Source organism: Protopterus annectens, chromosome 1.part2, assembly GCF_019279795.1.
Source record: "Protopterus annectens isolate FY-2018-M chromosome 1.part2, PAN1.0, whole genome shotgun sequence".
Taxonomy (NCBI): Eukaryota; Metazoa; Chordata; order Ceratodontiformes; family Protopteridae; genus Protopterus; species Protopterus annectens.
Genome location: NC_056727.1, coordinates 418,345,769 through 418,417,857, shown reverse-complemented (window position 1 = coordinate 418,417,857; position 72,089 = coordinate 418,345,769).

Sequence of the window (72,089 nt, the reverse complement as noted above, 5' to 3'; positions counted from 1 at the left end):
AGTGTTCTAGTCCTGGATATGCTTGAAGGTGCCTTTGCTAGCCAAGCATTTTTAGAGACAGCAAAGTGACTTATTTTCCTAGGATTGAGAATATTTCAAGTAATAATCTACTTCAAGACTATACAACTGCCACATATAGAGTATAACCTTCACATTAACTTATCATACCAAACTTAATTTTAATTCATTCAACCTTCAAAGCAATTCAGTTTGTAAATCATGTACATTGTTAATTTAATGTATTGTAGATGTCCAGCCACTTCTGCTGTCCTTTATACAGCACTGCCATAAATACCCCACTTCTGCTGTCTATTGTACATCACAGCCATTAGTATCTCACTTCCATACCTCTCAACTGTACATATTTTCGCCGAATGTCCAGATTTTTGCTTGCATTTTTGGTCTGTTTCTCATAAAATTATGTTTTTTCTGGCAAATCATTGGCTAATTATTGAGAGCTGAAGACAGAAAATAATGACAGACATTTGACTTTCAGACTTCATACACTTCAGAAAATGCATGCTAATGCAAACCTGTTATTCTATCAGCTTTTAAGTTTCTAACAGCAATATTTTAAGTGTCCCTATTTCTTGGCCTTTGTCCTCCAATTAATTATGGCTTTGTCCTGACTTTTTGTTCTAAGAGGTTGAGAGGTAAGTCCACTTCTTCTGTCCATTATACAGTATGGCCATAAATTCTCACTTCTGCTGTCGAATATACAGCACAGCCATAAGTACCCCACTTCTACTGTCCATTATACAGCACAGCCATAAGTAGCCCACTTGTACTCTCCATTATACAGCACAGCCATAAGTAGCCCACTTGTACTCTCCATTATACAGCACAGCCATAAGTAGCCCACTTGTACTCTCCATTATACTACTTTTCTCTTGTGGTGTGCCATGCTGCATCATATTACTTTCAAATGTAATAAGCTCCAGTTCAGCGAAGGGCAAACAGTGATATTTAATTCATGGCATCCTTCAGAATCTCATCTCTTTCTTAGCACTGCCTTTCTTCTGATTTTTCTATATAAGCCAAATTAGTATGACTGCATAAGTCAAACATTATATTACATCAATGGACTGAAAATTTGACTGTTGTCATTTATGCCAAACTTTAGACATATTCTTTGTCAAAAATGTTGTAGAAGTTGTACAAATGCAGATCATGCAACTTGTAATATGGTGCTACTCTTTTTGACTGACATGCCTGCTTTTACTGTACTGTCACCACTTCTTAATCCCACCACTGGTATCTATTACTGTGCTTTGTCTTTATCCCACCACTGTTCATTCAAGGCACCATTTTGTGCCAGGGCCTTTATCCTCCACTTTTCCTGTCCCCTACTATTTTTTTCCTTTCTTGTGCCTGCATGTACTCACACAATAATCACTTTGTATGCATTTCCTTCTATTTGGCAGCCAGATACATTTTCCAATGTCTTCATCTGTCAGGAGATTACTCATGCACTTAATCTATTGTTCTAACTCCCTTGTTCCATTCAGATAGCTTAAGAAAATCCACATCCTACATCTTTTGGCCTCCCCAGTTTTGAGAACCCCTTATTCAGTATGTCGACCTTCTCTCGTTAACTAAGTATGACATAGGTCTATAATTATTGCAGTAACTCCTACTTTAATTATTATCCAGTGATTGTTTCTCCATTGACAGACATTTCAGTAGTGTACAGTTGTACTTAGCTGTGCTGTCTTTAGCTTTATATTTGCATAATCTTTACACCCCATGTCACATTTTGAAGCAGTCATTATAAACTTCTTCATCTCCTTCTTTAAGCTACTTGACGTTTTCTGTATATTTTCACAATGCAGTTTCTTAATGTCTCATCTCTTGTTTTTTCTGCACTGTTTAACTTCCCACAGCATGTTTCAGAGAAGTAAATACTACATCAGTGCACCATGTTTCTCCTTAGGCAATGGGTTAAATTAACCCTGCAAACAAGTACTAAACAAGCAAAGTGAACGTACATGACTTGCAGGATTCAAGCACCCATTGTCCCATGGAGGAACTCATTTAAACATGTGCCTTGTGTATCACTACCATGCAACTTGCAGGAGTCATGACATCAGTTGTGTTGACAGATTACATCACTACTCAACCTAAAACATTGGGCTGAAAATATTATCATTTGAAATTGGACATCTCAGCCACAATATTATGATTTGTTAGGGTAATAGTAGTGTGTTAGACTCTGATGACTTGCAGAATGATGTATTTTTATTTTATTTTTTTCTTGTTCGGACAGTGGAGTGGAAAAAAACATTTATCTTGATGGCAAACATTTGAACAGTGGAGCTTCTGGTCATTTAGCATTCAAGCAAAACTTGACTTATTATATTTTGTCAGCAGAAATCAGCCAAGCAATCAATGTTAAGTGTTTCATATTAAAGCCAAATGCAAACAAATTAGAAAACAGGTAGTTTATTGCACAACTGTGCTCTGAGGTCTGTGAGATCCCAACAAAGCATAAATGCATGGCAGTTGCTTTGAAAGGTATGATATATGAAACTCTACAAGTACTAAAGAATAATTTTCAGACACTTCTTACATGTAAACTGAGCCATTAGATAAGGGTGGATAGATATATGTATGGACAGGTTACTTATTTTTCTTTCTTTTTTTTTTTTTTCCACTGGGAATTTCAACTGGGTATGCACCCTTTCTCAGGGGAGGCCTAAGGAGAAAAACTCTGCCTAAATTAAATACAATGTTTAAAAAATATAATGTTTGCAATAGTATCAGATTATAAGGGAATATTTTACAACACTACCCCCCCCCCCATTGTTTCACAGAGAAATGGGCATGGCCAGAGTGATTGGTATGCCAACTGGCTGTGATGTACCATGCCAATGATTCATGATTGACATTCCAGGCAGATTTTCCAGTGATATCATGAATATTCACTACCTAATTGTAGTTTACCCTTCTCAACTAATGTGATCTTGGAGTTAGTATATTTAAGTAGAAGGAGGTGCAGGGGGGATTGACCCCCTGTAAAACCAAGGGAAAAAGTAATATTTGTACTTGTAGATCAGAGGGTACAGATTTATCATCTGTAAAGAAGTGAGAAGATAAAACAACTTTTGTTTCATAGTTTCATAGTTTAGTACTAGGCTATCTGCCCTGGGGCATTTATAAGCCTAGCCATAGTGATGTGGCTTTCGCCACCCCATGTAATGGTACAAAAGTGTACAGAATAGATTTAGAATACTGTGCCTCTGTCTAGTAGTGACACAGTGAAGACTCCCTTACATAATAGAATTAGTTTACTGTGCCTCTGTCTAGTAGTGACACAGAGATGACTCCTGGGGTAAACCTATGATCTCCCATCCACTCGTCAAGATTTCTCTTGAAGAGAGTTAGTGAGGGGCTCTGCCTAACCTGAACTGGGACTGTGTTCCAGAGTATGGGAAGCCTCTGAGTTATGAATCTGTCCCTCCAGCATGTCCTATTCATATTTGTGCTGAGGTTTAAATCTTTAGCTCTCATGGTTCTGATGGATTTGGATTTTTTGAGGTGGAGCATGTCCATCAATTCCTGATTGGACATGGCCTTGTACATTAGGCACAGATCACCTCTGAGTAGGCGGTATGCTACTGAATAGAGCTGGAGTTTCTTTAGTCTGGCAGCATATGACATATGTTGGAGACCCTTGATCCTCTTGGTGAGGTACTTCTGGGGTCTCTCCAGCTGTTGCAAGTGCCGGGTGAGGTACATACCAAATGGGGCATTGTACTCAATCATGGGCCTGATAAGGGAGGAGTATAGGGGTACAATGACCTCCTTTGATCTGGATGTGACAGATCAACTTTAATATATTTCAGCTTGCATTTTCCCTAATTAGGCTTGTTTGATTGGGTTTAATATATTTAATGTATGTGTCTTAATATGAGATGGCAGGTTAAATAACATTGAAATAACTGTTATGCTGTTGGATCAGTTTTTTTTTGTAGCACCAGCAGGTATGCAACTATGTTCCTTTGCTTACATTTCATGAACTTTGTCTCTTAGGTACGTAATTTCTGCAGCTGTTAATGGATCAAAATTGACAAATAAAATGCTCTGTTAGTTGCATTGTGATTACTGACACCCAGAGCAGAGATTACAGATGTTTTAGAGTATAAACAAATGGAAATAATTTCTGGAGAGGAACGCAAGGTATTTCATCGTCATCACTTTTGTCATCATCACCGCTCATTGTTCCTCAGAAATCATAGCAGGAAAGAAAATATTTGATTAGCCAGACAACAGAATTAGCAGTTGGTTGGTGCTACAGGGACATCAGCATTGTGCAAGAATACCATTTTTAAAGGATCACTACAGTCAGAAACTGGATAAAAAATTACATGTATTGCTGTAGAAGGCTTCCCTATATAAAATAGCATTGATTAGTTCCAGTTCTGATTATACGTTACAAGTGGACAGTTTTTCATTAGTGACGACTGGGCTGATTGCTCTGAAGGAGCATTTCAAGAGCAGACAATCTGAGGTCAATATCAGCTGTTGCACCTTGTGTACATGAGGCTTTCCACATGCTGGCAATCCAGGATGAATATTCATGCAGACGAACAAAACATCAGCGTGTTTATTCAATGACATAGAAAAAATCACCATGTGCTAGGTCTTGGGCAGGGTTTGGGCAGGCCTTGATACTGCTCATTGGGGGGGGGGGGGTTACTGCTGTAAAACAATGCTGATTATAACATAGTAACAAGTAACAGCATATTGTGAAAGTACAAGATATGAGATTTAGAGTCAAGAGCTGTGACAGTCTTAGTATAGTTAAGTATTGGCCTAGCTGCCTTTTTGGACCATTTTAAGCCTAGACAATTTCTCTTAGTGAGGGTCAAACTCTGTACTTCTCATCTGGGAGGCAAACACCTTAGCCATTATGCCAACCTCCAAATAAACATAGTTTATCTAGCTCTGAGAAAAACAATAAGATCTGTGTGGCTTAAAAATAATTAATTGAATATTATTATAAAACAAATGCTCATCGTACAAGAGTGAAGCTTAAATTCGAGTGATTATAGGGAAGAAGAATGGTGAGGGGGAAAATGTGGTAGAGGAGGAGACAGTGAGTGAAAGAAAGAAAGAAAGGAAGAAAGGAAGAAAGAGAAAGAAAGAAAGAAAGAAAAAAAGAAAGAAAGGAAGAAAGAAAGGAAGAAAGAAAGAAAGAAAAAAAGAAAGAAAGAAAGAAAAGAAGAAAGGAAGAAAGAAAGAAAGGAAGAAAGAAAGGAAGAAAGAAAGAAAGAAAGAAAGAAAGAAAGAAAGAAAGGAAGGAAGAAAGAAAGAAAGAAAGGAAGAAAGAAAGAAAGGAAGGAAGAAAGGAAGAAAGAAAGAAAGAAAGAGAAAGAAAGAAAGAAAGAAAGGAAGGAAGAAAGGAAGGAAAAAAGGAAGAAAGAAAGAAAGAAAGGAAGAAAGGAAGAAAGAAAGAAAGAAAGGAAGAAAGGAAGAAAGAAAGGAAGAAAGAAAGGAAGAAAGGGAAAGAAAGAAAGAAAGAAAGAAAGAAAGAAAGAAGGAAAGGAAGAAAGGAAGAAAGGAAGAAAGAAAGAAAGAAAGGAAGAAAGGAAGAAAGGAAGAAAGGAAGAAAGAAGCATATTAGATGTAGCAGAAGGTAAGATGTAATATATGGTCTGTGCTAAATGATTAGTTGGGGAAGGTATGGAGAGTAGGAGAGACAGAGTAAGTGATGTACATAATAGAAAGGTGTTGGTAACAATAACGGTTAGTAAATTCAAGATTATGTGGCATAGAATGTAACTAGTAGGAATCTGGATAGTGAGAGGTATTTGAGGACAAAGGTGGTTATTCGACTAATTATAATAGGGCTCAGCTGTGTTTGAGGACCAGGTGAGATTATAGAAAGACTTAGCTGGGGTTGAAGCAGGAGCAGAACCATTTATATTTTAGATACTGTCGTAGTGGTATCTTTTTTAATTTGTTAGTTTGTCTGACAATTTGATAGAGCAAGGGATAGAATTCCAGAGTATTGAGATGTAGTTGGAATATTGGGAGCTTACAGAACTGTTCTAGGCTTTATTAGCAAGAGGGATTAGTTACTAGGTCTGAGATCTCTCTTGCTAGAGTAGTTTTGGAGTGCATTTTGTAGTACAAGACATTTTTCAGGATTATATATTAGTTTATGATCAGTGATTGTTTGGGAAAGTGTTAGTCATGGCCTAATTCAAACTAGTTTAGATCTTTTAGTGCTTTGCAGTAGTGGGACCTATGTAATACATTTTTGGTAAATTTCACTATTTCACTACAGCATGCTTCAAGTTTTAGCATATCTGTTTTGTTCAAGTTGATAAGAATAGGAGAGGTGTACAGTAATGTTGTGAGTAGGTAAATTCTTATGATGGATTGTCTGACTGGGTCTGTGAAGTATGCCTTAGTTGTTTAAATGGACATTAGTTTCAGATGTGCCGTTTTGATGGCTTGATATATGTGTTTGTCAGATTTTACTTATTAGCAGACATGGAAGCTTGGTTTGTGAACCTGTTTATATTTTGTTACAGTTTGACAAGTAGAAGTGAAAGGAGGTTGTTGGTTTATGATATTCCTTATGGGTCAAAAGCATAGCATTCATTTTGTGATATTTGGATTCATGTATTGGTCTGAGTTGCTTAGCTAGGATTTGATTGTTGTGAAAGAGTGTTGGGTTATTTCTTGGCATTACAGATGGATTGTGCAGAAGAGATGTGAGTGGAGTCATCAACATTTTGTACAATGGCAGCAAGGTTGTTTATAGTATTAAAAATATTCATAAAGATATTAAATAGCAGTGGTCTCAGTACTGAGCTTTGTGGGACTCCCACTGTGACTGGAAGGAAAGGGGAAAATTCCTTTTGCCATTTGACAGTTTGTTGTCTATTAGTTAAGTAGTTGTCACACCAGGACAAGGATGATTGACTTAGGTCAAGGGTGAATAGCTGTGTGAAGAGTTTTTGATGGGAGACAATGTCAGATGCTTTGGATAAGACAACAGACCTCTCAACCGTACCAAATTCCTTGGTAAATACCGGTTTTGAAGGCAACATATTTGGGGTGCCACAAATTCCCATGTAGCCCCTTTAATTTCTGAATTTCCCAGGGTTTTTTTGAAGTTTTTTTTTTTTTTTTTACTGTTTCTGACGTCATCACATGCAGAGCATGCATGATGATGTCAGCACGGGGCAGACAGTTGCTGAGCCATTACTACTTAATTTAAATTTACTGGTCCACAGGTTTCTGGCTCCAGCTAAGGCACTTCTCACTGCATTGAGTCTTGTATTTATGTATTACAAGATGGACTCTGCAAGTTTACTTGGTCTTTTAATACTTTTATTTATATACGCACTGCATTGTGAATGTTATTGCAAGTTTACTTGGTCTTTTATTTATGTATACACTGCATTATGAATGCTATTACATGACGGGCTCTAGGAAAGGCACTTCTCACTGCACTGAGTCTTTTATTTATGTATCACAAGATGGGCTCTGCAAGTTTACTTGGTCTTTTAATACTTTTATTTATGTATGCACTGTATTGTGAATGTTATTACAAGACGGGTGCTTGGCACTGCTATTGCATTTCTCGCTTTAGGGCTCGAGTGCTAGTATGAATCTTGCTCAAGTGCTAGTTTCTTTGCATTTTAGACAGTGTACTTCTCACTCACTGTACTTTAGACAATGTTACTACTGAATTCTCCACTTTTAGGCCAATAGCTATACTCTCTCCACTTGCAAAGATTATGGAAAAATGTATTCATAGACAACTCATGCACCACCTAATCCAAAATCGCCTTATGGCAGACACTCAGCATGGCTTCCGTCCTCATCACAGCACTACTTCAGCCCTCCTAGCCTTTACTAACACCATAAACCATAATCGCAACAATAATTATATATCTTCAGCCCTCTTTTTGGATCTTTCCAAGGCATTCGATATGGTTGATCACCAACTTTTAATCCACACCCTGCAAACATTCTGTCTAGATACTGGAGCCCTCCAATGGTTTCAATCCTACCTGAATGGTCGACATCAGGCTATCCTCTGGCAGAACAAACTCTCTAACCTTCTACCTAACACCCTTGGAGTACCACAAGGCTCTATACTAGGGCCCTTGCTGTTCTCCATCTTCATTAACGACCTTTATACTGCCATCCCAAAAGTCAGCTGTATCCAATATGCTGATGACTCTACTCTGATTTTCTCAGGCATATCTCCAGTAGAGTTATGGTCAGCTACCCAGACCACCTTTAATACAATAGAAAACTGGCTTTCTGAACATCGTCTGATCCTAAATCCCCAAAAAACTAAAATGCTGTTATTTTCACCAACACGTAGGTCTACTGCTTTCACCTTTACCATAAAATCAAATGATGGCACAATAATCTTCCCCTGACCTATCTACAAAACTATTAGGTATCATTATAGACAATAATCTAAAATTTGACCTACATGTTAACCAAACTATCAAAACCATCAATAAAAAACTAGGGTCACTTTACAGAATAAAAGCCTTCCTAACCCCTCCAGCTAAAATTGCCATAGCTCACTCTCACCTTCTTTCAGCCCTTCTGTATGCATCCCTTCTACCCTCGAATTTAAACACGACTGTCCTTTACAAACTCTCAATTTGCTACAACCACATTGCCAGGTTTGCCACTGGGCTGCCTTTTAGGACACATCATTGCATCAATCTAAATCAGCTTGGGTGGCTTAAACTACCCAGCCTAATCCAGTATAACCAACTGATTATGGCCTATAAAATCCTCTATAATCTGGACAATACTCCTGCACTTAAAAATATTATCACCCCCTATAACAATCCTAGACTGCTTCAATCCTAACAAACTCCTAATTCAGACTAGCAAAATTAATAACACAGCCAGTGATTCTCTCTTTGCAAACTCTGTAAGTAGATCCTGGAACTCTCTTCCAGCTGATATTACCTTACTTTCCACCTTAGGTCAATTTAAAATTAGACTCAAACAACATTTGTCACTTAACTGGCTATGTCAATGTATCAAGCTTGGCTAACTCTCTCTAGAATGTGTAAAAATCTGTTAACCAGTTTACTGTGTAATTTAACTTAATCCTGACTTGTGCTCAGGATTAACTGTAACCTGTGGAACTTGTTTAACTTGCTTACTTATGTAATCTCTGTAGTCTGTTTGTAATATATAATGCTGGTATTATGTAATGCTGTATCTGCTTACCCTTGGAACTTTTCTCCCCGGGCCTCTGCTGAAAATGGACATGCATCCAGTCGGACTATCCCGGTCAACAAATGTAAAATAAAAATAAAAAATAAAAAATATTAGTTTGCTTCACGCTCAATGCATTTTAGACAATGCTAGTTTGTATCTTGCTCAAGTGCTAGTTCCTTTGCATTTTAGACAGTGTACTTCTCACTCAATGTATTTTAGACAATGTTAGTTTGCCTCTCGATCAATGTATTTTAGACAATGCTAGTTTGTATCTCACTCAAGTGTTATTTCTTTGCAGTTTCGGCAATGTTAAAGGGCTCAGTTTGAATGAATATTGTAAAGGGCTCAAGTGGAATGAATGTTGTGTGTGTATTTGAATGAATGGCGTGTATCTGTGTGTGTGTGTGTGTGTGTGTGTGTGTGTGTGTGTGTGTGTGTGTGTGTGTGTGTGTGTGTGTGTGTGTGCCAACATGGTACAAAACTCTATTTATTTACTATGAGCAGTAGTTAACAATAATTATGTCATGAGCATTTCAGCTTTAGATTATTGCTCACTTTAACATACAAAACATTTTCAGTTTGAAACTATACGACTGATGTTGTCAATCACAAATCTGTTTTTTATCTGTTTTTTACTACTAAAAAACAACAAGCGTCATCCATTCTGCCTGAACTGTGCTATGTCAAGGAATATAATATATCAAATATTTTGTATCTTGCCATTTTTCACGTACATTATTCCCCCTTTTTCTGTCTTCTTCCCTCTTTCACCATTCTCTCAAAATTAACTGTACACATAGTATGTTATTTTCTGTCTTCTCCCATTCTTAAACATTCTTAATACTACTAATAAAGTGTTACTTCATTCCCATACTATATAGTCTTTCTGTCAATGGTGTTTTTCCCTCAGAAACTGCTGCCTATAAAGTAACTGATTTGTTATTACAATCTTAGTTAGACATATTGACACTAACAGCTTATTATTATAACTATGTATTATGCCTCTCAGTGGTGTTACATTTCTTTGGCTATTGTTTGGTCTGGCATTTGGAGCACAGGATTAAGGTGCTTCCAGTGGTCTAAGGTTTGAGTCCTCAGTCTCCATTGCCTAACCATTGCCTAACTATGTGACTGTGGGCAAATCACTTAACTAGACAGTGTTCCTAGGCAGAGTCTGAAAAAATAGGTCCATAGAGATCAGTGTGCAATGTCAATAAATAAATAAAACAAACTTTGATTGTAAGCATTTTTCTTTGTTTTCCCATTGGGACCAGCACTCTACCCTCATTTTTATTTATTAATTTATTTATTTATTTATTTATTTAGTTATAGTTTATTTGCCAGGATAGTCCACTGGGCCACGAGGAGCCTGTTATCAATGGAGTCCTCGGGAGAAAAGCTCCAGAAAATTACAAATTACAGATTTAACATAAGAGTAAGTTTTTAGAGAAATGTAATGTGTACAAATGAAGCAAAATTAAACAAATAGAAAAACATGTATTAGTAGAGTGCACATATTAATACAATGCAATAAGAGTAATATTTACAAACAGTCTGAGTTTTTAACTGTTTAACATATTAGTACAATGCAATAACAGAAACAGGCTAACTTTGTTATCAGTTATGCTAATTTATGCAGCTAATTTCTAGGCTACTGAATTCTACATTTCTAGGAGTTATGCTAATTCCTAGAGTCAACAAACATAAATAAAATAAATACTAATTATCATAATTACTTGAAAAACAACTAAGCAGTATAATTTTATATTTGACAGTATGTGATAAAGTATACCAAACAACTGTCTTTATAATTTAGGGTAAAGATATTTAACAAGAAAATCAGAAGAAGTTTCTTTAATGCACTAAACAAAGTTTAATTTATTACAACTGAAGTAAATCACCACAGTCTTTCCACTGGCCAGTCATTATTCACACAGCACATTATTTTCCTGGAATATTGTAATTGTCCTGGTCCCCTTTAATAACACACATCACACCAAATGACATTTGATTACCTTTATTAAATTTCCATAACAAAGCTTTGATCACCAACTTTATTAATTATAACTATTCATGATATAATTGATTCTAAATACAGCATAACATCTTTGTAATGCTAATCAGGGCAGCGTACCTACTGACCCTGCCCCAGTAAGCAGCATCCATACCTCTACTCACTTACTTTACTTATGAAGCAGTGTCTCATCTCACTTCATACACCATTCATTGTAATGTTAATCAGGGTAGCGTACCTACTCACCTTGCCCAACAAGCAGGGTCCATACCTCTACTCACTTACTTTACTTATGAAGCAGCGTCCCATCTCACTTCATACACCATTCATTGTAATGTTAATCAGGGTAGCATACCTACTCACCTTGCCCAACAAGCAGGATCCATACCTCTACTCACTTACTTTACTTATGAAGCAGCGTCCCATCTCACTTCATACACCATTCATTGTAATGTTAATCAGGGGAGCGTACCTACTCACCTTGCCCAACAAGCAGGATCCATGCCTCTGCTCACTTACTTTACTTATGAAGCAGCATCCCAACTCACTTCGTACACCATCCATTGAATTACCTTCCACCAAATAAGCACCATCCTTACCTCAGCTTGGATATCTATTCAGCAAACTTCCTCCAACTATTCATTTCTTTTCCCCAGATCCTTGAAATGAACATCCAGACATCAGAGGGGGAACAGAAGAGGGCAAGCCTATCCCTCTTCTCTGCCAACCAGCCTGACCAGGCTGTTTCCCCTCCCTTCTACCCCAAATTGTTCAATCCACTTCCTAAAAAGGGAAGAGTCAAGCCAAACATAATTTGGTGTACCCATCATCTGTAAAGCACCTTAGAATCCCATCATAACCACCTTTGTCATGCCATCACTGAAACACACCCTAATGAAACTAAATAAAGTAGGATTACCGGGACCCCGTTATAACAACGGAACATCCACACCAAGAGAACACATCCCTTTTAGCCTGCTGCCTTCAAAGCTGAAATCATGCAGCAACCTGAATGTATTTACAACCTATAACCACAACAAAACCACAGACTATAACCCCTTGAACTCAAGATGGCACCCAGTCAAACAACTACTAGCAAGTCTCACACCCAAGACCCTGTTACCTACCTACAATGCTTCTTAAAACTCTACTCACAAAATTGACCCAAACACCCAAGAGAAATGATCCTTGTGCTATTCTGTAAAACCTTAACCTGGTATGTAACATAAATACTACCCACTCAAGGGAAAAATTTGTCACCCCTAGATACCACTCATTAGGCAAAGACTCCAGCATCTTGTCAAACACCTCATTAGCCCTTCCCCCACATACACTTCAAAAACAACTGGATAAGTGAATACAACCACCCAAAGTTCCAAGAAAGCAAGGATTGAACTTCACTGGCTTACAGGAATCATGTTTCTCATAGTTCCATATCAAAAATTCTGGCTAGATTCCATTTTAGATAAATGGATAAAATAGCTAGTTTACCAGAGGTCTAAACCAGTGACCTTAAAGTACCCCTGATCCTATAATTGGACTCCACCCCACCCGTGAAAACCCCAATCTCATCTTAAACAATCCTCTCCCTGGATTACCATGTCTCAACATGCCTCTCCTTCAACTTGCCCCTACCCTACCTTGATAAACTCCAACCCTGCTGTGTTATCATTAGCACAGACTTATGATTACCAGATAACCCCTTGTGCCCCACTCCCACAATCAAACCACCCCCACAATCAACATCCATTACCTTCTAAAACCATTTTTGACACGGTATGGACCACTGCTCACCGTGCAGTCCTTCTGTGATCTCATTGTGCACCACTCAAGAGACCGAGACCTCCACTGCAACAGTTTTCGAGCTCCCTCACCTCTGGCCACCAACCAATGTCAACGCAAATTCCATTTTCCATCAGTAACTGTTGCCCATTTATGCTCCCCATGTGTAACCTCCTCGCTCGCCACTGCTTCCATCATCTGTGAATTCACTGTATCGCCATCACTGGAACTCGGCACACCACCACCTACAAAGAAAAGGAAAAAAATTAAACCCTCTAATAGGAATGAGAAGGCTCCACCTTATACCCACCTATTCCAAATTACAGCCACAGCATTCCAAGACCCCATCTGCAAGAAAGAAGAAGACATGTAAAACATCCAAATACATAACACACACTCCAATACATCTACAAGGACAACCCATTCTGCCAACCCCGGAAGGAATGTACCACCACTTCCCTCTATGACAAATAGCCATAACTGAAGCTATGCTTCCTATGACCCTATCAAATACCCAAGATAAATTTAACTACCAGTGGAGTATATTAAAAGTAAACCCCCCACCTAAAGGGACCTATCCATATCCACAACCCGGGTAACCTTGTGAATCCAGACCACATCCATTAGCCCCCTGTATAAGTCAAGCTAATATATTGTAAAACCATCTGCCTAGTTCTTAACCTTCCATCTCCAAATGAGGCACACTAACCAACCTAATGTGGAAATAATGTTATCTGCTCCTTATTTGAGCAGTACTAATAATAATTAAACCCCATTACATTAATTCATGTATAAAGTCCAGGTTTGCCTATAAAATGAAGTAAATACATGTCTGTATAATCTGTAAACACCTTTCTATCCACATAAACCACACTGTTCATATGTTCCCTTTCACCTGCTGCTATTTTATGTGTCATGTAAAGCTCTCACTCATCTATACACAAGGTTCTGCCCCTTATCCTCGGAAACTGTTGAATCTGACACATAATTTGAATTAATGAACCAACAAGCTATGCCCCTCCCCAAACGGCAAAAGAATGAACCTTTCAACCCTCTACCATTAACTGTGATGCTTAGTACCAGAATCCGACAACAAAACCAAGCCTGAAAAAGTCTTAAGAGCATTCGACCACATGTTAAATAACCAGGTAATTTGCTTGACACTACCACCGAAAAGTAGTCCCTATCAAGCCATTGTGCCAGACATGCAACACTGCCGATACACATTTATACCTAGTGTATATATTATATACACATACATATTTTTATCGAAATATATCATATATACATTTACCAATACAACACACCCGCGCGCACACACACCCACACACACACACACACACACACACACACACACACACACACACACACACACACACACACACACACACACACACACACACTCTTACACCAACCCATGTACAATACACAAATTCAATTAAATGCATGGAACAGCTAATCAAAACCCCCTACCCTATGTACACATCTAACAAAGCCTATGCCCCCACCACTACCTACATCATTACTAAACCATTAAAATTCTGTCTCCTCCTGCACAAGAAAAGAAAATGTAAGTTCTCAGCACACATATCCACTAGTGCCTGAAGCCAACCTTAAGTGCCACGAGGGCACCCTGTTCAACTGTGCTGCCCCTACAATGGCCCACAACACCCCCCATCTACAACAGAATGCCATTTTAGCAGCTTCATCCCAAAGCTGCTTGTACTGCAATCATCTGGAATGCAACAAACACTAGTTTATGAAAAGTGCGTGGTTGCATAAACTTAAAGACATAACCGGCAACTAAATCTGAAACTTCCCTAACAAAAGCAGGTTAATGACCTAGCCCATAAGCCCTGTTGTGTTTTAGTGCCTCTAATTCAGTAGCAACCTTGTCAAGGGTATAAAGTCAGAAAATCATGACAGGCATTTGAGTTTCAAACTTCCGTCTTTAATTATTTCCACTCATTTGCCAGCAAACCACAAGCTTATGAAAACGGACCAAAATATGAGGCAAAATCTGGAAGTTCTGCAAACTCTGTACAGTTGAGAGGTATGATCATGCTATACTAAGATTTACAAAATAAACTGGGCCCACTCTTGCCTCTAAATATGTAAAGCCCAAACCCAATGCATGTCACCACATGCTGGCTTCACTCCCTAGATCATCCTTGAGATTCGTTTGAAAATCCAAAAGGTTTAGGAGCGAACCCCCCCCCCCAAGAGCCCATCATCGCAGGGCAAGACATCCGAAACTCAAATGCTTTCTTCACTGTTAAGCATTACTGTGCCACTTCATAAAACACACAAAACTATGCGGCTCCTCCTTGAAAACTCGTCTAGTTCATAATTACCGGAAACAGCTCATACAAAAAAGTATTTCACTCCCCATGTGGAGGGCTTCAACTCCACACCTTCGTCCTTACATGCTTTAACTTCACAGTCAAGCAACCATGTAACATAAAAAAAAAAAACACATAAAGTGAATGCTGGTACAGCTACCAAAATGACACCCAAGGTAATTGGCTGCATATTGCCACCTACTCCAAATAACTTGCCGAGTTACAAAACTCAATTGCATAAAACCCCAACTAACATTTTAAAGGTCCAAGTTAATGCAGATCAGCTTAAACTCGATTTCAAATCCCTACTAAGTGCAATACGAAATAAATGCCAAGCATAAAAACCTATAACCAGCCATGTGTATGATCTTTACTTCTTCAAGTTTACCTGCCAAGAAAAAGACTCTTTGTAATATAAAGTTGAGAGCTAAAGTAAAATCACGACTCCCCTCAGGCTGGTATCCCCTTATGCGCATGCACGATTAAACTGTGATATCACAATCTTTTCCCACAAATAGAGCTCCGGTACAAGTTACTTTAAGTAAATTGAATTGAATTTAATCTTCACAGGCCAAGTTTGTTTGGGAACAGAGGAAGTTACTCTGCTGCCCACACCTCTTGCTAAGTGAAGTACAGTTTGGTCATTATCGCGTACCATTAAATGCCCTACTTTTACCACAAAACCCATATACTGCAAGTCACCAAAAACAAAATCCTAGGGTTCATCATCTTCTCCCTTCCCAGTGAACATCATTGCTACACATAAAAAAATGGTTAACATTTACTACAGGGTCTGGGACCATAGTCTGTTCTTCAGTTTGCATTTGAAAGTTGGTATCCCTCAATTCCATTGTAGTGGCTTGTGTTGCATAATTATGCATACAAGTTTTATGTTAATCAGATTTGTACCTATTTTTCTTAGGGCTTTGTCCAGATTTTTGATGTTTCAGATTTTTGATGTTTCCAAGTTGAGAGGTATGTAAGTCAATAAAAAAGAAGGTGATTAAGTTGCTTTAATTTCTGTACTGCCTGACAGTAATTGAGAAGCTGAAAAGAGCAGTAGTGGTGCTGTGGTTTTGTTGGAAACTATGATGAGTAGCAGATAAGAGGTTATTAGTAGAGCATTGATTTATGATATGGGTATGAATACAGTTTTCCATTATTTTGGATAGGGACATTCATATCAATATGGGTTTGTAGTCTGAGAGTTCTGTTGAAATGCCACTTATGTGTAATAGAGTGATGTACGGCTTTCTTCATATGGTAAGGATGTAGCTTTCAGATATACAGTAGCTGATTAATATTGGGGCTCAGTATGCAAGGATTTATGCAGCTTGTTTTAAGTATTCATGTAGTAAATTGTCCACTGCTAGGGAGGCTGGCATTATTTTACTATTTTTATTGTGGATGTTTGCACAGTTTTAAAGAGAAAGTTGCATGTGTTGTTATATGAAGGTATAGTGGTACACTGGGGAACATTTTGTTTTACTAAAACTAGAAAATTAGTGACCATATGCTCACTTACATTATTAGACAAAAATTTCATATCCCAACTACTCACAAACTCAAAACCTCCCGCTCAAAGAAATTCTTTAATCCTGATAGTTTCCTGAATGAATTGCAAGCATGTGACTGGTCACCACTGACCCATCTTGATCTTGATGAGGCTGTTACCTACTTCAACACTAACTTTCTTGAAATTCTAGACTACCACGCACCTTATCACTCCACTAGAATAAGATCCAAATATGCCCCATGGCTAACAAGACAAACTAAGCAGAAGATGCTCCTCAGAAACAAAATATGGGCTAAATGGAGAGCTACCAAATGCCCATCTGATCACCTCCTCTTTAAACAGTTAAGAAATGCCACCAAGAAGGATACTCTTAGAGACATAAAAGACTTCTACCTACACCTCTAACAAACTAATCAACAAACACCACAAAAATTTTGGTCAGTGATAAACAAACTTCTTCAGCCAGGACACTCAACTACTCCTGCCCCAGTAGGTTTTAACCATAATAATTTCAACCAGATCCCTGATGCCTTTAATAAATACTTTACAGAAGCCATTCAAACCCTAGCCAATTCTGTACCCCCACCTACTGCTTCCCCACCACACACCTCCAAGACGATGTCTCCTACCTTTCATATACCATCTATTCCTACATCTCATATTCTTAAACTGCTTAAAAAACTGAAACCCTGCACTCCATCTGCAGACCGACTCCCATCTGAATACCTACAAATTGCCGCAAAAGCTATTCATTACCCCATATCTATGCTTATTAACAGAACTATCTCTGAAGGCAAAATCCCTACCATTTGGAAAGTATCTCACATTATCCCATTACACACAGGTGGATCTTCTATAGAGCTTTCAAACTTTCACCCTATTGCCTTACTCTCCCCATTAGCTAAGATAATGGAAAAATGTATTCATAAACAACTACTCAACCACCTTCTACAAAAATAACCAACTAGCCAACTGCCAACATGGCTTTAGACCATTCCACAGCACAATGACTGCCCTTTTATCCTTCACTGACTATAAATAAAAATCGTAACAATAACTCCTTATCCTCTGCACTATTTATTGACCTGTCAAAAGCCTTTGATATGGTTAACCATAACTTACTTCTAGACAAACTAAAATACCATTCTCTTGATCCACAAGCATTACAATGGTTTAGGTGTTATCTTCAAAACAGGCAGCAAGCAGTGCTTTGGGACAACAATCTGTCTTCATTACTCACAGTAAATATTGGAGTCCCACAAGGCTCTCTCTTAGGTCCCCTTCTTTTTTCCTTATTTATTAACGACCTCCACATGGACATACCTCAAGCCACCTGCTTTCAATATGCAGATGACTCGACCTTAATCTGTACTGCTAAGAACATAGCCTCCCTCCAGTCCCTCACCCAAACTGTGTTCCAAAATGTGGAAAACTGGTTTATGAAACATTGCCTCCTCCTTAATCCCAAAAAAAACAAAATTACTGCTTTTTAACCCAACTCAAAAATCTTCCACACCATTCTTCTCTATAACCTCTAACAATGCTACTAACATTACCCCAGATACTACCACCCGCCTACTAGGGGTCACAGTTGACAATCGTCTTAACTATGATGACCATATCAACGCCACCATAAAATCTGTTAACAAAAAACTTGGTACTCTCTATAGAATCAAACCCTTCCTTACCCCCATAGCCAGGAAAACCATTGCCCAGACCCACCTCATTTCTACTCTTTTCTATGCCTCTGCTATATATACTAACCTATCTATGAATAACATATCCAAACTTTCTAACTGTTATAATAGCATAGCTAGATTCATTACATGTACACCCTTTAAAACTCACCACTGTCTTAACCTCAAACAACTAGGATGGCTAGAATTGCAGAACCACATACTCTATCAACAGTTACTTATCACTCAAAAGATCCTACACCACCCCAATAATACCCCCATCCTCACAAATCTGATTTCACCATACAAAAATCTAGCTACATTATGTTCTGCTAATAAACTTCTGGTCTCCTTGATTAAATCTAACAATAAAGCTGGTGACTCACTTTTCTCAAACACTACAGGCAAAAACTGGAATCAGCTCCCTCCTGAACTATCTAACCTACCTGCTACATCTCTATTCAAAAAACATATTAAAGAACATCTTAAAACTCAGTGACTTTGTTCCTGTGCTAACCCAGACTGAAATCTATTTCCCCTCCTACTCATACCCTTTTCCCCACCCCTCTAACTTAGGCCTCTAACCTAGGCCTCCTAATCATGCTTCTTTTTTCATAGTAAGAGAAAAAAATATAAGGACTTTACTCTGATGTCCTCATACCCACTTTGTGTTTAGTACATCTGCCATACTTTACTTAATAAACTTTTAGCATAATGTCTATATTCTATAATTACATTACTATATTTTTGCTTTTAACCAATGCTACCACTGTACTGTTTTCTTACATGTCCTAGCTATATATTGTTATATATTGTTAACTGTGTTTTACTGTTCATGCTTGGAGCTTTTCTCCCCGGGCCTCTACTGAAAATGGACATAAATCCAGTTAGACTAGCCTGGTCAACAAATGTAAAATAAATAAAATAAAATAAATAAATAAAAGAGCTAGTAAAGTAAAAGCTAAACTGCATTGCTATGCTGTTCTTATTGTTTGTGGTTTTGGGCTTGGAGTGGTGAATGGGCTGGAGAAGCTCCTTGATGGAGTACTAACATTTTCTATGGTTATACTGGTTTTCCTGTTGGAAGCTAGAGTAGTAAGACTTCATTTTCTGAACTGGTATGTTTGATAAGTTTCTAAGTAGTCTAAATCTTTAGTGAGATTCTTGTTTTTTAAGTTCCATAGCTCCCATGCTTTGTCTTTGAGTAGCTGATGGCATCCATATTTAACCAAGGTGCTGGTGTCGATTTTACTCTTTTGGATCTAAGTGAACCAAGCTCATTATTATAATAAGGAAGGTTTTGCTAAAATGTGCAACAGCTTCATCTAAGGGCAGTGTCTTTAGAATATTCCAATTGTAGTCTTTTCGTGGAGATTAGAGTTTCTTTGCTGAAATTATTGAGGTTGCATATCTGATTATATGTTCTTACCCTATACAGGGGAGGACGTTGTCTCTGGAGGCAGGTAGGGATGTTGTCACTGAAACTGTCTAGTAGACAATCAAATAAAGTTACTGTTGAGGTATTGTTGGTTAAGATCCATTCTAGTATGAATTGTCTGTTTGTTTGATTTTTGTTTGTTTTATCTGTTTTAGTAGTGGTTTGAATTAATTGTGATAAGCCATACAAGTTTATGGAGTTGGATGTTTTAGCATTACAGCTTGGCAGTCAATATTAAGGTCATCCAATATAATAATTTCCTTATGAATGTTTTGTGATAAGCAATGAGGATTTATCCAGCTACTGTTTTGTTATTACCTGCCAGAACATAAAGGACCACAATAGTTGTGGACTTTTTTTGAGTTCACTACAAGTTTTGTGAGTATGATTTCTGCATTGTTGAATTGAGCAAAAGTTAGGGTATGAATGGAGATGTTGGCATTATTTTTATAAATGATAACTATCCCACCTCTATGTTTACCCCTTCTGTCATTCCTGTGAATACTGTAACCTGAGGGGAAAATGTTGTTGTCTTTTTGCCAGGTTTTAATAATGACAGCTATGTCTGAAGAGTCAGTTAGGTAGCATAGAATGGTGGTCTGTAGGATGACGTTGGTGATCAAGAAGAGGAGGACAAGTGTGAGAGCAGTTCCAGGGATCAAATGGTGGATGTTGAATAAGGGTGATTGTGAGGTGGAATTCAGGGAACAGTTAAAACAGGCACTGGCGGGCAGTGAAGAGTTACCGAATAGCTGGGTAAGTACAGCAGTGATGGTAAAGGAGACAGCTAGAAAGGTGTTTGGTGTGACATCTGGACAGAGGAAGGAGGACAAGGAGAACTGGTGGTGGAATGAGGAAGTACAAGAGAGTATACAGAGGAAGAGGTTGGCAAAGAAGAAGTGGGATTGTCAGAGAGATGAAGAAAGTAGACATGAGTATAAGGTGATGAGGTGCATGGCAAAGAGAGAAGTGGCGAAAGCTAAGGATAAGGTGTATGAAGAGTTGACTGAAAGGTTGGACACTAATGACTGAGAAAAAGACCTGTACCGATTGGCTAGACACAGGGACAGAGCTGGGAAAGATGTAGGTAAGGGTTACAAAGGATAGTGAGAGAAATGTACTCACAAGTGAGGAGAGTGTGTTGAGTAGATGGAAAGAGTACTTTGAGGGGTTGATGAATGAAGAGAATGAGAGTGAGAGAAGGTTGGATGATCTGGGGATAGTGAATCAGGAAGTGCAATGGATTAGCAAGGTAGAAGTAATGATAGCTATGAAGAGGATGAAGAATGGAAAGGCTGTTGGTACAGATGACATACCTGTGGAAGCATGGAGGTACTTAGGAGAGAAATGGCAGTGGAGTTTTTATTTTTTTTCCATACTAAATTTTTATTGTTATATTATTTTCAAACACAAGTAAGATCAAAAATAACATATATTCACAAATCAAACATTAACTAATATCACTAATAACCACATTCTATATACAATATTTACAAGAATGCTTCCATGTAATACATTTAAATATAAAAAAGCATAAGAGTAAATGCAAGTAATAGGCAGTTGATTACTAAATTCTCTCCACACACATAAATAATTATTAATATTTCCAACTTGAAAATACTATGCTAGTATAATATTAAAAATCTGTTCCCAAATTTTTGGATTATTAACATTTTTATTTTGTGGTTTTAATAGTAATTTATGAGCCAATATATGTTTTGTCGCTAGAACTCTAAAGTTCTGCCATGAAGTTTTAGATGGGTCTAACCAATTTGAAGCTATATAAAGCTTCATTAATAGAAAAATATTAATATATATAATAATTTGTGATTTAGGGATCTCTTTCGGGGGAATATGCAGAATCATAAATTTCCATGATAACGTTGTACTTTGGTAACCCACCTTCTGAAGCTGACTCTTAAGGGAATTCCAAAGTCTGAAAATACATTTACAACTCCAGAACATATGAAGAAGATCAGCTGGTTGATTCTTACAATATGGACAAGTTGGTGATTTTTTGGGATTAAATTTATGCAGGGTAAGGCGTGTATAATAAGCATTGTTCCAAATCATCAACTGGGTATATATATTAATTTTTGAAGAGAAGTAGATTTGATGGTCAAGTCAATTGCTTTTAACATATTACTTCTATCTGTCAGTAAAATTTTCTCTTCCCAGTAGTTTGATAACAAAATTTTATCATGAAATTGAAATTCTTTAATTAATTGATTTGCTGTTGTGATATATTTAAGATCCTGTTGAAGAACTTGCCACAACAAAGAGCATCTATTAATAGCCTCTTCTTCCGGTTTAAAACTTTTAAAATGGCTTATAGTGAGTTCTCTAATTTGTCTCAGAATAACCAGATACTTTTTAGGTAAGTTAAGTTCTTGTCTTATTTGGTTAGCCGAACTGTCAAGATGTTTATATATATATCAATCAAAGTTAGATTAACTATCAATGGAAACTTGTTGAGATCAATTAGTTGATTATTCAATTTTAAATTAGGATTCTTATGAAAGGGTTGAAAAACCATCATATGTTGGACCAAATCTAATGAATGAAATACGTTATGAAAAGAAAATGTGTTTGTTTTGATGTGTTCAATAATACCATAGAATTTCAACGTATCCTTACCTAAAAAAAGTATTGCTTTAGGATTGATATTTAACTTTAGAATATATTTATAATTCAGAACTACCCAAAGTGGTGTCCACTTAGTATTATTTATATCATAATTGGCAATTCTTAAAATTCTATTAGAATTTATAATTAAATAATACATTTCAAAATTAGGTAATTCCAGTCCTCCTCTATTTTTTGGGGTCATTAATTTATCATAAGATATCCTGGTTTTCTTTGGTTCCCAAATGAATTTAGCCAATTCTTTATGAATTTTTTTAAAAAATGTCTTCAAAAGTAATAAATTGGCTGACCTAAAAATATCCAGTAATCTTGGTAATATGTTCATTTTGATAATTTAAACTTTTGCTAACATTGGCAGTTGTAAATTTTTCCATCTCCCAAAATCCGAAATTATTTGTTCCCAGATTGCTTTAATATTATTATTGTAAAAGTCTTTATTATCTGTAGAGAACTCAATACCTAGATATTTAATATTTTCTTTAAATGATACCTGTCCCACTAAGGGCAATAACGAAAAAGGTTTAGGTGTCTTTAAAGGGAAGATATTGTTTTTTTTCAAGTTAATTTTATAATTAGAGACTTCTGAGAACTCATTAACAGCCTTCAATAATTTTTCAGTATCTGATAATGGAGATGCAGAATAAATGCTAAGATCGCCAGCAAAAGCTGCCATTAATATTTTAGTTCTATAAATTATTGGGACATTATGATAAACATTTTGTTTAATATATAAAAACAATGGTTCAAGATAGATATTAAATAATAAAGGGGACAAAGGGCAACCCTGACATGCTCCATTCTTAATCTGTATTCTTTTAGAGAAGTTTTTATTAATATACAATGTAGTATAGGGATTACTATATAATATTTGTAACATGTGGACAAACTCATGTGATATATTAAAATACGGTAAAAGATCAAACAAGAAATTTGTATCAACACTATCAAAGGCTTTCTGGGCATCAATTATAAGGGCATAAATATTTAAATTATTTTGCTTAGCATGCTCTAACATAGTATGTAATGTGAGTGTATTATCACTGGTTTGTCTACCTGCCATAAAACCAGTCTGTTCTTTGAAAATGATATGAATCATGATTCTCTTCAGTCTAGATGCTATAATAGAGGTTAGAATTTTCATGTCTACATTTATTAATGATATCGGTCTATAAGTATCCGGATTTTGAGGATCTGAATTGGCTTTATGTATAAAAATAGTTTTTGAGGTGTTAAGATGTGGATCATTAATTTTATTCCTAATTATGTAGTTAAACACAACTGAAAGTATCTTACCGAAAATATCTGCAAACTTTTTATAAAATTCCACTGTCAAGCCATCAAGACCTGGTGATTTATGTGATTTCATATGCTGAATTACATATACTATTTCTTCTTCAGATATCAGTTTAACCAAATCATTTTGAATGTCCTCTCTTATTGTTGGAAACTTAATTGAATGTAGAAATTGTTCATAATTCCTGTTAGGGATCATATCCTTTTGTCCAGCATAAATATTAGTGTATATTTTCTCAAAGATATTAAGAACATCCTCAGTTTTAGAATATATTTTATTATTAAATTGTATTTCCGAAATCTGCACGGTTGGTTTCGTTTGATTAATGATCCTAGCTAACTCTCTCGATGGTGTTTGAACATGATTGGCATACCTCACTAACGTCTTGTATTCTTGAAATGTTACTCTACTATTCTGAAGTAAAAAGAGATCCTTTTGACATTTAATCAGTTCCTTCTCTGTTTGCTCATGAAAATCCCTAATCAGTTCTTGATCAAGTAATTTAATTTTTATTTCTAAAGTTTGAATATCTTTGTTTAATATTTTTTTATAATAAGATGCTTTTTGCAAAAGTGTCCCTCTTATTTGAGCTTTAACTGTTGCCCATTCAATATCTGGGGCAAATTGTTGTTTCCCTAAACCAATCAATAAGTCTTTCAGGTACTTTGTAACTTTCAGTATTATATCCTCCTTATTCAATAAATTTGGATTAAGAGAACAATTATAACCTCTTTGTCTCAAAGTATCCTTTACCCCCTTAGTAAAACTCAATGAAATTTTAGAATGGTCTGATATATAACGGGCATATACAATAACTGTAGGTTCTAGATTGATCAATACTCTTGATATGAGGAAGGAATCAATTCTGGACCACATTTTGTGACATGGGGAATAAAAGGTAAAATTGCTTGTACTATTATCGTTATTCAGATAGTGAAATGGATCATATAATTGAAAGTCTTCTTTAAGATCATTCAGTGCTAATACAGCATACTTGTTAAATGCTCTTTGTGGACAAGATCCATCCAACTTCGGATTCTGGTAGGTATTCCAATCACCTCCAACAATTACATAATATCTATCAAATTGTGTTAAAATTGAATATAGTGATGCTATGAATAATTGTTGATCATTACAGGGAGCATATATATTTAAAAGTAAAATAGGTTTATCAAATAAGGTAGACGAAAGAATAACATAGCACCACCATCCATTTTTATCTGTATTAGAATCTAATATCTTTTCCTTGTATTGATCTTTAATAATTATGGCTACCCGGCACTATTTGACTCACCTTCAGATACTACTACTTCTCTAATCCATTTCTTTTTTTTAACATCACCCCATTGCTCATTCATTAAATGCATTTTTTGGTGTAGGATAAACCATGCCTTAGCCTGCAACAGTACATGTAACACCAGTTTCCTCTTCTTCAAGCTCTGGAGCCCTTTAACGTTCCATGAATCTACTTCCCACATTTCAAAGATTCACTGTAAAATGAAAGTTTTGGAGAGAGAACATAGAAAAAACAAAAAACAGTAAATTCAAAACCATACATAATCTGGAAGCAATCCTTATATCCCATCCTCAACAAGTGCATACCCACTCTAACCCCGGACCAGGAGATGTATAGGTCCTGTATAATATAGAATGGCAAAGGGTTTAAAAGAAAAAGCAGATATAAAAATGCCACAATGTAAAATTTCACACATGTATCACAATTAAGACCTATAAAACCTAACTTCACTATGACAAAGCCTAAACTAAACATTCCCTAACAAACACTGCCATAAACTACATCTCTTTGGTTAATTACTATTTAAAGAAATCAAATTAAAAATGTAACAGTACAGTACATGTAAAAAGAATAAAGTAAAAAAAAATAATGCACTTTTAGTAGTTGGATTAGCTATCTATACTTAAACCACATGCATTAAAAAAGAGAAACAAAATACATACTAATATATAACCCTATATTAAAGCAAATAGACAGCAAATTGTTAATATCCTTTGTTATACATTCACCTTATATTAGTTTCATAATAAAGCAAGCTTCTAACTAAATAAAATAATAAAAATAACACAAAACATTAAAAACTATGCTGACAGGTTAAATAAACATTGCTAAATCCCTGCACCCTCTCTAAATAATATAACTACAAAATGTTGACTAAAAGTTAATAAATGAAGTTCCTAACAAGTTCCTATGTGCTTAAATTACTATAGAACAGTGTTATTTAATGTTAAATAAACAAGAGAGTGTTTAAAACAGTTCTCTTTGGTTTTCCAAACCAGGAAGTCCTGTGAAATGCTCGTGATGGGGGACCGCTTTTGCAGACGGACTCCCGGAAGTGCCACAATGAAATCTGCACTTCCTGTCTTCCTCCTTGTCAAAAACAGATCTTAGAAGCCATAAAATGTCATGAAACAAGTGCAGAAGATCAAGATAAGGAAAAGCAAACAGTTTTATTAATCAGGAAAAGGCCTAAAGCTTCACAAATGCAAACAAAGGATTACCCAGTCCTCGAAGCACATTAAACAATGAATCTAGCCTCAGCAACATGCCAATCCCAGCAAAAGTTCAATTCACGTCTCTGATGCAGGTAAAGCCTTGAAAATTTTAAGAAACAGATTTCTTGCCACATTTTTGGAGGAAACAGAATGTTTAACTCCATCCACTGTAAATATAAGCATATTAGGATATTTCATTTGAAACTTAATTTGTTTGTCAATAAAAAATTTGCAGTAAGGAGACAGAGACTGTCTAGCCTGTCTGATCTGTATAGGTAAATCCTGTGTCAGAGATATTTTATTGTTTTTCCACATAATATAGCCTCCACCTTGTTTTGCAGTAATAAGTATTCTATTTACATCTTGATAATTAAGCAGTTTAACATACACAGTTCTAGGAAAATTAGATGCTTGTACCTCTCTCAAAGCTCTGTGTGCTCTTCGAACGATTATTTGTTTCACACTATCAGAATCATTTAAAAGCACTGCAAATATTTGTAGTATGGATGGAATTAGTTCATTATACTGAATGGATTCAGGAATCCCTCTGACAATGATATTGTTTCTCCTGGATCTTGCTTCTAGGTGTGTAAGCTTACTTTGTATAGCCTTTATATCCACATCATGCAGATTAGTTTTTTTTTCCAGTAAAACTAATTTGTCCTCAGTATCAGAAATTTGAGCCTCCGTCTTATCCATTCTTTCCAGCAACTGAGTACATGAAATTCCAAATGATTGTATTTGACAAGTCAGTTCTTTTAAAGCTTCTTGTATAGGCAGAAGTGCAGTTTTGATATCCTCCATATTTAAAGCTTGATCAGCTTTAGTTTTAGTCCCTAGTTTCTGTTGTTCCTGTGCTTTAGTAATTTTTTGTCGTTTAGTAGTCACATCTTTTTCTGGTGATTGGAATTCTGATAATTTTGTTTTAGTCGTAGTTATATCCATGCTTTTGTCTTCTTTTGACATCTTATTGGAACACAAAAAGTTGCAATATAAAAAGCACACAGTTCCTTTGTGTATTCCTCTCTGCAGAGCTAGCTAATCTGTTGTAATCCAGTGAAATATATTCCTTTTTTCCGGTTTTTCTTCTCAATCCAGGATAAATAAGTGTAGTTAGAATAAGTTTATCCAAGTTTTGATGTTAAAAACATTATAGTATCCACTCAGGGTTTTGATTTCCTCAGGTTAAATGTAGAGCTGCAGTTCAGCAGTGTTCACAGAACAGCAGCCATCTTTTTGCAGTGTTGTTTTTAACCAGATTGTTTAATGAAATCTTGGAAAGCCAGAGGATGCATGAGGAGTGGAGGAAAAAGTGTTTTTGTACCTATTTTTAAGAATAAGGGTGATGTACAGATCTGTAGTAACTACACAGGGATAAAACTGATCAGTCACAGCTTGAAGTTATGGGAAAGAGTAGTGGAAGCTAGGTTAAGAAGGGAGGTGATGATTTGTGATCAGCAGTATGGTTTCATGCCAGAAATGAGCACTACAGATGCGATGTTTGCTCTGAGAGTATTGATGAAGAAATATAGAGAAGGTCAGAAGGAGTTGCATTGTGCCTTTGTGGACTTTGAGAAAGCATATGATAGAGTGCACAGAGAGGAGTTGTGATATTGTATGCAGAAATCGGGAGTGGCAGAGAAGTATGTAAGTGTGGTACAGGATACGTGCGAGGGTAGTGTGACAGTGGTGAGGTCTTCAGTGGGAGTGACAGATGCATTTAAGGTGGAGGTAAGATTACATCAACGATCATCTCTGAGCTCTTTCTTATATGCAATGGTGATGGACAGGTTGACAGATGAAATCAGACAGGAGGCCCCATGGACTATGATGTTTGCAGATGACAATGTGATATGTAGTGAGAGTAGGGACCAGGTTGAGGAGACCCTGGAGAGGTGCAGATAGATATGCTCTGGAGAGGAGAGGAATAAAGGTTGGCAGGACTAAGACAGAATATATGTGTGTGAATGAGAGGGAGGATAGAAGAATGATAAGGATGCAGGGAGTAGAGTTGGCGGAGGTGGATGAGCTTAAATACTTGGGATCAACTGTTCAGAGTAAAGGTGAGTGTGGAAGAGGGGTGAAGAAGAGAGTACAGGCAGGATGGAGTGGGTGGAGAATAGTGGCAGGAGTGATTGTGACAATCGGTACCAGTAAGAGTGAAAGGGAAGGTCTACAAAAGGGTAGTGAGTCCAGATGGCTTTGACAAAAAGGCAAGAGTCAGAGCTGGAAGTGGTAGAGTTAAACAGGTTAATATTTTCACTGGGTATGACAAGGATGGACAGGATTAGGAATCAGTATATTAGAGGGTCAGCTCAGGTTGGACGGTTTGGAGACAAAGTCAGAGAGGTGAGATTGCATTGTTTTGGACATGTGCTGAGGAAGGATACTGGGTATATTGGGAAAAGGATGCTAAGGATGGAGCTGCCAGGTAAGATGGAAAGAGGAAGGCCTAAGATAAGGTTTATGGATGTGGTGACAGGGGGCATGCAGGTGGTAGGTGTGAAAGAGCAAGATGCAAAGGACAGGAAGAAATGGAAACAGATGATCTGCTGTGGTGACCCCTAACAGGCACAGCCAAAAGAGAAGAAGAAGAAGCTATGTCTGGAGAATATTGTGGTAGGCAGGCATGGACTCCATGTGTCTTTTTTAATATGCTTCTGAGGTTCATACTTAGTAGTTGAAAATTAGGTCATTTTGAGGGAAACGGTAATGGTAAAGTGCAGTTTTTGAATGGGGGATGGGTGGATTTTGTTGGACACTTTTGGAACCAAGATTAAGATTAAGGTTACCACTTAGTTTCAGTTGGCTTACTGGGATAGCAGTTATTCCATTTAGTCATTTGTTTTTCTTTTTATTGTCAGCTGATGAGGTGACGGTTGGTCTTTTATATAGTTAAAGGAGACAATATCTATGTATGTATTGCATAGTTCACAGGACATATAAGTGGATGTGGGGTGTGTGTACAGTTAGTAATGGAATTTTGTTTGTTATGTGAAAAACTCTCATTAAATTGTTGTGTGTAGTAGGATGGAGTTGAACTAGTATAGTAATTAGTGTGAGGAGTAAGAGATGAGATGGGAACATTCTGGAATCTGCAAAGAAAGAGTAATTAGTAGAGAGTTTTGAGGAAGAGTGAATGTTGATTGTGGTATAACTGCAGAAGTGGCATGAAGAATATGGATACTGAAGGAAAGTATAAGGAAAGAGTGGTACTAATACTGATAAGTTTGGGTTGGAGGTGAAAGGCTTTGAGAAAGTGGCTATAAGTCAGGGGATAGGCAATGAAAGAAGTGGTATGCAGGTGGTGGGAAGAAAATTAGTAGGTGGAGTTAAGTGATGTATAACTGTAGCTGCAGTGGGGTGGTTGAGACATGTGGGTAGGGTAGGGGAGTGAATGGATTGGAATGCACCTATCTGTGGGATCATTATAATGAAAATTGCATGACAGTACATACAACTAATGTTGTATGAACTGTCACTTTTTGTGGAGCATTTCTTCCCAGGCCTTGACTGAAAATGGGGATGGCCCAGTCAGACTTTCCCGATAAACAAATGTAAAATAAAACAAGTAAATAAATAAAATAAATGACTTGTATCAGAGGCAACACTGGATATATGCAAATTATTTCCAAAAGTCAGACATTCCTCTTATGCTGTGCTGATGATGCCAAAAGAAGAAAGAAACATGCATGTCCACATATAGAAGGTTTGGCTTTATTGGCCTGAAATTGCCCATAAATAGACTAAAAGTAAAAGTAAAAGAAAAAGTCATGGACATTCAGAATTGCCATTTAGTTAAAACACCTGATATCCTTAAAGGGTGATTTACATATATCCCATGTTGCCTCTGTTACAAGAGGTTTAAGTTATCACACAGTGGAAAGTCTAGCTTTGCTAGATTTTTCTTTTTGCGTTTTTTAATTAATTTGTTTTCTTGTGTTACCATTTTACTCAAATAAAATAAATTAAAACAATCAGTGTGCTCTGGTAAATACAAGTTTGTTTAGTGTGTTTAGCTCAGTATGTTTAGGTAAACTTGTATTTAGATTATAGTCATTACTGACAAAACTAAAAATTTTCCTATGACAAAAGATAAAGAGGAGTGTTATAATTGTCATTTGTATGAGGGTAGTGTAGATCAAAGAGTGTGATATACCTTTAAGAAGCATTCCCATCAGTGGACATGTGCATATATGTACTAAGCAAGTGCAAGCAAGAGTGCCATTTTGAGTGAGCAGCCATAGTGAAAGCATGCATGCATGTAGTAGTCAGTCAGTGAAAGTGTAATGTTCCTGTCATCCATCCTGATGTCTTTGTATGTAAACAATGCAGTAGATTTATGGGCAAAGAATTACATATTTTGTACTGTTTGGATTAATGGGAGTCATGTAGAGGTCAAAGTAGATACTGGTATAAAAGTGCAATGTTATGTCAGCAGAAATGTTTGCTAGAGTAAAAGCTGCAGAACAATTTGATCTGACAAAGTTTGTGAAGATTGTTGCAGAAGAGATTGTGAAGAGATTCAAACCTAGGTTCAGAAGTGTTTTCATGTTACTCTGCTGGGAACAGTTATGACTTTCAGTTTTATGTAGATAAGAGACACATGCAGTCACTGTTAGGGCTCAGGGACTATTTGAAAATGGGACTGCTTTCATTTAACAAGTCCACCATGTAAGCTTAAATGAGAAAAGCTCAAATTTTTTCCCAAACCATTTTTTTCTGAGTATGTTGATATTTTTGCAGACAAACTAGGCAAACTCCCAGTTGTGTACTCCATGAAGTTAGACCCAGAGGTAAGCCCAGTTATCAGACCACCAAGGAAAGTTTCAGTAGCTATGCAGAACACACTCAAAGCTGAGACAGACTTTTAAAATGGTGCAGTTAGGAGTAATTTGACCAGTAGAAGAACCAACTGAATGTATATCTTCAATGGTAGTAGTTCATAAGAAAATCTCAGATTATATCAGAATATGCACTGATCCAAGAGATTTGAACAAAGCATTAAAAAGACCTCCTCATCATATGCGCACAATCGAGGAGGTTGCTGCTCTCATGCAAAATGCCACTGTCTTTTCTGTCATAGATGCAAAAATTTCATTTTGGCAAATTTTGCTTGACCAAAAATCTGCATTGCTAACCACATTTGGTACACCATTTGGGAGGTACAGATTTCTGAGAATGCCATTTGGAATAAAGCAGCCTGTGTGGCTCAAAGGACTAGGGCTTAGCTTGTGTATAAATTCTTTCCACGTGAGATGGAAAATCTTTTTCTGGCTATTCATGTGCTATTATAGTAGATATTCTAGTAGGAGGCAATGGTGAAGTCAAACATGATAGAAACCTCAAGAAAGTTCTGGAAAGTGCTCACGAGGTGAATCTTAAGCTGAATCCTCAGAGGTTTAAATTCAGGCTACAAGAAGTCACTTATATTTGTTATGCATTTACTATTTCAGGCTTACAACCAGATCTTTCCAAGCAAACAGGAATTCTCAAGATGCCAACTCCAGACAACGTGCAAGCCCTAGAATGTTTTCTTGCTATGGTCAACTAGTTAGCCAAGTTCATTCCAGATTTAAGCTGACTTTCAGCACCGCTAAAACAGCTGACATGCAAAGATGTAACCTGGTCCTGGTCAGAACACCAAAGAGTATTTGATGTCCTGAAAAAGAAAATTGCCAGTCCACCCACTCTACTCTATTATGAAGTTCACAAACCAGTTAATCTCTCCTGTGATTCTTCTGAGTTTGGTCTTAGTGCAGTCATTCTTCAAGACAGTAGACCAGTAGCCTATGCATCAAGAACTCAAACCCAAACCCAAAGCAATATGCAGTATGAGATTGAGAAAGAAATCTTGGCAATTGTGTTTGCATGTTCGAAGTTCCATGATTATTTTTATGGCCGACCTATCCAGATAGAAACTGACCACCAAACTTTAGTCACTATTTTGAGAAAGCCTATGTACACAGCTCCATTGAGATTGCAACCCATGATGCTCAAATTGCAAAAGTACAATTTCAATCTTGTTTACAAAAAAGGCAAACTTCCTTATCTTGCTGATACCTTATTCCAGTTGCCCAGGACAACCACAGAACAGTATGATAATAAGCAACCTGATTTTGAAGTCATGGAAGTGAAAATTTTTTCTTCCACACATCTTGATGAACTTAGAACTCACACAGCTTTAGATCCAATTCTCCAGAAGTTCAATCTCTTTATCAGTCGAGGATGGCCTCAAAACAGTCTTGTTTACCAGTAGAAGTGCAGCATTATTTTCCTTACAGAAATGAGCTTTTGTCAGACAATGGAACCATCATGAAAGGTCCAAAAGTGATTGTTCCAACATCCTTAAGAGGACATTAAGATCTTACATTGTGGCCACCCAGGAATTGATTCTACCAAAAGAAGGGGGAGAAGACTGGTATTTTGGCCTTCTATGTCCAAAGATATCAAGAAAGTATTTTCATCTTGTTCTGTATGTAATAGTACAAAGCCACATCAACAAAAAGAACCTCTTAATTTAAGCCAGATTCCTGAACTACCTTGGTCGACAGTAGCGACAGATATCTTTGAGTGGAATGGTCAACATTATTTGGTGTTAGTAGACTTTTATTCAAATTGTTTCTAGAATGACCTACTTCCTAACCTAATGTCCAGTACTGTCATTACTAAGTTGAAGAGACATTTTTCTGTCCATGGTAGTCTGTACAGAGTCATTTCTGACAACAGTGCACAGTTTACAAGTCAGCAGTTAAAAAAATTTGCTGAAACATGGGACTTTGCTCATATTACGGGTAGTTCTAAGTACCCCCAGTCAAACAGCTTGGCTAAACATGCAGATCAAACTGCAAAACAGCTTTTAAAGAAATCCAGATGTGACAATACCAATGTTTTCTAAAACTTGCTTAATCTCAGAAACATTTTGCGCGATGCTCATCTTGGTTCACCTGCCCAAGACTCATATCAAAACAAATTAGAACCACATAAACAGTCAGCAGCAATTTTGTGGTTCAATATGCTAAAAACAACAAAGCATGAAAGCCTAACTGTTGAAAAAGTGTTTGTTCCAGAAGTCCTACTATGATAAGACCACCAAGTCACTCACTTCATTAAAAGAAAGGGAGCTATTGAGGATGCAGACAACAAAAGGTTTTGATCGGATTGGATTCATGAAATGTTTGTGTCAGGACCTGAGATCATACATCATGGAATGACTAGTGATGGAATTTAGGTGGAACCGAAAATATTTGCTACTGGTGCCTGAGCCAGTGTTACAGCATCTTGCCTGTAATAAAAATCTAATTCTCAGAGTGACTTATCCAATGTTCCTGTTCCAGAGGACATTCCATCAGCAATCCCTGTTCTGGAGAATATTCTTGAGAGTCCTGAAACGGAACATTCTCCAGTGACTGTCCCTGTTGCTAAACACAGTCCTAACTACTACATTATTAGATAGGGTCACATTTCCAGACCTAGTTCCAGATACACGGCAACTTGGACATGACTGTTGTTTTGTTTATTATTGTCCATATAATTGCATGCCTATTCAAATGTCATTGTCAATATGAGACAGCTCAGTAAAGAGGGAGGACGTAGATCAAGTGTGTGATATATCTTTAAGAAGCATTCTAGTCAGTGGGCACATGCATATAAGTACGGAGCACGTGCAAGCAAGAGTGCCATTTTGAGAGAGCAGCCAGCGTGAAAGCATGCGTATGTGTAGTAGTCAGTCAGTTTAAGTTTAATGTTCTTTCCATCCATCCTGATGTGTTTGTATATAGTAAACTACTTAAACGAACACCCAGTACTCATCTTCTTACTCACATGTACAAGATGAGTGACAGTGAAGAAGTTAAAAAGTATCAATAGAGTTAATTAAAGTTTGCCCGTGATAATAAAACTTTGAAAGTTTTAACTGGGGGTGGTAAATAGTAGATAATGACTGCTTCCCATCTTAGTGTGCATTCCAATTGAATATTTAACGGCAGCAACAATACTTAGGAGACCTAATTCTTTAAAGAATTTACATATGATACATATTCGTAACTCAAATGGTACATGATTCACTTCCTCGGGGACCTTAACCTAGCATGTGACACGAACAGGACTTGCTTGCTGGAGAGACACATATGTCTGCCAGAAGTTGCCTCTCCACTTGAATACTTCCAATACAGGTTAAACAGAGACCCTCATTAGCCATTTCTAAGCTTAACTTGGACTGTGAAACTACAAATTCATCCCGGGTATTTCATCTGTTTCCTTATTGGATAGGGGCAGTCAATACTGATTTAAATCTGCTTATAACAGTCCATATTTCTAGACCCTTAAGGGAACAAGGGTTGAACTTGGCTAGGTTTGTAAGGGCTCTAGGGCCATTAGCCTAGTAACCTCAGATGAAATTATGAACCTATATGTGATGAAGTGCCGTTAGTTATTAATCAAAATGTTGTAGACATGGTCTATCTAAGATTAATTTACAGTATGCGTTCAACTGTTTGTACTTTCAATGCTTAACATACATGGCAAGCTACTGTACTATCTTTATGCTCAAGCTACCTATCAGATCCTGTTCCTGTTATCATTGCTGGTTCTTAAGGAAAACTTTCAGTCTTAGGAGGTAAGGAAAATCAGACTGATGGGCGATTACCTTCTTGAAAACTTATCTGGGTGGACTGAAAAAGAAATTAATGTAAAACTACTAAGGCATTGAGTTCTATTTAATGTCAAAAAGCATGTCAGTTGTATAGAAATCATGCCTACCATGTTTTAGTAAGTGTGGAAGTGTTATGCATGTGTGGTAGGCATGATTAGCGAAATTAAAACCCTTACCTGTTAAATGTCCGTGTTTGCGGTTTCGATTATTTCATGTGTCGGTGGAGTGGATGTCGATCTTCCGACTTGTCGATGTACTGACATGAACCCATATAAGATATATATATATCAAATATAATTAAAAAGATCTAAGTCTGAAAAATTCAACATGAAAAAAGTGCACAATAATATCAACAATATTTCCACCTACACAACATTCTAATTATACAATAAAAAAATGGCTTTTCAGTGGGGCTGAGGGGCAAACTCCTGCACCCTTAATGTGCTTTAGAACTTTTTTAGAGATGGCATATACATATGGCTTAGGTGTGGGGGTAGAGCTCCCTACATGATTTTACAAGAAGCAGGCCCCTCCCCCTCAAAAATGCTTACTACGTAGTGTTTTACTTTGGAGACTTAGATATTTTAGAGTTGTAGAAAGGTGAGTTTTGGATATTTCATTTATGCGGTTTTGTATCTCATCTAAGGAGAAGTGAAGCATCATTACTGATGCAACTTGACACATATAGCAAAGGGCTTCAAGCCAGATTGGCACAACTTCTGTTGTAACATGCACTAGATGTCTTTCGTGCAGATACCTTTATCTTGTGTTCCTTAATAATATAAAGTAAATACAATTGCAGGTGATTTGCATGTAATAATGCAGTAGGCTTATTTAACAAAATGAAATGTCATGCAATCATTAATGTACCGTATAATGTTTTCTCTAGTAAGGTCAGACCACAAAATGGTCTTATTTGAAGTAAAAATAAAATGTGGACCTCAGCTAACTCTGGAAAATCATGGCAAAAATTAGGAGGCACAGCACCCAGCAGGATAAAAGCACTTTCATCAAACTAAACAAACAACTCAGAGGACAAGTGAAGTCTACCAAAGCCAAATTTGAGGTAACCTCAAAGGCAATATGCAGTTGTGCGCAGAGTTAATTGTTAATGGAGCCACCTATACTGAACCAGAAGATATAGCAAACCTACTGGCCAACAAATTCAGCTCCAACTTTACCCCTTTCTCATCCTCATTCTTCCCTCAGGAAATACCATGAAATACAACTCTCCCTGCTATCACCAGGTAGCAGTTTCTTAGTGCTCTCTCTAAGGTTAAGTGTACTGCATCAATGAACAGACTGTATCACAGGATATCTTCTAAATAGCATGAGACATGTACTATCAGACTCTCTGGAACTGCTATTTAACTGTAGCCTCCAAACAGACTCCGTACCTCATGAATGGAGAACAGCAACAGTCATCTCTCTGCACAAAGTTGGGCCATCTACAGACCCTGTGAACTACAGACTCATAAGTCTCACTAGTCACATATGCAAAATCACGGAATGACCTATCATAGAGATGATCGATAATGACAAGGGAAACCTCCAAACACTGGACCCAACCCAATTTGGTTTAGTCAAGGGCAGATCATGACTACTCACACTGGTAGACTTCTTTGAGAAGGTCAACAAAGCAATGGATACAGGAGAAATGGTTAACATGGCCTACCGTGACCTGGTCAAGGGGTTTGACACAATACCCCACTTGGGCATTGTTGACAAACTGAAGAGATTATGTAGAAACCTTTATGTCACCTGGTGGTTAGTTAGCTGGCTCACAGACAGCACCCAGGAAGTTAGAACTGTGAGGTCCACCTCTACAAAGAGGTTAGACACAAGCAGGGTCATTCACAGATCAGTCCTGGGACAGCTCCTTTTTGGCATTTACTTCCCTGAAGTTAAGGCCCATGTCAATGGCCTCTAACAAACTAAATTTGAATATGATTGCAAATTAAGACCAATCTTAGAATCTCCCACTAAGACAAATATTCTCCAGAAAGGGATGACAGATACAAATGGTATCAGAGCCATTGACTAAAACCAATTGCCAAAAAATTCATAATAGTATCCTTGCACTGTATTGCTTCATTCTGCTTGCTCTTCTTGCACATTTTATGTAAATGTATTTCCTGACTGCTTGAATCTTACTCTTGTATTATACCATTAACCTTATGTAACCATGTTTCATTGTATTGCTTGTGGAGCTTTTCTCCCCGGGCCTCCACTGAAAATGGGCACTTCTTGGCCCAGTGGACTTCCCCGGTAATCAAACTGAAATAAATAAATAAATAAATAAATAAATTGCAAAAGTCAAGTCATCCACCCCTGTAACTATCATATCGACAACACACCCCTAAGAGTTGACCCAGTAGTCAAGGACTTGGGGACACACATAGACAGTAATCTAGCCTTTGCTCATTCTGTGTCGACAGTCCTAATGAAATCATTCTATTTTGTGTAACTTAAGAGTACGACATCTAGGTTTAAGGAAGTAATTTTTCCACTGCATTTGGCACTCATCAGACCCATCATTGAGTACAATGCCCCCTTTGGTATGTACCAAACCAGGCATATGCAACAGCTGGAACATCCACAGAGGTTCCTCATTAAAAGAATACAGGGTGTAAGTAACATATACTATGCTGATCACCTCAAGGACTTGTCCCTGTATTCTGTCTCCTACAGGCTGTTGAGCAGAGATCTATGCCTGACATATAAGGGATTGTCAGAGCCCACCCTGCTGGATCTCATGCATAGCTACACAACAAACAGCACCAGAATTATAGGGTGGGAGGTTGGCATAATGGTTAAGGTTTTTGCCTTACAGACACAAGGTACAGGGTTTGGTTCCCACAGGGAGTAATTGGCTAGGCTTAAAATGGCCCACAACGGCAGTTAGTTTAGCACTAATCTATGAACCTTGCCTGTGCTGTAATTAAATTTTGCTAGAGAGACAGGTATGTATCCCAGAGATTACACTTTCTCTGGAACAGGCTCTCTATCCAAGTGAATCAGAGTTCTCCCTAACACAATTCAAGTATAACTTGAACAAATGGACTGAGAACAGGAAATTCATCACTGGTTTGGCACATATGTCTCTAATGGACACAGGCAGCCTGTAAACGGTTCATCTCATAGGCCTCTGCTTGAAAATGTTTAATCTCCCAAGCCCCTGCTTACAGTTATAAAGGATACCAGAACTTGTCAGAGATTTGGGATGCATGGCTAGGCTTAAAAAGGCCCTTGTAGTCATTAGTCTAGCAAACACCTTTGAACCTATGAAACTATGAAACTATACTATGAATATATTGACTTTACTATAACGAATCATTCTTTGGGTTTGGATAGCTTATCTTAATTCAAGCTTTAATGCCTTTTGAAAACATACTACAAAGCCAAATCTAAATAAAACAGGAATATACGTTCTTATGAGGCGTGCCTTCGTTGAAGGTTGGGTGTCGGGCTGGAACCTCGGCACCATAAAAATCTACTGCCAATCATTAGCGGACTGGAGTTCTGCTGTGGCGACCTCTAACTGGGAAAAGCTGAAAGAAGAAGAACATTTCATACAGATTAATTAAGTAATTGGAAGGGAAATTGGTTACTTGAAATAATAAAGTGCATGGAGTTATTTATTTATTTTAGTTTTAAAAAGTCTTGTTTGCACTCTTAGCAAATTCCTTAATGCCAGGATCTAAATAAATATTTAAATATGATAGATATTTAATTATTTTCAGATAAATTATGTCAAAATAGAAATGTTAATTTACTTACAAAAATAATCATAGCTGTTAAGCAGTCATTGGCAATTTATTTTCAAATTGTGGATATATTTTCATCTTATTTTTGTAACACACGTATTGTAAAATGTATCCTGTACTAAACATTTTATTTTATTTATTTTATTTAATATTTATTTACCAGGAAAGTCCTACTTAGAACAAAGTCAATTTTCAGAGGAGCCCAGGTTTGCATTCTGTTTGAAAAGGCCATACCCAGCTAAGGGTATTTGGTACAAAGTGGGAAAAAACTAATATTTTTAGAAAATTCTCCTTAAATTATTCTGTGATCCAAACCAGTAATTATCTACACAATTCTAAAAAAAAAAAAAATAATAGGTGTGTGTATATATATATATATATATATATATATATATATATATATATATGTGTGTGTGTGTGTGTGTGTGTATATATATATATATATATATATATATATATATATATATATATATATATATATATATATATATATAGATATATAGACAACGGTATACACAGACACACACACAAACACACACACACGCATACATTTGCACGCACTCACAGATGGTATACTTACAGATAAATAATGACAAAGCTCATGTAGAAAAAAAGTAGTAAACCACAGTTCAGTGTAATTCAAAAGAATGTATTACACTGCTGAGAAGCTCTTTTTAGACAAAGTGGTCATTCTTAAACATTCACTCCACTACCAATGAACAGAGTTAAATATTATGAATTCTACAATCTGATGCTTTCCATGTATAAGGTGTGCTGCAACACTAGTACTCTGAGAATGAACTGCAGTAGCAAGTTAGTGAAGCTGTGTTACAGGCAGCACGTATGCTAGGGAACTGTAGGGAAGTAGCCACACCAGTATATCACATGTGACCAATGTAACATGAAAGATAAGGAATTGTTCATGAGGCTATGCATGCTCTTATGCACGCAATAAAGGCTACAGCTCAGCACTGTGGTCAAGCCAGATTGGGCCACCATAGCAAAGTGCCAGCACATTTCATTGTGCAGATGGCAAGTAAAGAATAAGATAAAAAAGGCAAAAATAGGAATAGTAAGCAGAGGAAAACAAACAAGTGCCACTATATGAAATGCGAGGAATGACAGGGGGTAGACATTTTTTGTGGGATAGGTCTCCTTCATACATACTATGAAGAGGAAATGTACACGGAAAGTAATGAGGGCTGTGTGTGTCAGTAGGCTAAAGGAAATGTAGGAGGTAGTAGGAGCTTAGAAACAAACATTAACACAGGCAGAGACAAGCAGTGGCAGTATAGACACATAAGATTGTGACAACAGTGGAGTCCCACAGACATATAGATGGTGGACAGGTGATAGTAAGGAAGTTTGATATACATACCAGCTATTGCAGTATGGCACATAAGGGAAGGGAACACTTAGATGAATATAGTGTAGGATATAGAGGGCATGCCATACTAGCCAAGAGGAGAGGCCACCCAGATGTCAGATACCATTGTGGCTGCCATCATTAGCAGTCTCTGGCATTGATGGCCTACGCCTGGGACCAGCTTGTCATGTGATTCAACTAGAAACACTAGGAGGTACTCCATGATGTCTATGCAGGCATCTAACTGCCATTTCCCCTCAGACTCAACCTGCATCCATAACTGATGATGGGTGACCAGGGGTTACCCCTTAGGCTAATTTCAGGTGAGACACCTCTACTCTCCCATATGGTACACTGTATGTCCATGAAATCTGACAGTGAGCCATCCAGGTCACCATCAGTGGAGTGGCCTCCACTTTCTTACTAAGAGATTGACCACGCAACCGCTGGTGATGCAGCAATAGATATATCACCTGCAACAGTCCCAGATGACCATTGCTACTCTTGACACTCTACCACTGATGGACCTGTATATAGACATAAAAAAACCCAGAATAATATAATGTATTTGAATGTATTTGTACGGATATATATTACAAAAAAATGCACATTGTGGTAATGGAAATCATATATGTATCCTGCTACTGAAAGAGACATTCAGCTTTCCTAAGGCAGGTCTCCCCAATCTCCATTTCTGTTCACATTCAACTGTAGCATTCAGCCTATGAAAATAAGATAATGGGGAGAAAAAGCAATAGTGAGAAAATAGTGAGAAAAAAATCACTTATGTACAGTGCTTACACCACATAGCTGGCACCCTGTCCCTAACGTCTGCCTTCAAATGATGAAGCAGATCAGAATGACATAATCACAGACTGCAACAAGTGATAATGCAGTACTCACCATAATGGGTAATGTCAGTGGAAGCCACCTTATATAATGGTGAGATAGTGGGTATGCTATGGCCTACATGTTCTGAGGGTAGAACATGGTACAGAGGGCTATGCATATCAGTAGTGGGAATAGATACAGGATATGAACAGCAATACAGACTGTCAGCACAGTGAATCAGAATTATTTCCATTCATAAAATGCCCATTACTTTTTCCAGAATAAGATGGGCTATGGTCACAGTATGACAGAGGACAGATACATTGCCATGAAATAGGAGAAGGGGCGGTAAATATTCTTATGGATCAGCCAAAGACAATAATTTCTGAAAACATTGGCCAACACATCAACCATAGCCATAATTCTTTTGTCATAGGCTGATGATAGAGGCAATGGCTGGAAACCTTCACAACCCAGGAAACTGTGCAATTACTGCAGACCATATGAAAACATGATGTGTGCATCCTAGACAAAGGTAAGACAGACAAAAACATTCTAAGACAAGTATGGCAGAAGGCAGTGGAGGACATGATTCATAGTTTCCTTCCCTGGGAAGTCTGATCAACCAATCTGTTGTGGGCAGCCATAATAGGTCCATAGCACACTGGCAGAGAAGGGTAACCAATATGTTATTGAATGACAAGACCAAGTCATGGGACATTTCCAGGGACATATTCAAAACAGGAGAAGTCTCAAAGAAGTTGAAGAGTTTCTTGTATCCCTGGATGTAGAGGGTTAGCAGAATCTTATACCTGATAGGGGCTTAGATGATTGACTTGGACTTGGGATGACTACCTGAGTGTCTTTATGGAATGTATGTGGTTATTAATAATAGATACATTTCTTGAGTGTCTGTATGGAATGCACCAGGTTAGGAATAACAGATGCATTTCTTGAGTGTCTATAGGGAATATACCAGGTTAGTAATAACAGGTACATTTCCGTAATAACAGGTACATTTCCAGAGTGTCTGTATGAAATGCACCAGGTTATTTATTTTTATTTTTATTTATTTATTTATTTAACATTTGTTGACCGGGAATGTCCGACTAGGTTCCACAGAGCCTGTTTTCAGCGGAAGCCCGGGGAGAAATGCTCCAGATGCATGTCTTTGGAATTAGTAGTGGAGTGTAATTTGGAGGTTAGTAATCACATATACATTTCCTTGGGCTATTCTAACCTGCATGAGAGCAGTAGGTGTCCACCAACTCAGCCACTTCATATCTCTTCACTAAATGCATCTGCACTGCAGCTACAATGTCCTCCACTTCAGGATATACAAGTTCTTATATGTTAATCACAGACTGTGTGAAATATCAGTATATATACTTTGGCGGTCTGTAGCATACATTTCACTGTTGTCACAGGTATGTCATGTTGGGTTTTCACAATTTTCAACTTTGGACAGTCCAGCTTAAGGAGGCAGCATATTTCTGATGTCATCAGGTCACCTGTGGTGAATGATGAGGAGAAAAACCAAATGGCTCATTCAGGTGGCACAGTCACAATCACTGCAACACTAACACTGGAGGGCACACACTCATATCCCCCTCATACAATATGATGGAAACAGGGCAAGATGAGCTTTAGGACTCCAGGAGTAAAACACAAACCAATATAAGAGTCGTATGTTTATTATACACATGTATTAAAGTTATTCTTGTGTTTTTACACGTCTTAGTGGCTATCATATACGGATTTTATAAACTCTGTATCTCTGTCGTGCCAAATTTGGGTGTTTCTGTGTTGAACTTTAGGACTCATCAGTCTTTACCAAAGGACAGCTTGTTACTGTTATCTCCATCCTGGCTACACATGAATCACCACCACAGATGACATCAATCAGTCAAACCTCTGACATGTGTGCACTCAACTTACAGGAGAAGCGTTTTGTCAGATACTGCCACCACAACTCCTGGTCTTCCTTTGGTCTGGGTACAACACTTGGCATTAACAGGTGGATGTGCAAGTCAGTGCTCTAGGTACAAACAGCTGCTTCACACACACCATATTACAGATGTGAGTACAGTGCATGACCTGCATGATAACATGCAACACCTGCATCTGCTGTGGGACAACCTGCAGTACCAGCACAGAGACAGGATATGTAATGACAATGGGCATATAGTGCTTCTCACATACTTGGTAGCCAACACAGAAGTACTGGGTGCATTCATGAGGCAGATGATAACTGCCTGCCTTTTTTTCTTTGGAGGCCATGTTGAATATAACCATGGAAGGGTCTGGAGATAAGGAAGACAGTTACAGGCCACCAATACATAGATGAAAAACAGCTTTTAAGAGACAAGATCAGTGCCACCTCTGATTACAGTCTCTGATTACAGTGATCAATATTCCATGCCAACACACTTACTCCCAGTCATGCCTTTCTTTCCGGTCACTATCTGCAATTTACCAGCATAGCACCATGCTTATTAGTGACCATCATCTAAGTCATGGTCACCTTATATTATTTGACTGCTAGCATGAAACACCACATTATTCTTCCTGTACACACTCTCATAGCATTATCCCACCCACAGAGTAGACCACTGTATGCCCTGAAGCAGTAAACCAACACTGTACACATAGTCGACGTGTGTGATGTGGCAGCTCCACACCACCACTGTAGTCCTTGTTCCTGCCTAGCCTGTGACTTACATGACTGGCTTCCACATCCATGTCCCATAATGCTTGATCATATGACAGCATTGCTCTCACATGTCAGAGTGTGCAGTTTCAATTGTGCATATAAAAATGACTGTGCCCTGCCCACCTGCTAACCTCTGCATGTAAGGTAATGTGTGATGCACAGCCTAATCAATCTGTGCACTGTACTACATAACCTGGGCAAGATATTGCATGAATCAGTTTGTTCTGTGTCACCTGTATTATACCAGTACCCAAGTGCATTGTGCTACCTCTGGCGTGCATGGTGTGCCATAGCAGCCTGTTCTTCTGACAACTCCACACCTGCCTCCTCCTCTGCTTCTACAAGAGGAATCTAGCAGAATTGCAATGTTCTCATGTTTTCTGTCTGCATGTGTACTAATGAATTATGCAACATGGTTCACTCACAAGTATTTGGCTGCACCATTCAGGTGCATACTGCAGTGCCATCAGATGTCTCCAAGCAGTAGACATATCCTCTATTGGTTCAAATACATGTTCAAAAATGCAGGATTCTTTGAATTTGTACTGCTCCATGCCGTCTCTGCCATTTTCTGGGAATTTTGGATGGAACAACAACAACAACAACTGGAAAGGCCACAGAAATACCTCACAAAGAGGATTACTGGCCTCAAACAGATGCCCTACACAGATCGTCTAAAAAAACTCCAGCTTTACTCTGTTGCATATCGCCTACTCAGAGGTGATCTCTGCCTAACATACAAAGCTATGTCAAACCCAGAGCTGTTGGACATGCTCCACATAAAGAAATCCCAATCCCTTCGAGCTACACGCCATAGGGACCTAAACCTTGTCACCACACCAAACAGAACATGCTGGAGGGATAGATTCCTGTCTCAGAGACTTCCCATACTCTGGAACAAACTACCTATCTATATCAAACAAAGCTCCTCATTAGCACTCTTCAAGAAAAATCTTGATAATTGGATGGGAGATAGGAAATTCACCCCGGGGATCACTTCTGTGGCTCTGCTTGACAGTGGCACAGGAAAATAATTTTCTTGGGTGGCAAAAGCCAGGGTACAGTTTGGCTAGGCTTATATAGGCCCTAGGTCCAATATGAACCTATGAAGTCATCTTATTTGGTTCTAATGCATATTCTGCATCATTATGAACACACAACAGGCCTATATACCCACTAAGATCTGCACCTATCAACTCAATGTCCCTGTAGGAAGTCACTGCACACAAAACATTGGTAGAAGCTGCATGGATACCAGATGTGGAATTCAAGGGAACTGCATACGTATAACATGAATACATTTTCTATAATACCTGCGCTTTTCACACTGTCTGGCAGTTGATGGAATGGAAGCCTATCTGGCTGATGCACTGGAATTCTTGTAGAACTGATTGGGCCCTGATAACAATGTGTGTGTAATCAATGTTTCCCAAAACCTCTGGGAAGTGGTCTATACTGTAAAATAGTGCCTTCATGTTGTTCATTTTTTCCTCTGCTATTCATGAAAACTATATATGCTCTTCCACACTCTATAGAATCACAGCACAAAACTGGCACGATTTGGAACTTCGTAGAAGATTTCATGAAAGGCTTTATGGCTTGATTCTTTTAATTTCTCTTTAGCTAGGTTTTTAGTTCTATTTAATATAAATGGCAATAACAAATTGAATACTGAGACCCTCTGCCGCCTCTAGACCACTTTGGCAGTGACAAGGAAAAGCTTCACTAAGCATTGGAGATTCATTTCATCACCGTCATTTGAAGAATTGTTACCTTTCTTAAAAGAATTAGCTATGACTGAGTCTAAACTAAAAGGAGGTATGTTATTTCCTAAGACACTTGCCAAGAATCCTTGGACAAAAGTTTTATCTATTTGATTTATTTCAGAAGAACTCTGCGTCCTGAATTTGTTTCTCAAAATGTTAATTGTTTATACAGCATACATTACTAGTAAATGTACTGAAATTTACTGTCTGGAGTACCACAATTTGTTTTATTTAATATCTCACAAGCAAGTTGTACATATAGTAGATATTTTTCCCCTTCAAATTTTTTTTTCATTAAATTGTATTGTGGCTCTTTACAAGTGCCTTACATGTACTTCTCTTTATATGTTAAAGAAATAAAAAAAAGTTTTTGAAGAAAAAAATAAACTGACATACAATCCATGAGACAGACATGTGAAAATGTTAGCATGTCAGCTATCATATGCTAAAAAGTCCCTGAGCTAAGGATGGTTAATACTACACATACTTTCAGATTTATATTGATGGGCCATCCAGACATCCAACATGATTCCATCTTATGGCAACATATGTCTATTAACTCCCATACGGTCTCTTGATCTACACATCCATGTTGTAAAGGTGTTGGCATGTTAAGCACTGATGGATCTATCTGTAACACAGAGTGTAATGATGCACAAAAAGCACAGAGCTTTACTGGAAAGGCTCACCCAGACTCTGTTGCAGTTTGCTGTGAGGGAAAGGTCGGTTTGCTTTTTATTTGTTGTATTCTGTATTGCTTTATTACCTTTTTTTTATTCTGTATACTGTGATTTGTTTTCTTTACACTGTGTTTTACTTGTATTCTGATTTTTACTCCATATTAAAACTTGAAAAGACACTATAGCTCTATCGCTTGTGAGTCGAACAGAAATTCACCCTCACCCTGTTACTGTTGTGTTCTTAAACACCACTGTTTTTCTAGTTGCCTGCTCCTTATGTTAATTTGACCATATATCTCATTACCTCTCTGCTTTTACTGGTTGCTATGAGTAAGCACAAAATTATCATTTTGTGAAATCACTCCCCTTCAACTATTTAAATTTATTGGTCATCCTACTGTATTCCATAGTACCAGAATAAAAAAACTTAACTTTTTAGACAGGTAAAACTTAATTTACCTTCTTTCACATCTAACTCCTCTGGTGCACACTGCAGTGTTTAGGATAAACCATTTTTTCATCTTACCTTTAAGCATCTGTTGCAAGACCACCAGTTATTGGAGACCCCACATTCTGCCTCTCAGTAGTCATCTTGGGATTAGTGCTTCTGTTTTCTCCTGGTGAGAGAAGGAATGCAGTTTCATTATTTCCTGGAGAATGCTGATCACAAGAAAGCTTAATAACTGCTTTATAGGTGACAGCTTGGAATCTGCACTCATATTCTGATCCTGGTTAGAGTAGGAGCAGAGTGCATTTATTCCTGACTCTTTTTGGTTGGAGAGTGAGTGTCTGTGCTTAACGTACCTTATTGGTCGCTATTCGAGGCATCTACCAGAAAAAGGCTACATGCCTGCAGACCCTTGCAACATCTGGAACAAGACTGTGAATCACCAAACAAGCCATAACCTGCTTCTCTTCTTGGGATTGGTGATAATATTTTGCTTCTGGTGAGAGATGAAGCAAAGGAGTATTGCATCCAAACAAAGTGAAGCTGTGCTGAAACCAGCTAAGTAGTAATCAGGCAGTAGTCACTAGTCATTAATGTGGCTCCCCTCTTTTCATAATTTTTAGTAAGCTAATTCTTTGTTTTAAGTAAGTACTGCTTGATGGTGCAGCAGTTAGCATTGTTGCCTCGCAGCAAGAGGTTCTTTCATTCGATTCTCAGCTGGAGCACTTTCTTTGTGGAGTCTGCATGTCCTTCCCCCGGTCAGGTGACGTTAAAGACATGCAGGTAGGTGTGATCATTAATGGCTGTGCCTACTTTGAAGGTTGGGCATCAGGCAGGCAACTTGTGACTGTAAAAATCCACTGCCAATCATTAGCGGACTGGAGTTCCACTGTGGTAACCCCTAACCGGGAAATGCCGAAAGACTGCTTGATTTCTTCCAAACTTTAGAATATCTGCCTAAATACTTCATCCTTAAATTTTCAGGGTCTACGTATTAGTTTCCCCTCAAGTGTTTGGCAGTGATCTGTACAGACTCAGACACTTTGAGTGACATTTTTCCTGTAAATGTCTCAGTACTTAATATATTGAGCTCATATCCACGTATGTCTAAAGGTCAGTTCCCTGTGCTTTCTCCTGTCAAACTGGTGAACCTGGGCATCCTGAGGCAATGTAGCAACTGCCTCATGTATACAGACAACCCTCTCCTCTTACCTACCAGCACTATGATTTGTGAGAGATGCACATATATAGCCAAATTGGAAGCCAAGCACTCCAGCCGAGACTGAATTAGCCAGTCAGGAGGAGACGGTTAACACCTGCACCACACCACATTCAACACATACCCCTCCAAAACTTACACCACCACAACCCTCACATAGTAACACAAAACACACACCTACTTTCATGGAGGCTGTCAATAAAAATCTGCCCAAACAACAGAGACCTCCGAGGCAGAAATGCAAACCACCATCACAACCCAGCACAAACCATGAGACACATAGCTCACATAAACAGTGTGCCACTCAACCAAAGCCCATAAGGCAAAACAACATACCCAATACACTAGTCATAGGTGACTCAATAGTAAGGCACACTGATGTTCCACTTACTAGAATAAATAAGGAGAAAGTTACGATCAGCTTTGCGTGCCATGATCTGCCACATAACACATGCACTTAGGTCACTCCACAACAGGTACAGATATGACTCTGTCATTGTCTATGTTGATGTGAATGACCTGAGATGTACCTCCCTGGACTGCATGAAAAAAGACATAAGAGGAGCTCTTGGATTTTGTAGCCCATGCAGGTATGACCCTAGCTTTGAGTAGCATCCTACCATCACCCAGAATTATACCACGGTACAAGAAGAAAATGATTGACCTCAACAATTGGCTAAGTTTTTGGTGTCATTCTAAATTGATCCAGTATCTATGTGCCTCGGCTGACATGATCGACAGACCTCGATGCTTTGCCAGAGATGGCCTGCACCTGTCACTCCAGGGATTCCGGATACTCACCAAGGTTCTTGCCACCCCTATAGTGCCTGTTTTAGGCAATGTCCTGAAGACAAAATTACCACCATAACAGCTACAAGCAAACAAAATCTAAGGGCTATGGTACTCAACGCTAGAAGTCTAAATCTCAAAATGCACTCACTCGAAGCACTCCTTAAAATGGAGAACATCGATATCTGTGCAGTGACTGAGACCTGGTTCAAGACTCTGGAGAGGACCCCAGCACTACCAAGCTATAATTCATACCACACCTTTTGGCCCCTAAACCTGGACCAAAGCACGAAAGGCGGTGATGTCTCCATATTCATAAAGGATATGCACACCTCCAGACTAGTAGTCCAACATAATGCATCAGAGATACTTCAGTTACAACTAATACTGGGTAAAACTGCAATCAAGGTTGTAGCCTTCTATAGATCCCCCACCATGTGAAAAACTTCTCTAAAGCCAATTTTAGGCTTCTAAAAACAGAGGTGGCTAATGTCACGACACCCATGCAAATGGAAAATAGGTGCATGACTGTTGAATTTTACACCAATGCACTGTATGAGCACATACACAAGTGCATGGAATAGGCCATACCAAACAGAAGCAAGACGCTCTCCTCCAAAAAAAGGAAGCCGATCTGGTGGTCCCACACCATAAACAAACTCTACAACAGAAGGAAAAAACTATTGTAGAAAAGGGTGTGAATTCCCAAGACTGGAAAAACTCCCTTGTTAGCCTCAGCAAAAAATTGAGATCCATCAACAAATCCTCTAAAGCTAGCTATGAAAACAAAATTGCTCAAGAGTCTAAAGACAATCACAAGGCATTCTATAGTTATGTCAAGAATCTACATTGCAATACTCAGATCTGCTCTGAGTTACAGCACAATGGCAATACATATACAGAACCAACTGATAATGCCAACATATTGGCTGACAGGTTCAATGCGAACAAGAAGCAAAGGAGTATTACATCCCAACAGAGTGAAGCTGTGCTGAAACAAGCTTAGTAGTAGCCAGGCAGTAGTCACTAGTCATTAATGTGACTCCCCTCTTTTCATCATTCTTGTCAAGCTAATTCTTTATTTTTAGTAAGTACTGCTTGATGGTGTAGTGGTTAGCATTGTTGCCTCTCAGTAAGAGGTTCTCCTGTTTGATTCTCCGCTGGAGCGCCTTCTGCGTGGAGTCTGCATATCCTCCCCACGGTCAAGTAACATTAAAGATATGCAGGTAGGTGCATGCTTGAATGGGTGTTCCTTCATTGAAGGTTTGGCGTTGGGCTGGCAACTCAGCACCATAAAAACCCACTGCTAATCATTAGCAGACAGTTCTGCTGTGGTGACCCCTAACTGGGAAAAGCTGAAAGACTGCTTGATTTCTTCCTAACTTTAGAATATCTGCCTAAATACTTCATCCTTAAATTTTCAGGGTCTACGTATTAGTTTCCCCTCAAGTGTTTGGCAGTGTCTTGTACAGACTTAGACATTTTGAGTGACATTTTTCTTTTTAAAGGTCTCAGTACTTAACATATTGAGCTGATATCCAGGTATGTCTAAAGATCAGTTCCCTGTGCTTTCTCCTGTCAAACTGGTGAAGCTGGGCATCCTGAGGCATTGTAGATCCCCTACCATGTGAAAAACTTCTCCAAAGCCAATTTTGGGCTTCTAAAGACAGAGGTGGCTAACGTCACGACACCCATGCAAATGGAAAATAGGTGCATGACTGCTGAATTTTGCACCAATGCACTGTATGAGCACATACACAAGTGCATACCAAACAGAAGCAAGATGCTCTTCTCCAAAAAAAGGAAGCCAATCTGGTGGTCCCCTACCATAAACAAACTCTACAACAGAAGGAAAAAACTATTGTAGAAAAGGGTGTGAATTCCCAGGACTGGAAAAACTCCCTTTTTAACCTCAGCAAAAAATTGAGATTCATCATCAAATCCTCTAAAGCTAGCTACAAAAACAAAATTGCTCAAGATTCTAAAGACAACCACAAGACATTCTATAGTTATGTCAAGAATCTACATGGCAATACTCAGATCTGCTCTGAGTTACAACACAATAGCAATGCATATACAGAACCAACTGAATATTGCCAACACATTGGCCGACAGGTTCAGTGCGAACTTTACCCCCCTTTCACCCCTAAAGGGACTAGCACAATACTTGAGGAATGCCAAATCTCTATTATCACAGCTACACAGGTAAAAGCTGCACTGTACAAAGCCAAGAATACAGCTTCCATGGGACCTGATAATATCACTGGCTGTGTTCTACATGAATTACAAAGTGAACTGGCACCACACCTGAGTACCCTGTTCAATCACAGCCTCATTTTATGCTTTTTTTCCTACTGAATGGCACAGTGCTATGGTCATCCCACTCCACAAAGGGGAATCGACTACAGACCCTGGGAACTACTGCCCCATTATTCTGATGAGTCTGATATGTAAGGCTATGGAGCACATCATCATGGACCTTATAAATAAGGAATAGGGAATCTCCAAATTTTGGACCCCATGCACTTTGAGTTTATGAAAAGTAGATTATGCCTGCTTAACCTGATAGACTTCTTCGAGTCTGTCAGCAGAGCTGTGGATGAGGGCAAGGTAGTTCACACAGCCTACCCAGATCTTGCGAAGGCCTTCAACACCATTCCCCACTCAGGAATCGTAAATAGACTCACTAAACTAGGCATAAACCCCTATGTCATAAGATGGGTTGTCAACTGGCTCACTGATAGAACCCACACTGTGAAAGTAACGGGTGCCAAATCAGACTACTGACCAGTTACAAATGGTGTCCCACAGAGATTGGTCTTAGGTCCTCTCCTGTTTGGCATCTACTTCTCTGATGTTCAAACCAACACAAAGGGACTCTGGTTGACCAAGTTTGCAGATAATTGCAAACTGTGAGCCATTATTGATTCTCCAGCTGATGTAGATATTCTACAAGAAGGCCTCACTGGCACCAGTGACTGGTACCAGAAACATGGCCTTAAGCTCAATGCCAAAACTTGCATCGTCATTCCCTTTGGGAAAAATTTGGTGCCCTTAAAGTGCAGTGTCATTCCCTTTGGGAACATTTTGTAGCCTATGAACTACCACATAGGTGGTAGTCCACTAAACACAGAAGGTGTCATAAGAGACCTGGGGACACAGGTTGACAGCAACCTCTTCTTTGATAACCACATTGCCACTGTAGTCAGAAAGTCCTTCTATCTGGCATATCTCATTACAAAAGGTTTCTCATCCAGGAAGAAAGAGGCCATAATCCCTCTCTACTCATCCCTCATTAGACCTATTATAGAATATGATGTCCCATTTGGTATGTACCTCACTAGACACCTACAACAACTGGAAAAGCCACAAAAATACCTCACTAAGAGGATCTTAAGCCTTAGACACATGCCCTATATGGACAGACTCAAACAAAATCCAGCTATACTCTGTCTCTTATCACCTATTTAGCGGCAATCTCTGCTTGACCTACAAATCCATGTCTGACCCAGAGCTGCTAGATATGCTACACCTAAAGAAATCCCAATCACTCCATGCCACATGCTCCAGGGACCTAAATCTCATTACCACAATAAACAGAACATGCTAGAGGTACAGGTTCCTAACCCAGACACTTACCATACTCTGGAACAAACTTTCCATTCACATCAAGCAGAGCACTTCACTGGCCCTCTTTAAGAGAAATATTGACAAGTGGATGGGCAATAAGAAGTTCACCCCAGGGATCACTTCAGTGGCCTCTCTTAACAGGGGCAATGGGAACTAAGTTTGGGCGGCATGACGCCAGGGAATCTTCTTGGGCTAGGCTTATATACGCTCCAGGGCCATTAGCCTAGTACACATCTATGAACCTATGAACAATGCCATGGACATTGATACTGAAAGCAGTCTGTAATATATTTTGCTTAGCTATAGCTGCTTTTATCAATAACAGCATACTGCTAGTTGGTTTCTGGACACAATGGATTCACAGTATTCAGAAGAAGTGAGCTCCTTCATTCACAGAGCAAATGTATACATCACTGAACTGCTCTGCCATGTTTCATGCTGCAATCTGCATTTACAGTTAGGCTCGGTTATATGACACTTCTCACTTGCACAACATTATGCAGACTTTGAATTCTCTGCATGCCATGCTTATTCTCCTGTAGCATGACTGAGTGGCTTCAGTTTCTGAATCCATGTCCATGCACCCATCAATTTATTTCTGGACAACTTCATCCAAAAAATGTTCTTAATGTGTGTGTGTGTGTGTGTGTGTGTGTGTGTGTGTGTGTGTGTGTGTGTGTGTGTGTGTGTGTGTGTGTGTGTGTGTGTGTGTGTGTGTATGCTTGCATTTGCATATGTCTGCACGTGTGTATGTGCATAATGTGATAATATATGCATGTGTGTTATGTATTTATATGTTTACATGTGTGTATGTGCATAATGTGATAATATATGAATGTGTTTTATGTATTTTAGACAGCACACATTCCTTTGCTAGCAATTTAAAAATACTCTCCACCTTTAGGCCTCATGCTTCATGTTTTTCACATAGCAAAACATACAACCTACCATTAACTCATTGTAGAATTTTTTTTTTGGCTGAGTGTCAGTTGCACAACAGATAGCGGAATCACTAGGTAGTTGGATTGCTAACAGTGCAGTACTGCATAAGGGAGGTGCCACACTCCTGAGTGCGGCATCCTTTGGATGAGTTGTTAACCCAAGGTCCCATCTGACTGAGTAACTGGTAGCACAGAAGAATGCAAAACATCCCATAGCATCAGTGGCAACTCAAGATGATTTAAAACATCTCATAGCATAAGTGGTAACTCAAAGGGATGTAAAACATCCAATAGCATCAATGGTAACTCAACATGATATAAAACATCCAATAGCATCAGTGAACTCAAGATGATATAAAACATCTATTATAGGTTCATAGATTCATAGGTAGATACTAGGCTATCTGTCCGAAGGCATTTATAAGCCTAGCCAGGCTTTCGCTGCCCCCTTAGATTAGTTCCCTGTGCCTCTGTCAAGCATAGCCACTGAAGTGATACCCGGGGTAAACTTTCTGTTTCCCATCCACTCGTCAAGGTTTCTCTTGAAGAGTGTTAGTAAGGAGCTCTGCCTAATGTAGATTGCAATCTTGTTACAAAGCATGGGAAGTCTCTGGGACAGGAATCTATCCATCCAGCACGTCCTATTTATTGTTGTGCTGAGGTTTAGATCCCTAGAGCATGTGGCTAGCATTAGTGGTAGCTCAGGTGGATGTAAAACATCCCATAGCATCAGTTGTAGCTCATGATGATGTAGAACATCCCATAACATCAGTGGTAGTTTGGGAGGACGTAAAACATCCTGCAGCATCAGTGGTAACTCAAGATAATGTAAAACATCCCATAGCATCAGTGATAACTGAAGATGATGAAAAACACTCATAGAATAAGAAGACGCTCAGGAGGATGTAAAACATCCTATAGAATCAGTGGTAAGTCAGGAGGATGTAAAACATCCTATAGAATCAGTGGTAAGTCAGGAGGATGTAAAACATCCTATAGAATCAGTGGAAGCTCAGGAGGATGTAAAACATCCCGTAGCATCAGTGGTAACTAAGGGAGATATAAAACATCCTATAGCATCAGTGGTAATTAAAAAATTATGTAAAATATCCCGTAGCATCATTGATAGCTCAGTTGGATATAAAATATCCCATAGCATTAGTGGTAACTCAAGATGATGCAAAACATCTCATAGCATCAGTGGTAGCCCAGGATGATGTAAAACAGCCCATAGCCTCTGTGGTAATGTAGTGGGATGTAAAATATCCCATCCGATAGCATCAGAGGTCACTCAAGATGATGTAAACATCCCATAGCATCAGTGGTAACTCAGGAGGATGTAAAACATCCCATAGCATCAGTGTAACCTAGGAGTATGTAAAACATACCATAACATCAGTGGTAAAACAAAGAGATGTAAAAGATCTCATAGCATCAGTGGTAACTCAAGATGATGTAAAGCATCTGAAAGCATCAGTGGTAGCTCAGGAGAATGTAAAACATCCTATAGCATCAGTTGAAACTCAAAAAGATATAAAACATCCGATAGCATCAGTGGTAACTCAAGTTGATAAAAAAAATCCCATAGCATCAGTAGTAACTAAAAATGATGTAAAACATCCCATAGCAATAGTGGTAGCTCAGGAGGATGAAAAGCACTCCATACCATCAGTGGTAACTCAAATGTGATATAAAACATAATATAGCATCAGTGGTAGCTCAGGAGGCTGTAGCATATCCCATAGAATCAATGGTAACTCAGGGGGAGTGGAAAACATCCCATAGCATCAGTAGTAACTCAAGATGATGTAAAATATCCCATAGCAACAGTGGTAGCTCAGGGGGATGAAAAACATCCTGTAGCATCAGTAGTGACTCAAGATGATGTAAAGCATCCCATAGCATCAATGGTAGCTCAGGAGAATGAAAAAACATCTTATAGCATCAGTGGTAACTCAAAAAGATATAAAACATCCCATAGCGTCAGTTGTAACACAAAGTGATATAAAATATCCAAAAGCATCAGTAGTAACTCAAGATGATGTAAAATATCCCATAGCAATAGTGGTAGCTCAGGAGAATTAAAAACATCCCATAGCATCAGTGGTAGCTCACGAGGATGAACAGCATCCCATAGCATCAGTGGTTACACTGAGCAATATAAAACATCCAATAGCCTCAGGAATGCCTCAGGATGATGTAATACATCCTACAGTACCAGTGGTAACTCAGAATGGATGAAAAACATTCCTTACCATCATTGGTAGCTCAGCAGGATGAAATATATCCCCTAGCATCAGTAGTAACTCAAATGGATGTAAAATATCTCACAGCATCACTGGTAACTAAACTGATGCAAAATATCCCATAGCATCAGTGGTAACTCAAGATGATATAAAACATCCTAGAACATCAGTGGTAACTCATGATGATGTAAACCATCCCATAGCATCAGTGCTTACCCTAAAGGGTGTAAAACATCCCATAGCATCTAGGTCAACTCAGGATGATGTAACACATCCTGTAATATCAGTTTAACTCAGGAGGATGAAAAATATTCCTTACCATCAGTAGTACCACAGGAGGATAAAATATATCCCATAACATCAATGATAAATTGCGGTGATGTGAAACATCACATAGCATCAGTGGTAGCTCAGAAGGATGTAGAATATCCCATAACATCAGTGGTAACTCAGGGGGAATGGAAAACATCCCAAAGCATCACTGGTAACTCTAGATGATGTAAAACATCCCATAACATTAGTGGTAACTTAAGATTATGTAAAACATCCCATAGCATCAGTGGTAACTCAAGATGTTGAAAAAACATCCCATAGCATCAGTGGTATCTCAACTGATGTAAAACATTCTATAGCATCAGTGGCAAATCAAGATGAGATAAAACATCCAACAGCATCAGTCATAACTCAAGAGGATATAAAAAATTCCATAGCACCACTGGTAACCCTGAAGGACGTAAAACATCCCATAACATAAGGGACACCTCAGGATGATGTAATACATTCTATAGTATCAGTGATAACTCTGGCAGATGAAAAAATTCCTTACCATCAGTGGTAGCTCAGGGGGATGAAAAACATCCCAAAGCATCAGTGGTAGCTCAGGAGGATGAAAAACATCCTGTAGCATCAGTAGTGACTCAAGATGATGTAAAACATCCCATAGTATCAGTGGTAACTAAAGATGATGTAAGCTTCCCACAGCATCAGTGGAAGCTCAGGAGAATGTAAAACATCTCATAGCATAAGTGGTAACTCAAGATGATGTAAAGCATCACACAGCATCAGTGGTAATGCAGGAGAATGTAAAATATCCTATAGCATTAGTGGTAATTCAAAAAGATATAAAACATCTCATAGTATCAGTGGTAACTCAAGCTGATATAAAATATCCCATAGCATCAGTAGTGACTCAAAATGATGAAAACATCCCATAGCAATAGTGGTAGCTCAGGAGGATGAAAAACATCCCATAAAATCAGTGGTAACTCAAGGTGGTGTAAAACATCACATAGCGTCAGTGGTAGCTCAGTAGGGTGTAGCATATCCCATAGCATCAGTGGTAACTCAGGGAGAATGGAAAACATCACATAGCATCAGTGATAACACAACCTAATATAAAGCATTCCATAGCATCAGTAGTAACTCAAGATGATGTATAATATCCCATAGCAACAGTGGTAGCTCAAGGGGACGAAAAACATCATGTAGCATCAGTAGTGACTCAAGATAATGTAAAGCATCTCATAGCATCAGTGGAAGCTCAGGAAAATATAAAACATCCCATAGTATCAGCGGTAACTCATGATGATGTAAAACATCCCATAGCATCAGTGTTTACCCTAAGGGGTGTTAGACATCCCATAGCTCAGGGACAACTCAGGATAATGTAACACGCCCTGCAGTATCAGTGTTAACTCAGGAGGATGAAAAACATTCCTTACCATATGTAGTAGCACAGGAGGATAAAAAATATCATGTAACATCAATGATAAATCACAGTGATGTAAAACATCACATAGCATCAGTGGTAGCTCAGAGGGATGTAGAATATTCCATAACATCAGTGGCATCTCAGGGGGAATGGAAAACATCCCATAACATCAGTAACAACTGAAGATGATACAAAAAATCCATAACATTAGTGGTAACTCAGGAGGATGCAAAACATCCCATAGCATCAGTAGTAACTCTTGATGATGTAAAACATACCATAACGTGAGTGGTAACTCAAGATTATGTAAAACATCCCATAGCATCTGTGGTAACTCAAGATGATGAAAAAACTTCCCATAGCATCAGTGTAACTCAACTGATATAAAACATTCTGTAGCATCAGTGGCAAATCAAGATGAGATAAAACATCCCAGAGCATCTGTGGTAACTCAAGAGGAAATAAAACATCTCATAGCATCAGTGGTTACTCTGAAGGATGTAAAACATTCCTTAGCATCAGCACATCTGAGGAGGATGTACTACATCCTATAGTATCAGTGGTAACTCAGGAAGGTGAAAAACATTCCTTACTATCAGTGGTAGCTCAGGTGGATGAAAAGCATCACAAAGCATCAGTGGTAGATCAGGGGGATGAAAAACATCCTGTAACATCAGACGTGACTCAAGATGATGGAAAGCATCAATTAGCAGTAGTGAAAGCTCAGGAAAATGTAAAACATCCCATAACATCAGTGGTAACTCAAGATGATGTAAAGCATCCCATAGCATCAGTGGAAGCTCAGGAGAATGTAAAACATCTCATAGCATCAGTTGAAACTCAAAAAAATATAAAACATCTGATAGCATCAGTGGTAACTCAAGTTGATAAAAAAAATCCCATAGCATCAGTAGTAACTCAAAATGATGTAAAACATCCCATAGCAATAGGGGTAGCTCAGAGGGATGAAAAACATCCCAGACCATCATTAGTAACTCAAGGTGCTGTAAAACATCCCATAGCATCAGTGGTAACTCAAGTTGATATAAAACATCCCACAGCATCAGTAGTAACTCAAGATAATGTAAAATATCCCATAGCAATAGTGGTAGCTCAGGGGGATGAAAAACATCCTGTAGCATCAGTAGTGACTCAAAATGATGTAAAGCATCCCATAGCATCAGTGGAAGCTCAGGAGAATGTGAAACATCCCATAGCATAAGTGGTAACTGAAGAAGATGTAGAGCATCCCATATCATCAGTGGTAGCTCAAGAGAATGTAAAACATCCTATAGCATCAGTGGTATCTCAAAAAGATATAAAACACCCAATAGCATCAGTTGTAACACAAGTTGATATACAACATCTCATAGCATCAGTAGTAACTCAAGATGATGTATAATATCCCATAGCAATAGTGGTAGCTCAGGGGGATGAAAAACATTATGTAGCATCAGTAGTGACTCAAGATGATGTAAAACATCTCATAGCATCAGTTAAAGCTCAAGAAAATATAAAATATCCCATAGCATCAGTTGTAACTCAAGATGATGTAAAGGATCCCATAGCATCATTGGAAGCTCAGGAGAATGTAAAACATCCCATAGCATCAGTGGTAACTCAAGATGATGGAAAGCATCCCATAGCAAGCATCCCATAGCATACGTGGTAACTCAAGATGATGTAAAGTAACCCGTAGCATCAGTGGTAGCTCAGGAGAATGTAAAAAATCCTATAGCATCAGTGGTAACTCAAAAAGATATAAAACATCCAATAGCATCCGTTGTAACACAAGTTGATATACAACATCCATAGCATCAGTGGTAATTCAGGAGGATGTAAAACATCCCATAGCATCAGTGTAACTCAGGAGTATGTAAAACATCCCATAACATCAGTAGTAACACAGAGATGTAAAACCTCCCATATCATCAGTGGTATCTCAGAGGGATGTAAAACATCCTATAGCATCAGTGGTAGCTCAAAATTATATAAAACATTCTATAGTATCAGAGGTCACTCACAATGATGTAAAACATTACATAGCATCAGTAGTAACTCAAGATGATGTAAAAAACCCATTTTTAAGTAGTAATTCAAAAAGATGTAAAATATCCCATAGCATCAGGGACAGCTCAGGATGATGGAAAACATCCTATAATATCAGTGGTAATTCAAAAGGATGAAAAAAATCCCATAGTATCAGTGATAGCTGAGAAGGATGTAAACATCCCATAGCATCAAGAGTAACTCATATGGATGTAAAACATCCCATAGCATCAGTGGTAACTCATGATGATGTAAAACATCTTAGAGCATCAGTGGTAACTCGGGATGATGTAAAACATCCTATAGGATTTCTGGTAGCTCAGATGGATAAAAAACATCCCATAGCTTCATTGGTAGTGAAGTAGGATGTAAAACATCCCATAGCATCAGTGGTAGCTCAGGAGGATGTAAAAACATCCCATAGCATCATTGGTAGATCTGGAGGATGGAAAACATCCTATAACATCAGTTGTAGCTCAGGAGGATGGAAAACTTCACAGAGCATTACTGGACGCTCAGAGGGATGTAAAACATCCCATAGTATCAGAGGAAGCTCTGGAGGATGTAAAACGTCCAATAGCAACAGTGGTAGCTCTGGAGGAAGCAAAACATCCCAGAGCATCAGTGGTAACTCAGGAGGATGTAAGACATCCCATAGAATAAGTAGAAGTTCAGAGGGATTTAAAATATCACATAGCAATAGTGGTATTTCAGGAGGATGCAAAACCTCCAATAGCATCAGTGGTAACTCAAGATGATGTAAATTATCCCATAGCATAAGCGGCAACACAAGATGATGTAAAACACCCCATAGCACTAGTGGAAGTTCAGGAAGATGTACAACATCCTGTAACATCAGTGGTATCTCAGGGGGATGAAAAACATCCAGTAGCATCAGAGGTAATTCAAGATGATGTAAAGCATCCCATAGCATCAGTGGTAAGTCAAGATGGTATAAAGCATCCCATACATAAGTGGTAACTCAAGATGATATAAAACATCCCATAGCAATAGTGGTAGCTGAGGAGTTTGAAAAACATCCCATAGCAACAGTGGTAGCTCAGGAGGATGAAAAAAATCCTATAGCATCAGTGGTTACCCTGAGGGATGTAAAACATCACATAGCATCAGGGACATCTTAGTATGTTGTAATAAATACTATAGTACCTGTAAAATCAGTGGTAACTCAGGGGGGATGTAAAACATCATATAGCATCAGTGGTAACTTAAGATGATGTAAAACATCCTGCATCATCAGTGGTAACACAGGATAATATAAAACATCTCATAGCATAAGTGGTAACTCAGGAGGATGAAAAACATTCCTTACCATCAGTGGTAGCTCAGGAAGATGAAAACTAACCCATAACATCAATGGTAACTCAAGGTGATATAAAACATCCCATAACATCAGTGGTAGTTCAGGGGGATGTAATATATCACTTAGCTACACTGGTAATGCAGGGGGAATGGAAGACATCCTGTAGCATCAGTGACAACCCAAGATGAAGTAAACCATCCCACAGAATCAGTGGTAACCCGGGGAAGTAAAACATTCCATAGCATCTGTAGTAACTCAAGAGGATGTAAAACATCCCATAGCATCAGTGGTAACTCAAGATGATGTAAAGCATCCCATAGCATCACGGGAAGCTCAGGAAAATGTAAAACATCCCATAGCATCAGTGGTAACTCAAGATGATGTAAAACATCCAATAGCAACAGTGGTAGCTCAGGAGAATGTAAAACATACCATAGCATCAGTGTTAACTCAAGATGATGTAAGGAATCCCATAGCATCAGGGCTACCTTAGTAGAATGTAAAACATTGTATAGCATCAGTGGTAATTCAAAAAGATATAAAACATCCCATAGCATCAGTGGTAACTCAAGCTGATATAAAAATTCCCATAGCATCAGTAGTAACTCAAGATGATGTAAAACATCCCATAGCAATAGTGGTAGCTCAGAAGAATGAAAAACATCCCATAGCATCAGTGGTAGCTCAGGCAATTGAAAAACCTCCCATAGTATTAGTGGTTACCCTGAGGGATGTAAAACATCCCATAGCTTCAGGGACATCTCAGGATGATGTAATACATCCTATAGTACCAGTGGTAACTCAGTATGGATTAAAAATATTCCTTACAATGAGTAGTAACTCAGGAGGATGAAAAATATCACAAAGCATCAGTGGTATCTCAAGGTGATGCAAAACATCCCATAGCATCATAGGTAACTAAAATGGATGTAAAACATCCCATAGCATCAGTGGTAACTAAAATGGATGTAAAACATCCCATAGCATCAGTGGTAACTCAACTGTTGTAAAACATCCCATAGCATCAGTAGTAACTCAGGATGATGTAAAACATCCCATAGCATCAGTGGTTACCCTGAGGGGTATAGAATATCCCATAGCATCAGGGACACCGCAGGATGATGTAACACATCGTTATAGTATGAGTGGTAAAATTTTCCTTACCATCAGGGGTAGCTAAGGAGATCAGAAAATATTCCATAACATCAATGATAACTGAAGGTGATGTAAAACATCACATAGCATCAGTGGTAGCTCAGAGGGATGTAGAATATCCCAAAGCATCAGGGGTAACTCAGGGGGAAATGGAAAACATCTCACAGCATCAGTGACAACTGAAGATGATGGAAAAGATCCCATAGCATCAGTGGAAGCTCAGGAGGATGAAAAACATCCCGTAGCATCAGTATTGATTCAAAATTATGTAAAGCATCCCATAGCATCAGTGGTAGCTCAGGAGAATGCAAAACATCCTATACCATCAGTGGTAACTCAAGGTGATGTAAAACATCAAATAGCATCAGTGGTAGCTCAGGAGGGTGAAGCATATCCCAAAGCATCAGTGGTAACTCAGGGGGAATGGAAAACATCCCATAGCATTAGTAGTAACACAAGCTGATATAAAACATCCCATAGCATCAATAGTAACTCAAGATTATGTAAAATATTCCATAGTAATAGTGGTAGCCTAGGAGCATAAAAAACATCCCATAGCATCAGTAGTAGCTCAGAAGGATGAAAAACTTCCCATAGCATCAGTGGTTACCCTGATGGATGTAAAACATCCAATAGCATCAGGGACACCACAGAATGATATAATATATCCTATAGTACCAGTGGTATCTCAGAATGGATGAAAAACATTCCTTACCATCAGAGGTAGCTCAGGAAGATGAAAAATATCCCAAAGCATCAGTAGAAACTCAAGGTGATGCAAAATATCCCATAGCATCAGCAGCAACTCAAATGGATGTAAAACATCCCATAGCACCACCGGTAACTAAACTGATGCAAAACATCCCATAGCATCAGTGGTAACTCAAGATGATCTAAAACATCCTAGAGCATCAGTGTAACTCAGGATGATATAAAACATCCCAGAGCATCAGTGCATACCCTAAGGTGTGTAAAGCATCCCATAGCATCAGGGACAACTCAGGATGATGTAACCCATCCTATAGTATCAGTGATAACTCAGGAGGATGAAAAACATTCCTTACCATCTGTGGTAGCACAGGAGGTTAAAAAATATCCCATAACATCAATGATAAATCAAGGTGATGTAAAACATCACATTGCATCAGTGGTAGCTCAGGGAGACGTAGAATATCCCATAGCATCAGTGGTAACTCAGGGGGAATGGAAAACTTCCCATAGCATCAGTGACAGCCGAAGATGATGAAAAACATCCCATAGAATCAGTGGTAACTCAAGGGGATGCAAAACATCCCATAGCATCAGAAGTAACTCTAGATGATGTAAAACAAACCATAACATGAGTGGTAACTCGGGATTATGAAAAACATCCCATAGCATCAGTGTTAACTCAACTGATGTAAAACATCCTATAGCATCAGTGGTAACTCAAGATGAGATAAAACCTCCCAGAGGATCAGTGGTAAATCAAGAGGATATAAAACATCTAATAGCAACAGTGGTAACTCAAGATGATGTAAAACATACCATAGCATCAGTGGTTACCTTGAAGGATGTAAAACATCCCATAGCATTAGGGCACCTCGGGATGATGTAATACATTCTATAGTATTAGTGGTAACTCAGGAAGATGAGAAACATTCCTTAGCATCAAGAGTAGCTCAGGGGATGAAAAACATCCCATTGCATCATTGGTAGCTCAGGGGGATAAAAACATCCTGTAGCATCATTAGTGAATCAAGATGATGTAAAGGACCCCATAGCATCAGTGGAAGCTCAGGAGAATGTAAAACATCCCATAGCATCAGTGGTAACTCAAGATGATGTAAAGCATTACATAACATCAGTGGAAGCTCAGTAGAATATAAAACATCTTATAGCATCAGTGGTAACTTAAAAAGATGTAAAACATCCCATAGCATCAGTTGCAACACAAGCTAATATAAAACATCCCATAGCATCAGTAGTAACTCAAGATGATGTAAAATATCCCATAGCAATAGTTGTGGCTCAGAAGAATGAAAAACATCCCATAGCATCAGTGGTAGCTCACGAGGATGGACAACTTCCCATAGCATCAGTGGTTACCCTGAGGGATGTAAAACATCCAATAGCCTCAGGGACACCTCAGGATGATGTAATACATCCTATAGTACCAGTGGTAACTCAGAATGGATGAAAAACATTCCTTACCATTAATGGTAGCTCAGGCAGATGAAATATATCCCATAGCATCAGCAGTAACTCAAGGTGATGTAAAACATCCCATAGCATCAGTAGTAACTCAAATGGATGTAAAACATCCCATAGCATCACCGGTAACTAAAGTGATGCAAAACATCCCATAGCATCAGTGGTAACACAAGATGATATAGAACATTCTAGAACATCAGTGGTAACTCATGATGATCTAAAGCATCCCATATCATCAGTGCTTACCCTAAGGGGTGTAAAACATTCCATAGCATCAGGGATAACTTGGGAAGATGTAGCACATCCTGTAGTATTGGTGGTAACTCAGGAGGATGAAAAACATTCCTTACCATCAGTAGTAGCACAAGAGGATAAAAAATATCAAATAGCATCAATGATAAATCACGGTGGTGTAAAACATCACATAGCATCAGTAGTAGCTCAGAGGGATGTATAATAGCCCATAGCATCAGTGGTAACTCAGGGGAAATGGAAAACATCCCATAGCATCACTGGCAACCGAAGATGATGACAAACATACCATAACATGAGTGGCATGAGTGGTAACTTAAGATTATGTAAAACATTGCATAGCATCAGTGGTAACTCAAGATGTTGAAAAAATTTCCCATAGCATCAGTGGTAAATCAACTGATCTAAAACATTCTATAGCATCAGTGGCAAATCAAGATGAGATAAAACATCCCACATCATCAGTGGTAACTCAATAGGATATAAAACATTCCATAGCATCACTGGTAAACCTGACAGATGTAAAACATCCCATAGCATCAGGGACACCCCAGGATGACGTAATACATCATATAGTACCAGTGGTAGCTCAGGAAGATGAAAAGCATTACTTACAATCAGTGGTAGCTCAGGGGGATGAAAAACATCCCATAGCATCAGTGGTAGCTCAGGGGGATGAAAAACATCCTGTAGCAGAAGTAGTGACTCAAGATGACGTAAAACATACCATACCATCAGTGGTAACTGAAGATGATGTAAAGCATTCCATAGCATCAGTGGAACTCAGGAGAATGTAAAACATCGCATAGCATAAGTGGTAGCTAAAAAAGATATAAAACATCTGATAGCATCAGTGGTAACTCAAGTTGATATAAAACATCCCATAGCATCAGTAGTGACTCAAAATGATGTAAAACATCCCATAGCAATAGTGGTAGCTCAGGAAAATGGAAAACATCCAATATCATCAGTGGTAACTCAAGGTGATGTAAAACATAACATAGCATCAGTGGTAGCTCAGGAGGCTGTAGCATATCCCATAGCATCAGTGATAACTCAGGGGAAATGGAAAACATCCCATAGCATCAGTGGTAACTCAAGATGAGATAAAACATCCCACAGCATCTGTGGTAACTCAAGAGAAAATAAAACATCCCATAGCATCAGTGGTTACACTGAAGAAAGTAGAACATCCCATAGCATCAAGGACACCTCAGGAGGGTATAATACATCCTATAGTATCAGTGATAACTCAGAAATGTGAAAAACATTCCTTACCATCAGTGATAGCTCAGGGGGATGAAAAACATCCCATAGCATTAGTGGGAGATCAGGGGGATGAAAAACATTTTGTAGCATCAGTAGTGACTCAGAATGATGTAATGCATCCCATTGCATCAGTGGAAGCTCAAGAAAATGGAAAACATCCCATAGCATCAGTGGTAACTCAAGATGATGTAAAGCATCCCATAGCATCAGTGGTAGCACAGGAGAATGTAAAACATCCTATAGCATCAGTTATAACTCAAAAATATATAAAACATCCGGTAGCATCAGTGGTAACTCAAGTTTATATAAAAAAATCCCATAGCATCAGTAGTAACTAAAAATAATGTAAAACATCCCATAGAAATAGTGGTAGCTCAGGAGGATGAAAAACATCCCATACCATCAGTGGTAACTCAAGGTGCTATAAAACATCATATAGCATCAGTGATAGCTCAGGAGGGTGTAGCATATCCCATAGAATCAGTGGTAACTCAGGGGGAATGGAAAAAATCCCATAGCATTGCTGGTACACACGCTGATATAAAACATCCCATAGCATCAGTAATAACTCAAGATGATGTAAAATATCCCATAGCAATAGTCGTAGCTCAAAGGGATGAAAAACATCCTGTAGCATCAGTAGTGACTCAAGATGATGTAAAGCATCCCATAACATCAGTGGAAGCTAAGGAAAATGTAAATCATCACATAGCATCAGTGGTAACTCAAGATGATGTAAACCATCCTAGAATATCAGTGGTAACTCATTATGATGTAAGACATCCCATAGCATCAGTGCTTACCCTAAGGGGTGTAAAACATCCCATAGCATCAGGGACAACTCAGGATGATATAACACATCCTGTACTATCAGTGCTAACTCAGGCAGATGAAAACATTCCTTACCATAAGAAGTAGCACAGGAAGATAAAAAATATCCCATAACATCAATGATAAGTCACAGTGGTGTAAAACGTCACATAGCATCAGTGGGAGCTCAGAGTGATTTAGAATATCCTATAGCATGAGTGGTATCGCAAGGGGAATGGAAAACATGCCATAGCATCAGTTACAACTGAAGATGATGTAAAACATCCATAGAATCAGGGGTGGCTCGTGCTATCGGACTGCCGGTCTGCAGCCCTCCCACCTAGAAAAACAAAGAAAAAAAATCTGTGAAACAAAAAAATCCCACAGACACTCAGACTGCCTTTATCAGCAGTCTGGATGCAGAGAAAGAGGTACCCAGCAACCTGTGCTGTAGGATACCAAGGAATCTGTGCAGTCGAAGAACACACAGAACAGAGGAGCTCTGGACTGCTTTCCTTGCAGACAGGGCCAATAAGGAGTGAGCTGAGAGCTCAGGGCCAATGAGGAGTGAGCTGAGAGCTCCCTCTCAGCTCTCACAGGGATTTCACTGCACAGGCATCATGCAGATGGATTCTGTTGGTCGCTGCTGGCTGGACGGATTATGTGGCTTCGCTGGCTGGATGGGCGTCATGCAGATGGATTCTGTTGGTCGCTGCTGGCTGGATAGATGTCGTGCAGATGGATTCTGTTGGATGCTGCTGGATGGATGGATTATGTGGCTTTGGACATGTTCTGTTGGTCTGTCACTGGCTGCGGATATGTTCTGTGCATGAAACAGGTAGGTGAAGACTGGTGTGTGTGTGTGTGTGTGTGTGTGTGTGTGTGTGTGTGTGTGTGTGTGTGTGTGTGTGTGTGTGTGTGTGTGTGTGTTAAATTCCCCAGTTGCTATATACTGGTGGCTAGAGAGAACAAATAGTGGTGGGTAGAGATACTCAGGTTTGTACCCTTTAACTTGGATGCAGGGGGCAAGGACCTGAATTCCCTATCCACCACCATTTCTAAAAAAAATTTGCAGATTTTTGCCTCATATTTGTTCTGTTCCTCATAAAATCTGTGGTTTCTGTATCTATATTTTTCCTTGGCTTGCAATGTCTGTAGTGCAGTGGTGCACTTGTATAATTGCTGCTTACCAGCTACAGGTTCCCTGGTTTGATTCTTGGCTGGGGTGCCTTCTGTGTGGTGTCTGCATATCTTGCAAAGATGTGTCTGGAGTTTCTCCCTGCTCTGCTGAAAATTGTCTTTTGTTCCAAGTCAGACTAGTTTCCTGGTTAAATGTTTAAAAATAACAAGCATTTGAATTTCAGACTTCATATTCTTCAGAAAGTACATGGTAACACAAAACTGTTTATTCTAGCAGATGTCTAAGTTTATAACATGGATATTTGAAATTCGTCCCTATTTTTGGGACTGTATTTCCCAATCATTGGCTTTGTCCAGGTATTTTGTGCTAAGGTTGAGAGCTCTCTATGGTGAGAACTGAATTCATTGAATGTTTGGGGGCTGTACCCCCCCCCATTACTGGCTTTGTCCACATGTTTTTTGCTAAGAGGTTGAGAGCTTTGGTGAGAACTGAATTCACTGAATATGTTTGGGGGCTGTATTCCCCCATTATTGGCTTTGTTCAGGTGTTTTGTGCCAAGAGGGTGACAGCTATGGTGAGAAGTGAATTCACTAAATGGTAGCCATTTAAGTTTGTCTTCCTCTCTTTCACAAAACAGCTGATTTGGCATAGTGGTATGTTTCTCTGACTGTTTTGCACAGGGTCCCCTGGGTTAAAGACGTGGCAGTGAAATGTATGGTGGTAACACAGCAATTTATTCTAGCAACTTTCCAACATTGTACAAGCAATGTTTAAAATGTCCTGGTTTTGGGCTTTTGTCCCCAATAAATTTCGCTTTTCAAGATTTCTTGTGCTGCAAAGTTCAGAGATACAACTGTGTGTCGAGTAGATTTTACAAGGAGCTGAGAGCTGCAGGGGAACAAAACTTTAGTACTGCTTATTCAGAGCCTGCTTGCATTGTTAATAGCACAACAGGAAGTGTACTTGCTTTTTGATGCAGAAGGTTGTAGGTTCTACTCCCACAGTAGATAGATGCATTGCTGATACTATAGTGTGTTGTAAAGTGGGTGGATGCTGCAGTCCTTTTTAGCAAAGATACCTAGAGTAGTAACTATGAACTTGTTATCAGTTTGCCATACACTCCCTATTGCGATATTACTAGCTTATCATTTTTTTAATGCATGCAACATAGGCAATTTATAAACAATGCCATTTAAAGTTGTTTGCTAGCAGCAACCTCTTCATTTCTTTAATGTGGAATTATTTAGATGACTTTTACACTTCAGAGATTGTGCATATTTACTGATACTGGTGGAGTGTAGAAGGTTGAGTAGACTTTTATGATGGAAATGTTCTGAATTGGGTAGTTTTATCATTGGTGAATGCATTTTGTTTCATTGTTTACTAATGTTCAAAACAATAAATTTAAAATGCCCTCTAACAACTGTACTGTATTGCACAAGGTATACAATTTAATACAATAGGGAAAGTGTATCAAAGAGCATGTGTATGTTTCATGTTCAAGGGGCCTATGATTTGAAAACAGTCCAAAGTTAATCTTTATCTGCCACTGGCAAAATGTATTTTCTTTGAATGAGGGTTTCAATGCTGTTTCAATGCGTGTGAATTGTAAGGGCAGAGAAGTTTTAATACTAAGTCTGTTTTCATTGTGAGACTGCATTGCTTTGTTTAGCAGATATCTATTGGGGTTTGTGCTGTAAACATTCAAAATAAAACTTTCAAATGAAATGTGAATCATCGCAGAAGTAAAGCAGTATGCACATTACAGTGTTTATGGTAAATGGGGCAAAATAACCAAGAAATGGGACACTGGAATGGTTGCAGGGTGAGGCTCCAATCGACCATGATTTTGAGAGGGGAAGGGCAGCAAACTCAGACAGCCCTCGTTGAACTATATCTCTCAGCTGTCCATATTTTTGCAAAATGAATTGATATTTGCTTCTTATTTTTGGTTTGTTCCTCATAAAATGTGTAGTTTTCTGGCAAATCATTTAGGAATGAAGTCACTAAATGACAGACATTGAGTTTTACGTCATAACCTTCAGAAAAATGCATGCTAAAGCAAGACCTGTTATTATGTCAACTGTCTTAAGTTTATACAAGAGCAATTTTTAGTAGTGTTTGCATGTTCCCCCAATATATTTGGCCTTGTCCAGATTTCCTGCATTAACAGGTTGAGAGGTATGTACAAATAAAATTGCTTTATAGAATTAGGCATATCCAAACCTCTCAACTGTCCCCGATTTTGGCTGAAAATGTTGCTCTTCCCCTAATAATCCCTCTGCAAAATGGCAATTTTGGAAGAAAACATGGAGGGTTTACAATTAATAAATAACTGTAATAATCAGTTATAGATTACTTTTATTTCAGAAATGCATGTAGATTCTTTTATTTTGTCAGTTGCTCAAGTCAGCAGTACTAATATTAAAAGTGTCCCTTCTTTGACAGGTTCCCAGCTGTATTGTGTGGCTGTTTTATATTTTTGCATCACATTTTTGGTCCATTTTTCATAAAATTGTGGGGTTTTTTGGCAAATTAGTGACAAATCATTAAAGACTGAAGTTAGAAAATAATGAAAGACATTTGAGTTTCAGATTTCGTACCTTTCAGAAACTTCATACTAATGCAAGACCTACTATTCTATTATCTTTCTAAGTTTATAAGAGCAATATTTAAAAATTGTCCTTATTTTTGGGCCTTTGTCCCACTTCCATGTATAGCTTTGTCCAGATTTCTTGCTATGAGGTTGAGTGGTATGATAAATGTGTCAGGGCCATCGCAGTCAGCCAGAGACATTTCAAATTGTGACAAACTTGTTGCACCCCACTCCCCCATGTAGTGACTCTGGATGTGTCCAAGCAAGGCAAGGAGCAGTTATGCAGGGTAAATGTGCAGACTGTCCCCCCCCCATCCAAGGTAAACACAAGTACTACAGTGGCTTTTCATCTGTCATTGATTTTGCAGAATGTTCTGGTTTCTGTCATTTTTATACTGTTGATATATGCTTATTATTCAGAAAGTGCCTTTTGCTCTGTGTTTAAGTAGCAGTGCTTTAATGACCATCAGGTAAGCTTATCTGATATTGTAAGATGTAAGTAAGTGTTAATAAGCAGTATTGCCAACATTGAAAGCCTTTCTGTTGTTGCCATGCAGAGAATACTTACATAACTAGATAATGTATAAGCCTTGGGTATTGAAATGCATATGACAGTGTTTGTAATAAAGGCCAGGATTAGATTATGTTATGCTCATTACAGGCTTTACCTGCAAACTAAACAGAATGCCAATCTATCATGTGTGGTCCATATCCTGTGCAGTAATCCTTTAAGCAATATATGTTGAGCTTGTTTCTTGTTTGCTTTTCATTTTTTACTTTGATCGTGTTTTCCCCATGAAACAAGTAGATAGTTGTCAGGCAGCAGGTCTTTTTTAGCTAAGAAACATTTTTACAAATGAGGGTATCACAGAGATTGCTACTTTCAGCATGTTACCTGGTACTTTAATAAAGCTGAATATAAATTATAATTAGAACTGGAGTGCAAGGAGAAGTGATTTGAGTTAAGTGCTGCTTGTTTTTCTTATACTTGATTTTGACTGGCATTCCAGTAATGTATTTAAAAAGTAATTTATTTTTTCATGCTTCACATCCTTTTTGTTTCCATCTAGATATTAAGTAAGCTGTCATGCAGCCAATGGATTGAAATATTTTTTTTCTTCTACACTTCATTTTGTCTTGATTGGACTCCCATAATGACAGTTTGGCACCCAGGGCAGCGTATTTAATTAAAGTTTTTGTGGTTTTGAGCATAGCTCCTCCCCTTTCTAGTTGGCCACACCCATTCCCATTGATCCCACCCATTCTGCTGTCTCCTGCAGCCCCCCTTTGATTTGAAGTCACCAGCCGCCACTGCATAGAATCAGTGGTAACTTGGGGAATGCAAAACATCCCATAGCATCAGTAGTAACTCTAGATGATGTAACACATACCATAACAAGAGTGGTAACTCAAGATAATGAAAAAACTTCCCATAGCATCCGTGGTAACTCAAGAGGAAATAAAACATCCCATAGCATGAGTGGTTGCACTGAAGAAAGTAGTACATCCCATAGCATCAAGGACACCTCAGGAGGATGTAATACATCCTATAGTATCAGTGGTAACTCAGGAATGTGAAAAACATTCCTTACCATCAGTGATAGCTCAGGGGGATGAAAAACATCCCATAGCATCAGTGGAAGATCAGGGGGATGAAAAACATGCTGTAGCATCAGTATTGACTCAAAATGATGTAATGCATCCCATTGCATCAGTGGAAGCTCATGAAAATGGAAAGCATCCCATAGCATCAGTGGTAACTCAAGATGATGTAAAGCATCCCATAGCATCAGTGGAAGCTTAGGAGAATGTAAAACTTCTCATAGCATACGTGGAAACTCATGATGATGTAACGCATCCGAAAGTATCAGTGGTAGCTCAGGAGAACGCAAAACATCCTATAGCATCAGTTGTAACTCAAAAATATATAAAACATCTGGTAGTATCAGTGGTAACTCAAGTTTATAAAAAAAAAATCCCATAGCATCAGTAGTAACTAAAAATGATATAAAACATCCCATAGAAATAGTGGTCGCTCAGGAGGATGAAAAACATCCCATATCATCATTGGTAACTCAAGGTGCTGTAAAACATCATATAACATC